Here is a 72,089-nt window from a genome sequence, read left to right as displayed (position 1 = left end):
GTCTGTCCAGGCTTCCCTAAGCCTGGTGGTTGATTGCTCCTGCCTGCCTTTGGAATAATATTTCATAAATAGTGTAGGAGAATCAATCACTGAGTTACTGAAAATTTTTTTCTCAGCATGTGTTTGACTGAGGGCCTAAAGGAGCCTGAATCAAGAATTTGTTGCAGGACACTACCTTAGGAAGCTGGGCTGAAGAAGGACCTCTTTCACTGAAGAGTGCTGCAGGTAGGCTAAATTGGAGCTGTCTATGGACATTGTGAGTAGGACCTTTTGCTTAAAGCACCAAGTGTGCCTGTGCTTTGAGGGTTAGATGCCAGAGGTTACTACACAACAACTGTGACTGCTCTCACAGAGCCTAAGGCTAGGTGGCTATCTCCGCTACCTCCAGCAATACAGCAATACTTAAAGCTGCTACTGAAGGACTTTGCCTGGGAATCTGTCCTCTAATTCCTGCATGAGTTTTGGAATATCCTGCACCCTCATCCCTCTACTTTGCCTGTGTTTGAGTACTGCAATAAATCTTCAAAAAGACACCCCTAGACTGAGCCTGAATCTTGTTGGTGTGCTCTTGAATTATTCCTGGGCTGGCAGCTTCTGAATAGGTAAAGGAGACCCAATTAATTTCCAGTGGCCCTTCCAGGGGTTAGTACTAAAGTAATGTATTGTGGTAAGCACTTTGTTACGTACAACACAGTGTATAGAGTGCAGTGGTCAGCAACATGTATCACATTACCCCTTATATTGCTGGTTAGCGGGAGTAAAAAATGGCCAAGGCCTGTGGTCAACAGGAGAAAGAAAACGGCCCAGCATTAATAGTCAGGGGAGGCTCTATATCTGGTCTTTAAGAGTGGTCAATAGGAGAAAAATATATCCAGCATTCGTGGTTAGAAGTTAAAAGGGAAGGGTGATTCCCAATATCAGTGGTCAGCAGGAGGAAAAAATGGCCACCATCAGTGGGAAGAAAAAATGTCTGGCTTTGGTAGTTAATGGGAGGAAAAATACTCAGAGCTGGTTGTTAGTGGGAGAAAGTAGTCAGCAGTAGAGTAGGGGGGGCAGGGCAAGGTGTTCTATAAGGCGGAGGGTACCCTATACTCTGTGGTGGAAGAGGAAGGGCACTGGTTTTCTGTGGAGGGTAGTGGGGACACTAGTTCTATGTGGAGAGTTGGAGCACTGGTGCTCTGCAAAGGTAGAGGAGAACACTGATACTCTGCAGAGGAAGAGGGGCACCTTGTTTCTTGGTGAAGTTAGTGTGGGGGACATTGGTGCCAGTATGTGTCATTGGTGTTCAGTTAATTACTTACTTGTCTATGCTATACATCCCATGCCCCTGCCTCCCTCTGCCAGAACCATAGTGCTCTTGTCAGGCAGAAGATCATAGCACCAGACAGAGCAGGCAAACTAGCTGAATCTGGGGGCAGAAACAAGCACTCCAGCATCTGGCTGGCAGTTGTACACAGCCTAAATCTGCAGGACACTGGAATTTTATTTATACATCCTGGGACAGTCCTGAGAAATCTGAAAATGTTGGGAGATATCAGTACTGCCCTGAATCCCCATAAGACTCCTGCTACATTTGGCTGAATTTGTTTTTATGACATGGATTAACAAAAACTAAGTGGCCTTTCTGGTTGATGTACAGTTAGATTAAGTTTAGTGTCACAGACCTGTTGTCTATTTGATAAGGATTTGAGAGTTGGAATTGAAACACCTGGTCTCAGCAGCATAGTAGATCTCCAACACAAACTAGGAGCAGGTGCCTAGGAGTTCAGAGTCCAGAAAATCAGTTTAGAGCCTGGCATGGAAATTAATGTGCCATGCAGACAGTCTGTGAAAAGGAAGCAGTGAAGTGTAACTAGGATCACACCCTGATTAAGTTGTTGTCTGACCTGTGCTGGTTCTGCTAAACTTTAGTTTATGAATAGAGAGGGACATGAGCTGGAGTGAGGGTGCCATTTACCTTACCAATATGTGAACAGAGAGGTAGAGGGCTGGGGGCTCCTGCTGATATATGCCAGTAAGGACAAGGGAAGCTTTGGAGCTCTGACAGAATATTGTTCATATGCTGGTCAGTGTCGGTGCGGAGAAAAACATTTATAGTCAGTAGTAAGGGTAAAGCAGTTAACTTCTACTGTAGTGAATGTTCTGTGGCATTGCTCTCTTTCTGCCCACTCCTGCTGCTGACTTCTGTTGAGCAGGAAATCATTGTCCAAGGAGTTGGAGCTGAGTCCTGTAACTGGATAACTCACTGAATACTGTACATGAATAACCCACTGATACTGTATGAGCTGCAAAGGCCTAAAACTCAACTCACACCCCTGTTTCTAATGTCTGTATTAGAGATGAGCGAATTATTCAAAAATCCGATTCGGCTGATTTGGCGAATTCGCTGAATAAATTCGATTCGAGTCAAATATATTCGCTGCGAATTTAACTTATAAAAAGGGTGTTTCTAGGCTTCAGAGAGCCTTTATATTAGTGCAGAACACTGTACCTTTAATTTAAATGCCCTTGGAGTCTGCTGGGGAAGAGAAATAATACTGTCAGTCAGTATGACATGCAGATGAGTGCGATCGATCTTAGAATCACCGCACACTTCACTCATTTGGGCAGTCACGGGGCCAAAACCAGAGTGTGGAGCCACAGTGTGGCGGTGGAGGCAGCAGCAATGGGAGGCAATACAGCACCCTATGACAAAATGGAACCCACCAGCAGTGTGAGGAGACCTGAAAGTGGCACATGGCAGAGTGTGGCGATGGAGACAGCAGCAATGGGAGGCCGTACAGGGACCCATGACACACTCTGGACCTGGCAGCAGCATGAGGAGGCGCTACAGGGGCCCATGACAGATTACGGGCCTGGCAGCAGCATGAGGAGTCGGTACGGGGGCCCATGACAGATTACGGGCCTGGCAGCAGCAATGGGAGGCCCGTAATCTGCCAGCACCCTATGACAAAATGGAACCCACCAGCAGTGTGAGGAGACCTGAAAGTGGCACATGGCAGAGTGTGGCGATGGAGACAGCAGCAATGGGAGGCCGTACAGGGACCTATGACACACTCTGGACCTGGCAGCAGCAAGAGGAGGCGGTACAGGGGCCCATGGCAGATTACGGGCCTGGCAGCAGCAATGGGAGGCCGTACAGGGACCCATGACACACTCTGGACCTGGCAGCAGCATGAGGAGGCGGTACAGGGGCCCATGACAGATTACGGGCCTGGCAGCAGCATGAGGAGTCGGTACGGGGGCCCATGGCAGATTACGGGCCTGGCAGAAGCAATGGGAGGCCCGTAATCTGCCAGCACCCTATGACAAAATGGAACCCACCAGCAGTGTGAGGAGACCTGAAAGTGGCACATGGCAGAGTGTGGCGATGGAGACAGCAGCAATGGAAGGCCGTACAGGGACCCATGACACACTCTGGACCTGGCAGCAGCATGAGGAGGCGGTACAGGGGCCCATGACAGATTACGGGCCTGGCAACAGCATGAGGAGTCGGTACGGGGGCCCATGGCAGATTACAGGCCTGGCAGCAGCAATGGGAGGCCATACAGCACCCTATGACAAAATGGAACCCACCAGCAGTGTGAGGAGACCTGAAAGTGGCACATGGCAGAGTGTGGCGATGGAGACAGCAGCAATGGGAGGCTGTACAGGGACCCATGACACACTCTGGACCTGGCAGCAGCATGAGGAGGCGGTACAGGGGCCCATGACAGATTACGGGCCTGGCAGCAGCATGAGGAGTCGGTACGGGGGCCCATGGCAGATTACGGGCCTGGCAGCAGCAATGGGAGGCCATACAGCACCCTATGACAAAATGGAACCCACCAGCAGTGTGAGGAGACCTGAAAGTGGCACATGGCAGAGTGTGGCGATGGAGACAGCAGCAATGGGAGGCCGTACAGGGACCCATGACACACTCTGGACCTGGCAGCAGCATGAGGAGGCGGTACAGGGGCCCATGACAGATTACGGGCCTGGCAGCAGCATGAGGAGTTGGTACGGGGGCCCATGGCAGATTACGGGCCTGGCAGCAGCAATGGGAGGCCCGTAATCTGCCAGCACCCTATGACAAAATGGAACCCACCAGCAGTGTGAGGAGACCTGAAAGTGGCACATGGCAGAGTGTGGCGATGGAGACAGCAGCAATGGGAGGTCGTACAGGGACCCATGACACACTCTGGACCTGGCAGCAGCAAGAGGAGGCGGTACAGGGGCCCATGGAAGATTACGGGCCTGGCAGCAGCAATGGGAGGCCGTACAGGGACCCATGACACACTCTGGACCTGGCAGCAGCATGAGGAGGCGGTACAGGGGCCCATGACAGATTACGGGCCTGGCAGCAGCATGAGGAGTCGGTACGGGGGCCCATGGCAGATTACGGGCCTGGCAGCAGCAATGGGAGGCCCGTAATCTGCCAGCACACTATGACAAAATGGAACCCACCAGCAGTGTGAGGAGACCTGAAAGTGGCACATGGCAGAGTGTGGCGATGGAGACAGCAGCAATGGGAGGCCATACAGGGACCCATGACACACTCTGGACCTGGCAGCAGCATGAGGAGGCGGTACAGGGGCCCATGGCAGATTACGGGCCTGGCAGCAGCAATGGGAGGCCCGTAATCTGCCAGCACCCTATGACAAAATGGAACTCACCAGCAGTGTGAGGAGACCTGAAAGTGGCACATGGCAGAGTGTGGCGATGGAGACAGCAGCAATAGGAGGCCATACAGGGACCCATGACACACTCTGGACCTGGCAGCAGCATGAGGAGGCGGTACAGGGGCCCATGACAGATTACGGGCCTGGCAGCAGCATGAGGAGTCGGTACGGGGGCCCATGGCAGATTACGGGCCTGGCAGCAGCAATGGGAGGCCGTACAGGGACCCATGGCACACTCTGGACCTGGCAGCAGCATGAGGAGGCGGTACAGGGGCCCATGACAGATTACGGGCCTGGCAGCAGCATGAGGAGTCGGTACGGGGGCCCATGGCAGATTACGGGCCTGGCAGCAGCAATGGGAGGCCCGTAATCTGCCAGCACCCTATGACAAAATGGAACCCACCAGCAGTGTGAGGAGACCTGAAAGTGGCACATGGCAGAGTGTGGCAATGGAGACAGCAGCAATGGGAGGCCGTACAGGGACCCATGACACACTCTGGACCTGGCAGCAGCAAGAGGAGGCGGTACAGGGGCCCATGGCAGAGTGGCGAAGCGTAAGCAGCTTAAATTGAAGGCCATACAGAGGCCTATGTTAAAAATAATAACATGTTTGGGGCATGATTCATGGCGGATTTAGTCAGTTGTGTCAGGAACTGGTGGTTTGAAATCCAGACTAATCCACGCCTGATTCATTTTCACAAATGTGAGTCTCTCCACACTTTGGGTGGACAGTCGTGTCCTCCGCGGAGTTACAATACCTCCTGCCGCACTAAACACGCGCTCCGATGCCACGCTACTGGCCGGGCATGACAGCCTTTCAAGGGCAAATTCAGCTAGTTGGGGCCAAAGGTCAAGTTTCGTTGCCCAGTAGTCAAGGGGATTGTCTACCTCGGTTGGCAGGGTGCTGTCCAAGTAGGCCCAAGCCTGTTGTTTGAGGTCCTGCTCCAGGTCCACCTGATGCTGTTGCTGCTGCGGCTGGTTAGTAGTTTCCTCACTGCGCTGGTGAAGAAAGCTACTCATCATCGACTGCAGACTGAGGCAGCCGCTGCTGGTGGAGCTGCCACTGCTCCTACCACTCCACCCCTCCCCTGCTGCCATGGAAGCGGAACGCGAGCGCACAGGGCCCACAGTGTCTGAGGATGGACGTTGGCGCAGAAAGGCAGAGACCAACTGACTACATAGGTGGTTTTTATAGTACTTTATTTTGGCCTCCCTCTCAGCAGGTGTGAAAAAGGCCACCATTTTTGAACGGTAGCGAGGGTCCAACAAGGTGGACAGCCAAAAGTCATCCCTCTGTCTGATGGTTATTATTCGGCTGTCGCTACGCAAGCAACCGAGCATGCTATGGGCCATTTGTGCCAAGGAATGCGAGGGACTCCCTGCCTCCATCTCCACAGCATACTGCCACGGTGCGTCTGGGTCCTCTGTCTCCTCCTCCTCCTCTACCAGATGCTCCTGCTCCTCCACTCCTGTCCGCTGAGTGGAAAAACCACCCATTTCACTCAATAATTCCTGAGCACCAATGTCCTCCTCTACCTCCTCCTCTTCTTCCTGTCCTGCCCCCACAGGGGTCATGTGGCGTTGAGATCTGTGCGCCACGTCCACCGCACCCTGACCAGCCATTGTTAACAGCATTTGTTCCAGGACGTGCAACAGAGGAATGACGTCGTTCATCCCATAGTCCTGCCGACTCAGAAATAGCGTGGCCTCCTCAAAGGGCCTGAGCAAGCGGCAGGTGTCACGCATGAGCTGCCAATGGCTGACATCTAAGTTACACAGGGAGTACCTTTATCCGCTTGTAACATCAGGAAATCGGTGATGGCCTTTCGCTGTTCGTAAAGGCGGTCTAACATATGAAGGGTTGAATTCCAACCTTGTTGCAACGTCACAGCATGAGGAGTCGGTACGGGGGCCCATGGCAGATTACGGGCCTGGCAGCAGCAATGGGAGGCCCGTAATCTGCCAGCACCCTATGACAAAATGGAACCCACCAGGAGTGTGAGGAGACCTGAAAGTGGCACATGGCAGAGTGTGGCGATGGAGACAGCAGCAATGGGAGGCCGTACAGGGACCCATGACACACTCTGGACCTGGCAGCAGCAAGAGGAGGCGGTACAGGGGCCCATGGCAGATTACGGGCCTGGCAGCAGCAATGGGAGGCCGTACAGGGACCCATGACACACTCTGGACCTGGCAGCAGCATGAGGAGGCGGTACAGGGGCCCATGACAGATTATGGGCCTGGCAGCAGCATGAGGAGTCGGTACGGGGGCCCATGGCAGATTACGGGCCTGGCAGCAGCAATGGGAGGCCCGTAATCTGCCAGCACCCTATGACAAAATGGAACCCACCAGCAGTATGAGGAGACCTGAAAGTGGCACATGGCAGAGTGTGGCGATGGAGACAGCAGCAATGGGAGGCCGTACAGGGACCCATGACACACTCTGGACCTGGCAGCAGCATGAGGAGGCGGTACAGGGGCCCATGACAGATTACGGGCCTGGCAGCAGCATGAGGAGTCGGTACGGGGGCCCATGGCAGATTACGGGCCTGGCAGCAGCAATGGGAGGCCGTACAGGGACCCATGACACACTCTGGACCTGGCAGCAGCATGAGGAGGCGGTACAGGGGCCCATGACAGATTACGGGCCTGGCAGCAGCATGAGGAGTCGGTACGGGGGCCCATGGCAGATTACGGGCCTGGCAGCAGCAATGGGAGGCCCGTAATCTGCCAGCACCCTATGACAAAATGGAACCCACCAGCAGTGTGAGGAGACCTGAAAGTGGCACATGGCAGAGTGTGGCGATGGAGACAGCAGCAATGGGAGGCCGTACAGGGACCCATGACACACTCTGGACCTGGCAGCAGCATGAGGAGGCGGTACAGGGGCCCATGACAGATTACGGGCCTGGCAGCAGCAATGGGAGGCCCGTAATCTGCCAGCACCCTATGACAAAATGGAACCCACCAGCAGTGTGAGGAGACCTGAAAGTGGCACATGGCAGAGTGTGGTGATGGAGACAGCAGCAATGGGAGGCCGTACAGGGACCCATGACACACTCTGGACCTGGCAGCAGCATGAGGAGGCGCTACAGGGGCCCATGACAGATTACGGGCCTGGCAGCAGCAATGGGAAGCCCGTAATCTGCCAGCACCCTATGACAAAATGGAACCCACCAGCAGTGTGAGGAGACCTGAAAGTGGCACATGGCAGAGTGTGGCGATGGAGACAGCAGCAATGGGAGGCCGTACAGGGACCCATGACACACTCTGGACCTGGCAGCAGCATGAGGAGGCGGTACGGGGGCCCATGACAGATTACGGGCCTGGCAGCAGCAATGGGAGGCCCGTAATCTGCCAGCACCCTATGACAAAATGGAACCCACCAGCAGTGTGAGGAGACCTGAAAGTGGCACATGGCAGAGTGTGGCAATGGAGACAGCAGCAATGGGAGGCCGTACAGGGACCCATGACACACTCTGGACCTGGCAGCAGCATGAGGAGGCGGTACAGGGGCCCATGACAGATTACGGGCCTGGCAGCAGCATGAGGAGTCGGTACGGGGGCCCATGGCAGATTACGGGCCTGGCAGATGACGACGAGGCTGCCAAGTGCGATCAGCCTCATCATCATCAATTAGGGTCTCCGCCTCACTACTAGCCCCCTCGGCTGCTGTGGGTCAGGAGACAGACCTGTCTCTAGACCGGCTACCGAGCCACTCTCCTCGCCAGTACTTCTTCGCCTGGCTGCTGAAGAGGCGGATGTCTCCCCCCTTTCCTGACCGCCCTCTGTTAGCTCTTCCTCACTGTACAGTGGGGCTGAGCCCACAGCATGCGATACTTTGCTTGGTGAGGGAACACCAAAGGACAGGGGCAGGTAGAGGACACGTGATTTCAGTGGGCTTGCTCTCGGGCCATGCCAACTAACGGTTGTGTCTGACGTACCCACCGACCGTTGGCTGTAGGTGTCAGAGGTGACCTGGGAAGAGGAAGACGACCGAGCCAACCAATCGATGATGGCAGGGTTGTCGGTGGAGACACGACCGCTGGATGACACCGGGAGCACTGGCCTCTGGCTGCGACTAGTGCTGCCTCGACCCCTTCCTCTGCTGCCACGTCTGCTCGCTCCTGAAACATTGCCTCCTCTGCCACTCCTCTGCGTGTTGTCTGACATACTCTTTAATTCAAAGATTCTGTGTCCCTGAGTAACGATTCTGTGTCCCTGAGTAACAATTATGTGTCCCTGAGTAACGATTCTGTGTCCCTGAGTAACAATTCTGTGTCCCTGAGTAACGATTCTATGTCCCTGAGTAACGATTCTGTGTCCCTGAGTAACAATTCTGTGTCCATGAGTAACAATTCTGTGTCCCTGAGTAACGATTCTGTGTCCCTGAGTAACGATTCTGTGTCCCTGAGTAACGATTCTGTGTCCCTCAGTAACAATTCTGTGTCCCTGAGTAACAATTCTGTGTCCCTGAGTAACAATTCTGTGTCTGTCCCTGAGTAACAATTCTGTGTCCCTGAGTAACAATTCTGTGTCCCTGAGTAACGATTCTGTGTCCCTCAGTAACGATTCTGTGTCCCTCAGTAACAATTCTGTGTCCCTGAGTAACAATTCTGTGTCCTTGAGTAACGATTCTGTGTCCCTGAGTAACGATTCTGTGTCCCTCAGTAACAATTCTGTGTCCCTGAGTAACAATTCTGTGTCTGTCCCTGAGTAACAATTCTGTGTCCCTGAGTAACAATTCTGTGTCCCTGAGTAAAGATTCTGTGTCCCTCAGTAACGATTCTGTGTCCCTCAGTAACAATTCTGTGTCCCTGAGTAACAATTCTGTGTCCCTGAGTAACGATTCTGTGTCCCTGAGTAACGATTCTGTGTCCCTCAGTAACGATTCTGTGTCCCTCAGTAACAATTCTGTGTCCCTGAGTAACAATTCTGTGTCCCTGAGTAACGATTCTGTGTCCCTGAGTAACGATTCTGTGTCCCTCAGTAACAATTCTGTGTCCCTGAGTAACAATTCTGTGTCCCTGAGTAACAATTCTGTATCCCTGAGTAACGATTCTGTGTCCCTCAGTAACAATTCTGTGTCCCTGAGTAACAATTCTGTGTCCCTGAGTAACAATTCTGTGTCTGTCCCTGAGTAACAATTCTGTGTCCCTGAGTAACAATTCTGTGTCCCTCAGTAACAATTCTGTGTCCCTGAGTAACAATTCTGTGTCCCTGAGTAACAATTCTGTGTCTGTCCCTGAGTAACAATTCTGTGTCCCTGAGTAACAATTCTGTGTCCCTGAGTAACAATTCTGTGTCCCTCAGTAACGATTCTGTGTCCCTCAGTAACAATTCTGTGTCCCTGAGTAAAAATTCTGTGTCCCTGAGTAACAATTCTGTGTCTGTCCCTGAGTAACAATTCTGTGTCCCTGAGTAACAATTCTGTGTCCCTGAGTAACGATTCTGTGTCCCTAAGTAACGATTCTGTGTCCCTAAGTAACGATTCTGTGGCCCTAAAGTCTCTCTGGCCCTAACTCTGTCCCTAATACAGACAGGTCTGTCTCTCTTGAATGACCGGAGGCTAATGGAGAATTGTAAGATGGCCGCAATTTATAGCTCCACCATTACACAGTGCTGGCTGGCTGGCTGCTGATTGGCTAATGCGATCACATGTCTTGAATGAATGCATTATGGGTCAGCGCGCCTTGTCTGCGCGCCTTCCCAGAGATCCCCGCTCCGTCGCCACACATGTCGCCGCCATTTTTGGGAAAATTCGATTCGTGCATCCCAAGTTTGCTAATTTTCGGATTCGGCGCGAATCAAATTTTTCCTGATATTCGAAACGAATTCCACTTCGCCATGTTCGATTCGCTCATCTCTAGTCTGTATTAAAAAGTTTCCACTTACCTTAAGCCATGGTCACATGATCAGCCAATGAAGGGGTTCTGTCAGGATCCAGAAGACTATTGATGTCAGATCTATGTGAGTAAAGGGGGCTGACCAAAGAGAGTTAATATGCTGCACTGGACAGTCCCCACATACTGGATTATGTTTTATATGCCACTGCAGGTGATATCTGTAATCAAAGCTCCAAGTCCAGTAAACACAAGTAGAGAAGTTTTATTTTACTTGGAAATAGTCTAGTACTATATATTTCTATTAAGACTGTGATAGCCCTATTATTTTGTGGGTTTTGTCCATTTTTAAAACTAGAAATTCTAACATGCACAGCATGCGCATGTGCGACTTTGTAGAGCCCTTTAACCACTTGCCCTTCAGAGGATTTACCCCCCTTCCTGACCAGGCCATTTTTTGCTATACGGCGCTGCATTACTTTAACTGACAATTGCACGGTAATACAACACTGCACCCAAATTAAATCTCTGTCCTTTTTTCCCCACTTATAGTTTTCTTTCTGTGGTATTTGATCACCTGTGAGTTTTTTATTGTTTGCGCTATACACAAGACCAACAATTTTGAAAAAAAAAAACAATATTTTAACTTTTTGCTATTAAACATGTCTAATAAAAAAAATTTAAAAATTCAAATTTCATCATAAATCTAGGCCAAAATGTATTCTGCTAAATGTCTTTGCTAAAAAAAAATCCCAGTACATTACGTTATAATGTCTACAAATGGCAATATAGACAGTGGAATTTTTTTATTTATTTATTTTTTTACTAGTAATGGCAGTGACTTATTGCGGGACTGCGGGACAGCAGCAGGCATTCTGACACTGGGAAGGGAATGACTAACTGCCATTGACATCCCCACTGACACTAATTCAGTGATCAGTGGTAATAAAAAGCACTCACACTGTACTAATGACACTGGGCAAGAAGGGTTTAACATCTGGGGCAATGAAGGGGTTAACTCTGTGCGTTTTACTAAGTGTGCTGTGCAGAGCACTACAAAGCAGCCTGTTAGTGCTGACAGGGAAGAGATCTGTATTGTTTACACACAGACCTCTCCCCTGTCAGCTCTGCAAACGATCACCGGCCAGGACCCGGTGATTGACATGCTCAGGAGCCAATAGCGGCATGGGTAGGGAGCGCGTGCGCATGTCTGCTACCGATAAATACAAAATCACATATATATACATGATTTTGCGCATCCCTGACACTTGGTAGCAGTACTTCTGCTATAGGGCAGTCGGGAAGCAGTTAAGGGATGGCTCAGACTTATCACTCATCATATCTGGATAGGGGATATATATATAGTTGGCATGGGAAGATCCAGGGTTGAATTTGAAGTATGAGGAGGAGCTCTTTTTGGGATCAGCGACTTATAGTGGGACTGCGGGACTGCGGTGGACATTCTGACACTGGGGGGAACTGACTTGGTGTCATTGACATCCCCAGTGACACCAATACAGTGATCAGTGCTAAAAGAAAGCACTGACACTGTACTAATAGCACTGGGCAGGAAGGGGTTAACATGAGGGTTGATCAAAGGGTTAACTGTGTGCAGAGAGTGTTTTAGTAGTGGGTGGTGTCAGTGTGCTTTACTGTAATTACACTGCTCTAAGAGGCTGTGCTGTGCACAGCCATCCAGAGCAGCGTGCCAGAGCAGATAGGGAGGAGAACTGTTAGTAAACAAAACAGTCCTCCTCCCCATCAAAGATCTTTGGAAATGACAATGACCCAAAACACATGACCAAGGCAACAAAGGAGTGGCTCAAGAAGAAGCACATTAAGGTCCTGGAGTGGCCTAGCCAATCTCCAGACCTTAGTCCGATTGAAAATGTGTGGAGGGAGCTGAAAGGTCGAGTTGCCAAATGTCAGCCACCAAACCTTAAAGACTTGGAGAGGATCTGCCAAGAGGAGTGGGCCAAAATCCCTCCTGAGATGTGTGCAAACCTGGTGGCCAACTACAGGAAACATCTGACCTCTGTGATTGCCAACAAGGGATTTGACACCAAGTACCAAGTCATGTTTTGTGAAGGGGATCAAATACTTATTTCCCTCATGAACATGCAAGTCAGTGCATGTTTTGTTAGACATTTGTTAGACATGCATTTATTTTGAATTTTTTGTTGCTATTCTGTCTCTCGGTGTTACAATACACCTACCATTCGATTTTTAGACTGATCATTTCTTTGTGAGTGTGCAAACATTCAAAATCAGCAGGGGATCAAATACATATTTCCTTCACTGTATATATATATATATATATATATATATATATATGTGTGTGATTTTGTGCACCCGTGCCACCCTGTAGCAGTATTTTTGCTATAGGGTGGACAGGAAGCGGTTAAAACATATTTTGTGACCCTGCTTGAAAAGTGGTATGTATAGGCTGGGAAAACTGAGTGATTAGTGAATGGCTCTTCCCAGAGTCTGAAAGGTACAGCTTGTGGTTTCTACTTCAGACACTCACTGGAAGGTTGTGTGTGACCTGGGGCAATTGGTTCCTGTGTCTGAAGATTTGAGCTGGGATACAGAACACTGAGTGTATGTAAGAGCTGAAATTTGGCAAAAATAAAGTAATACTTGAACTAGCACAAAGTGGGCAACAAGGTTGGCCTGGGAAGACACAGGCTCCCAATGTCTAAAGGAAGCTGTTGTGCCCTTTGTACCATGGTAGGTTTATGATATCATGGTACTGAAATAAGAGAAGACACATTGCCAGCTACAGTGTGGCGCAGGGATGGTGGTTCTAAGGAGTGTTATTTATTTTATTTATTTATTACAGGTACTTATATAGCGCCCATGAATTTTACGCAGCGCTTTACATATATATTGTACATTCACATCAGTCCCTAACCCTCAAGGGGCGTATAATCTAAGGTCCCTAACTTACATTCATACACATACTAGGGCCAGTTTAGTCAAGAACCAATTAACCTACCAGCATGTCTTTGTATTATGATCATTATTATTATTATTATTCTGTATATATATAGCACCAACTGTTTGTACAGCACTTTACAAAAGCCGAAAGTACAGTTAAAATACAATTCAATATAAGAGAAATTAGAGGGCTCTGCTTGCTAGAGATTACAATCTAAGAGGGAGGGTCAAGTGATACAAAAAGTAATAACTGTGGGTGATGAGCTGATGGAGAAAGTAAAAAAGACAGTTTATTCATTAACCTCCCTGGCGGTATGATTATTTCAGATTTTTGGTGCTGAAAGCGGTACCATTATTTTGCATGGAAATATGTAGTTTTTTTATTGTAGGCTGTAATATTTAGGAATAACTCACTGAAATCTGTCCGAACAAGAGTCTAGTAAACATCCCGGGTAGGATAAAATTTGAAACACCAAATCATAAATTATAATTTAATAAATAATCATAAAAAATAATAATATAATAATAATACATTTAATTCAATAATGTAATCAAACCAAAAACACTGAAATTTGAAATATAGCGCCATAATAAGTTCGCACATTGCTGAGCAAAGTCGCAAAATCGTTTTCAGTGCTGATGACGAATTTCCCCACAAATCATTATCACTCAATTCTGCAACTGGTTCTGATTTACTATTGCTGTTCTCTAGCTGATCTAAACCGCTTTTGACCTAAAGGGACACTTTTTGGACGCCATGGACGTTTCTCAGTTTCCAGGCAGAAAGAACAGACAAAATGCAGGCAGGGCACAGGACAAAGCACTAGGGACAAAATGTATGTGAAATGGGTTGAGGCAGCAATGTTTTACTATGTAAAATGTAAAAAAAAAAAAAATGACATTTTTTAAAATTTTTAAATTTCCCGCCGCCGCCGCCGGCGCCCGTACGTCCCGACGTCACAGGGACAGGACACAGAAGCCGGATGCCGGCATCCGCCGAAGGAGATGGCCGGGGACGCTGCAGGGGACACATCGTGGGAGCGCAGGGTAAGGTAAGTGAAGAACAAATGCCGGAGCAGTGCCGCATGGTATTCCCGAGTGTAGCTCGGGGTTACCGCTCTTGGTACTGAAATGTTACCCCGAGCTACACTCGGGAATACCGCTAAGGAGGTTAAAAGCAGAATACACTTCTCTAAAGAGATGGGTTTTCAGGGATCGCCTAAAGGTGGATAGAGTAGTCGATAGTCACACAGATTAGGGAAAGGAGTTCCATAGGAAGGGAGGTGCTCTGAAAAAGTCCTGAAGGTGAGCATGGGAGGAGGTGATGAGGGAACCAGAAGAAGGAGGTCTTATGAGGACTGAAGGGAACAGTTTGGTTGGTATTTACAACCTCCTTCCCTCCCAGAACTGTATTGCTATTATTAGACTGCTTGTTACAATTTCTTTGACCTGTCACTAGTGTTTCTTCATGTGATTTCTCCAGACCACAAAAATCAGTGTGTAGTGTGCACCAATTATTTTGTTCAAATGATCGCTTCATGTTGATCACAGATAACAACTGATCATTTTCAAAGCCATACTGTGTCATATACTGTATTATGCACAAACACATGCCCATAAGGGTTAACAGTAAGTTATATGCTCTATCCTAATCTTAGGAAAGTAATTTATGCTTGATGTATTAAACCACAAAGGAGAGATGATCTCTTTCGGCCATACTGTTTCATGTGCAATTTATATACAATATTGGTGTCCATTTTAAATCCATAAATAGAATATATATTTTGATGTATAACGGCAAAGCAAATACAATTTAACTTGTGAAACCAATTTCTAGTGTAACCCAGTTTGTTCCCCACAGCTGTCTATGATACACCCTGACCAGAAATTAATTATGCCGGTATGAGGGAATAACTCTGACCCATTCATAAAGCTATATACTTTCCAGCATGGTAAAATTGAATAATTACCTGCAGCAATAAAGGCACAGCCTAACTAAACCTGTAAGGCCCTACCTAGTCACTGCCCAGTGTACCTGAAGCTAGCGTTGGTTCCCTTAGTCCAGTGTTTCTCAACTCCAGTCCTCATGGACCCCCAACAGGTCATGTTTTCAGGATTTCCATTATTTTGCACAGGTGATTTGATCAGTTTCACTGCCTTAGTAATTACCACAGCTGTTTCATCTGAGGGAAATCCTGAAAACATGACCTGTTGGGGGTCCATGAGGACTGGAGTTGAGAAACACTGCCTTAGTCTCTGGTGGAGCACTCACCTTTCCCCTCTGAGGGGATCTGTAATCCCAAAAGGGTACAAGGTACAGAGCAAGGACCTGCAGCTCATAGTTGCCACACAGCATAACGTGGTCCTGGCAGGCCTCCAGCAACCAAGAGCTCTCTGCATCAGCAGCTCGGAGCCCAGGCACTTTTAAATCCCGGTTCTGAGCCTTGTTTCTTACAGTGTCCTCTGGGAAAACCTACAGTGCCCAGTAGCTCTGTGAGTCCCCTCTCCATAGGCTCCAGACCACTCTTCTCCCCTACATGTTTCTCCCTAGTTTTAAGCTTCTATTCCAACTGCAGTCAGCAGCACATTGCAGTCTTCTTGGCCCTGAAAGTCAACTGGATTCCTTCCTGCCCAGGAAAGCTAGGGCATTCTAAACTACCTACATGCTTGTCTATCATAGGAGGGGAGAGAAAACAATTTATGCAGCTGAAGGGAAGCAATCTGCCGAGTGGTTTAAAGGGACCACCCTCCAGTGGGTGCCACATAATACAATCATGGCCAAAAATATTGGCACCCCTGCATTTCTGTCAGATAATGCATCACTTCACCCAGAAAATTGTTGCAATTACAAATTTTTAGGTATTCTCTTGTTTATCTCTTTTGTTTATATTGATATGACACAAAAAAGTGGAGAAACTAAAAGCCAAATCTGACATATTCCTAAAATGAACTGGACAAAAGTGTAGGAAATAATTGCATTCCAAGTTTGTGATGCTCCTGTAATTTGTAATAAAACTCACCTGTATCAATTACCAGGTGATGAATATAGAAACCACATCGGCAACCAGTTAAAATGGTGAAAAATTGACTCAACTTTTAGCTGTGTGTCTCTGTGTGCCACATGGAGCATGGAGAAGAGAATGAGCAGCAAAGAATTGTCTGAGGATTGGGGAACACAAATTGTGGAAAAGCATGGACAATTTCAAGGTTACAAGTCCATCTCCAGAGATCTTAATGTTCCTGTGCCCACTGTGCACAACACTCTCAAGAAGGTTACAGCCCATGGCACTGTAGCTAATCTCCCTGGATTTGGATGAGAGAGAAAAATTGATCAAAGATCAATGAAGGATTGTTTCAAATGCTGGCTAAAGAACCTCTATCAACTTCCAGATAAATTCAAGCTGACTTTCAGGCACAGGGTACAACTGTGTCAGCTCGCACTATACATCGCCATCTGAATAAAAAGGGACGCTATGGTAGGAGACCCAGGAGGACCCCACTGCTGACACAGAAACATAGAAAAGCCAAATTGGAGTTTACCAAAATTTACCTGAAGAAGCCAAAATTCTTTTGGGAGAATGAGCTGTGGACAGACGAAACAGAATTGGTAAAGCCCATCATTCTACTGTTTTCATAAAAAGCAATGAGTCCCAACAGTCAAATATGGTGGAGATTCATTGATTGTTTTGGGGTTGCTTTGCTGCTTCAGGCACTGGATGTCTTGACCGTATGCATGGCTTTATGAAATCTGAAGACAACCAAAGAATTCTGGGGTGCAATGTAGGGCCAAGTGTCAGAAAGTTGGGTCTCCATCAGAAGTCATGGGTCTTACAGCAGAACAATGACCCAAACCACACATCAAAAAGCACCCACAAATGGTTTCAGACAAAGCGCTGGATAGTACTGAACTGGCAGATCTCAATCCCATAGAGCTCCTATGGAGAGATCCCAGAACAGCAGTTGGGAAAAGAAACCCTTCCAATCTCAGAGATATGGAGCAGTTGGGAAAAGATGAATGGTCCAAAATTTCAGTAGAGAGGTGTAAAAAAACTCAAGGATGGTTACAGGAAGCAATTGATTTTAGTTATTTTTCCCAAGGGGTGTGCTACCAAATATTAAACTAAGGGTGGCAATAATTTTGTCCAGTCAATTTTCGGTATTTTGTGTGGAATGTGTCAGATTTGGCTTTTCGTTTCTCCGCTTTTTAGTGTCATACCAATACAAACAAAAGAAATAAACATGAGAATGCCTAAACATTTGTTAATGCAACAGTTTTCTGGCGAAGTGACAGAAATCCAGGGGTGCCAATATTTATGGCCATGACTGTAAATACACCTTTTTATATAATGGAAGCAATTATCAATCTACCTAATAGTAGTATGGGTGACACTGCTCATTCCACCACTCATAGATATGCGCTGTACCACTGAAAACAGAGCCTAAAGTATTTGTGAATATGGAATGTTATAAACAGTTTGTAACAGAGTATGTAGTAGTAGTAGAATATATAGGCACCACAACTACATTTTCCTAGTCTCAGAAATGTTCTCTTTTACAAGGTTTTAAAGTTCTCCTATATGACCATGCATCTCATCTTGCCTGTATTCTGTAGTCTGTTCAGTCTGAGGCACAATGCAGGCTGTGATTGGGCATGGTGTGTGTGAAAGAGGCAGGCTGTGATTGGATGGGGGCTGCATGCAAGAGGCAAGCTATGATTGTTCAGAGGGCCAGGACTATTGCACAAGGAAGAAAGGTTACTGGCAAGATCAACCAGGTACTTAAGATGGAATGAGTACATGAAAATGACATAGATTATGATTGAAAAATCCACATACTGTATGTGAACACAAACATAAATATTTAGGGTAACTTGCACTTTAACCCAATTTAAGGTATTTGGTACATTGCAAACCAAAAAATACTGAAAGTAATAATCAAGCTAGTGAGTTTATTTACTGCATGACTAAACCCTGTACCTTCAAACCAGCCACCATTTTGAATAATGGTTTATGGCATTTTCTATATAATTGAAAAGGGATTCTACTGTGCATCCACAGCCAAGCTGGAAGCCTTTTCACAAGGTGATTCTGCAACTCTCAGGAGGTCGCACAGGTAAGGTAATTGTAGGATTTGGGGGATGCTAAGAGGTATTTAAATGGGAACTGTACCAAAAGTATTTAAAATGATAAAGTCTTACCTCTTAGGGACACGTGTGTGCAGCTGATCAATTGTATGATCTTCCTGTCAGAGCAAGAACGTTCAGTTGTTTGCACTGGGATTCTGTGATTGCTTCAGTATAATGTCATTGTTAATCTTGTATAATATTGTGGGTCAAGAATTTTTAAAGAATATTTAAACCCAAGAACAAACATTAACATACTGCAGCCTACCAGACCTTAGGCTGCACCAGTTTTAACTTATCATGCCAGTAACATTTTCAGAAAGCACACAAAGCACCTGCTGATTGTGGCAGAAAGGCAGTGTCCTTGTCAGTTTCTGTGAGCTGAACTGAAAGCATTAACAATCTATCTTTCTTCTGTAAACTACTAATTCCTACCCCCCCCCCCCAAAATGGAGATATTATTTGAATAATTAACAGGCAAAAATTATGGGGAAAAAAATGAAAAAAAAAGAAATGTAAGCACTTCATATAAGGAAGGGAAATATGCAATATATTACATTCATGTTTTTTTTTGTTTTTGGTGCTCTAGAGCAGGATTTGTCTACTGAGTTCCACAAAGGGGCCCCAGGGATTCCACCACCACCGCTGTTGAACTGTATTACTATCCACTCAAAGGTGGCTTTAATATCTTGCAATGTGCCAGAAAGAACAGGCATAAGAAGGGGAAGTACAAGGGGGTTAGTTCAGAAAAGTCCTGTATTCGGAACGCAAGTCTCTTACATTGTAATCCATCCCTCTGCCAGTCTGTTAGGGTCTCTGTAGGCCAGGCTTTACGTCCACCTGGACACTTGGCACTGCAGGTCATAATCCACCCAATGAGACATATATTTGTGGAAAAGTTATTAAATAATGAATTCATAGTTCTGCTTGTGGTAATAATAAGACAATGCTCCATCCAGAAGTAGTGAATAAATTTTATCCCGGAGTTGGGCTTTAAAAGACAGGGTTTATCAACAATGCTGTTTAAATAAATACATGTTTTTTGAATACTAATGCACTGTTAAGTGGGGTATACACCATGAGAAAATCAGACAATCGATCGCCCTATTTTACACGAAGGTGCGTAACATTATGTAACCGAGAAAGATATTAACTGGTACGAAAAATTTCGAACTACAAAGGCAAGATTTGAACAGCAAAGCTTGTTGCCACTTTTTTCTGGGTCGTTCTTCGCTGATCATACGTATTTTTCTCTATTTGATTATTTCTATATGATTACTGTACATATTGTGCAAAAATAGGATGTTGTGTTCACGTACAATAAACATTTTGTAGCCTGCACCTTTGTTTCTTATTCTTCTGAACAGTCGGAATCAGCTGTCGAAAGTACTATACTACCAGATAACCAACCAATCTTTCCTCGTATGTACCCTGTTCCAAATTATTATGCAAATGATATTTTTCTCATTTACCTAAATAATTGATGTAAATAACAGTCAGCATAATTCTCATGTTATCAACTATACTAAAGAGTACAATTCAAATTTTATTGAACAAACCTCCTAATGATAACAGTATTTTTTTTAAACATAAAAAACTTACAATGCACTGTTCCAAATTATTATGCACAGTAAGTTTCAAAACACTTTATAGGTTGTAAAGAACTGAAAATTGTCATTTGTTGTGTTTGCAGCATATTTACTGAAATCAAAAGCTATTTCAATCAAACTTTTAATAACATTTTAACTTTTTAAACATTTTAACAGGTCACGTTACATTTTAACATAGGACCCCTTATTTGATAGCAGCTTCACAAGTCTTGCATCCATTGAACTTGTGAGTTTTTGGGCAGTTTCTGCTTGAATTAGTTTGCAAGATGTCAGAATAGCCTCCCAGAGCTGCTGTTTGGATGTAAACTGCCTCCCACCCTCATAGATCTTTTGCTTGAGGATGCTCCAAAGGTTCTCAATAGGATTGAGGTCAGGGGAGGATGGAGGCCACACCATGACTTTCTCTCCTTTTATCCCCATAGCCGCCATTGATGCAGAGGTATTCTTTGCAGCATGAGATGGTGCATTGTCATGCATGAAGATAATTTTATTGTGGAAAGCATAGTTCTTCCTTCTGTACCAGGGAAGAAAGTGGTCAGTCATAATCTTCACATACTTTGCAGAGGTCATCTTTACACCTTGGGGGACCCTAAAGGGGCCGACCAGCTCTGTTCCCATGATTCCGGCCCAAAACATGACTCCACCACCGCCTTGCTGACGTCGCAGCCTTGTTGGAACAGGGTGGCTGTCCACCAACCATCCACTACTTCATCCATCTGGACCATCCAGGGTTGCACGGCACTCATCGGTGAACAGGACTGTTTGAAAATTAGTCTTCATGTATTTTTCTGCCCAATGCAGCCATTTCTGCTTGTGAGCATTGGTTAGTGGTGGCCGAATAGAAGGTTTATGCATAGTTGCAAGACTCTGGAGGACTCTACACCTTGATGTCCGTGGAACTCCAGAGGCACCAGCAGCTTCAAATATCTGTTTGCTGCTATGTAATGGTATTTAAGCATCTGCTCTCTTGATCCGATGCATGGATCTGGCAGAAATCTTCCTCAATATGCCTTTATCTGCACAAACCCGTCTGTGCTCTGAATCAGCCACAAATCTCTTAATAGTGCGATGATCACGCTTAAGTTTTAAGCGTGAAAATATCTAATGTTTTCATACCTCGTCCAAGGCATTGAACTATTTCACTCTTTTCGGCAGCAGAGAGATCCTTTTTCTTCCCCATATTGCTTGAAAATGGTGCTCTGCTTAATATTGTGGAACACCCTCCTTTAGTAGTTTTTCCTTAAATTGGACTCACCGGCCAATCTAATTATCACAGGTGTCCGAGATTGTTTTCAGTGATCAAAAGAGCCCTGACACACAATGCCATCCATGAGTTACACTGAAAAACAAAATATTTAATCTTTGTGAGACTTAACTAGAATTTGCATAATAATTTGGAACAGGGTGTAATTTTTCTTCTGATTTTCTTATAGTGTGTACCCAGCTTTAGTGTTTCCCTGAGCACCAATGCAATGTTTGTGTTAGTGGAAATTTTTAATATTTATGCTTCATTATTATATCTACAACTAGCTGATCACACTGACATCCCATGAGCTGTAGATCAAAAAATTCAGGTTTGCTCAGACCTGAATACTTTTTCAAGGGTTCCTCAATATAACAAGGCTCAAAAAGGCTGATCTTGAGTCTGGTAATTCTGGTAATGTTTCCGGATTGATGATCTCTGATGCCTTAGAACAAGAGTCTTTCCAAACTTTTCAGTACTTTTTTTACAAAAAATAGTAGGCCAAAAAATAAAAATCAGTTTTATAAATGAATGAATAAAGTTTATATAAGTGACTAGGTTTTACTTTGAGTTTTTTTTTATTAATCAGCATATGATTTGATACAACAGCAAAAGTACATCAGTAAAGCAAAGCAAAGAAATTTCAAATAAACTCAAGCCATTAATAATAGTCTAACCAAAATACATTCAGTCTGCTTTTTCTCATCAGGGTCCCCCCTTACATCCTATTTTACATTGGTGTCTCCATCAGAGTCCCCCTTACCTCTGTAAGGCTGCTTACACACCGATTAGTTTTTCTTCTGCTTTTGTGTTAAAAAAAATTTGGAAGAGAAACACGTGACCATGTATTCCTATGAAACGCTTCACACTAATCCGTTGTGGATCCAGTGCATTTTTAAAAATCCTGCTTGCTGCATCTTTGGTGCAGGTTTGGTGCGGTAAAAAAAATACCAAAAGCGTACCTCCCCACTGAAATCAAAGCAAAACGTGGCAAAAATGCATCAAAAATGCACCCGTGTTGCTTTTGGTGTGGTTTTTGAGTCACATGTTCTGTAAAAAAACGCAAATGCAGTAAAAACTCAGCAAAAATGCATATGCGTTTTTGCTGCATTTTTACAGTAGATCCCTGTAAATGTAGCCTAATTAGGCTAACAGGTGGCAGAAGAAGACCCGTCCTCCTGTGAATGCTGAAGGAAGCAAATCATGACTTTTTGCCCTGGTTCACACTGATGCGGTGCAGCACATCGCATGTGATTCACATAGGAACCGCACTGCATTCCTGTGCAAATCACATGTGATATCTGTGCAGTGCAATTTGAGCCATACATTTTGTATAGCTCAAATTGCATCCGCAACAGAAAAGGTGCAGGACTACACCAGGTGGGGGACAGGGGTAGAGAAGCAGAGATTGTGCACATCAGCTGTTGGGGGGGTAGGAAAAGTGAAGACTGGGCCAAATCAAATTTTATAGCGGACTGTATGTGGACCGCTGGCCATCGTTTGAGACCTCTTACCCCTTAGACTGTGGCTGAGGGTTAGCCCAACCTAGGCTACTCTCACTCTGATATCCAAAATGTTTGACATCATTCACTTTAATGCCTTAGCTCTCCAATGCAACATATCTTGTTTTAGAGTAGGCCTGAGGATAGGTGATATGTATTCTTGTTATAGTTATTAGCAGTGAGTGAATAAGAAATACAAAATCTACAAAGGTTTGTGACACTCCTATTGGGATTACCTGAATAGACAGCATTTTATAACAAATAAACTGATCCTGAATTTTTTATTCTTTTTTTTGCTATGATTTTAAAATTATTGTTAGACTGCCGAGGATGCCATCTGTGTTTCATTAATCAACATAATTTGTTCAGTGTATAAAAAAGGATTTTCTCTACTGCTGCATTGCTGCTGGTGTCGGTTTTGTAAAAGCTCCTTAAATTCTGTTACTTTTACCCCTTCAAACAAGAGCTTTTTGCTGCCTCCTTTGTTATGCAGCATTTTTGTTTTTCTTTTACCTGAATATTGCACACTCTCTAATAACGAGTCGCTAATTATGATAATGATGATAATCCTTGTCTGCATCTGCACAGACTCATGATAAAGAGTCGGATTCCCTACATCAGCGCAGAGTGATGGAGACACAAAGCTTCATTGTTCTCCCCCACTAGGAAGAAAGAGAAGAAGAGCGGGGAGGTTCATGTGTCAAAGGTTCCCAGTGCTAAACTGTTATAGAATAGCCCTAGGTTTTACAGAAATGAAAATGTCATTATCACAGATTTGCATTTCGGTATTAATCTAATCGCTGATCACTCAGTATCTGGTAGCTATACATAAATAACTAAAAAATTTTTTTTTTTTCTTACATTTTTGAGAAAAATAATTTTGCCTTTAATTACTGATCGATCCAATCTGGAAATGCCTGTGTCAAGTCCTTCTTTATAATATTCCTAAATGTGTTCATGCAGAACTACACATTTTATATGATATGGCTTTCCTTAAGGAATTACTGTACCTTTGATATCAGTTGTCCTTAGAAACATGCACCCACCGCTTGAGTGCAGCCCACCTGGTCCAATACTTACCTCTGTCTGTGCTCCAGTGATTCTCAATGTGTGACTCTGTCCAAAGCTTTGTAGCTTTTCTACCAAAACACCCCCTCCTGGTTTTCTTCATCGTGTACACATACAACACGACCCTATTCATTCTTAGGGGGAGAGCAGTACCCTGCATGACTGCTGCAACCCACAATGTGTAAGACTAGCCATACGTCACTGGTTGAAGGAAAGAAAATTGCTTGATTCCCCCATCAACACAGTTAGTGTTAATGGGGGAATCTCTTGGGCAGCTCCATTGTGTTCTGCTGGTAGGGAGCGTAGGGAGGTTTCTGCACCAGCAGAATATAATGACCACTTCTGGCGGCTTTATCAAAATTCAGCTGGTTCCTGCTGAACCAGCTGAATTTTGACCAGTCTGTGGCTGGTTTAACTGTACCAAAGGTACAGTTGTGCTTTAATATAAGAAACAATAATGCTGCTTACCATACTTCATGGTTGCAGTGAATGTATGGGTATAAGAAATGCCTTCAACAAAGGTGATTAATATAGGATATGCCTCCAGAAGTACTTCAATCTGTTGCTGATGCTTTGCATTGCATTGGTTACCAGGGACAATTTTACCTCTGCATTGCTTGAGGCAAACTATCTGATATCATGACAGTATTTAAAGATGAATTCCAGGCATGGTATATTTTACATAGTTACATGCTGCTTGGCATGGGTGCCATTCAGAGAATACTCTGCATTCTCTGATTGGACAAGATGGAGAGCGTGACGTCATCACCACCTCCAATAAGAGGATGCTTTGCATCTGTTCAGAAAATGCAAAGCATTATCTAAATGGCGCTGGTGCAGTGCAGCCAAAATCCTGTATTCAGAATGCATTATGTTGCCCGCTAGGAACTCGACCCGTATGCAAGTTGAGATCATGGAATAGTGGTGTCTACTTCAGTGATTTCCAACCTCTGGGGGTATTAGCAAGGTATGGTTTATACATAGTTACATGGGTCTACGCTGGATCAGTGAAACTCTGTAAAAATATACTATGCCTGAAATAGTTCTTTAACACAAAATAGTGCCCCAGTATATATTTAATGATTACTTCCTGAGGAATTAAATGGGTTTGGTTGCCTAGATTTATAAACTTATATCTGATAGTCAGTATTGCAATGCCTCATATACCAAGACCTCTGTCAGTATACCAATACCTCTGTCTCCCTGTCTTATAAGTGTCATGTAACTGATGGCCACCAGATTGCAAGAGAAAAGTCTGTATGGGCAATCTGCTGTCTGATATATACAAATGCACCAATTATAGAGGAATATATACCCCAACAGAATACATTGAGAAATTCCTGTTTTTTACTGCCAAAAAATGTATTCCCTTGCTTGCCATTTCCAGTCCCAGTCCCAGTGTACTACCTCATTTTTGATCATATACAAATGTGCTTTTTTGTGTCCATTCCCTAGCTCTAGAAGTTCAATTGATACCAAAAGGATGTAACCCATTGTTATGGTGTTAGATGTAGTGTATTAATACGGACAGTAGATGGTGGTGGCCTGACATTCAGGGGCAATCACACTCACAGAACAGCTCTCTGGAACTTGTATGCTGAACAACAGGACTTTACGGGGGAGCAGAGCACCCAGGGACTGCATTTCCCAGGGGAGGTAGCATGTGTGTGTGGGGGGGGGGGGGGGCATATATATCTAAAGGAAGTGAAGGGGGATAAATGGAGAGAGGTGGAAATGTGCTGACGGCTTATTGGACCAGACTGCGGAGCCAGAGTCAGAGAGGGAGGAGGAGTGGAAAGAGTCTATTGATCGTCAGCCATGCCACGCTGCCCAGTGAGCCAATCTGTAAGCAGGAAACCAGATGGGAAGCCGAATCAGGAAACATGGACTGCTAAGACCTGTCGGACACCATTGATCAGGTGAAAGAGTCCCATACACCCACTGACTAAGTGCACACTGACAATTTCATCACATCTGCTATCTACCTGCGCATAGTTGTGGACATACTACATAGTTACCCCAATTTGCAACCTAGTTCTCCCAGCCACCATTGTTGGAACATGTTTGCAATACAGTCTCATCATCCGAGCTGACACACAACTGCAGGCTAGAATACAGCAGTGCCAACTGAAACAATTCACCCTTCCCAGCTGAACTAATTTTCTACTACTGTTGCCTTTGACTTTTGTCACCCAGAGAGAGCTGTTCTCGCTCACAGACAATTATGCAAACCGTTACACATCACTACTTCAAATCTGTCCTTGTTTAGTGCCTTAAAGTGGACCTTGCATCAGTTTACTACTTTTAAGTGGGGAAGTACTTATTCCTCCTTTTTCCTCCCTATCCTTTGTGTTATTACCCTGAGGAACTATCATTTACACGTTAGATTATCTTCACACCAATTGGGTCTTAAGTAGCGTGCAAATCTAATCCTTGCCATCGGGTTCTGAGGACCCGCAGTGAGCGTACCTGTTTATTGATAGTTGTTCTCACTCGCTGGGGATTCAACAGTCACCTCAGATTGGAGACAGTGGATTATTTCTGAAAGCAGGCCTGCTAACAGTTACTGGTACTTTACTGTGGATGCTGTCACTTCAATATAAACTTCATATTGGTTTACACTAACTTGAGTGTGTGAGTTCATTTTACAGTGGTAACTTATTCTGCTCACAAGAATACGGTAGTGTTGGGCTTTCAGAATAGGTCCGGATTGACAAGGAACTCAAAAATTACTAAGCAACCCTTAATGGGGTAGTGCTACAAGGAAATACTGTAGTTGGGGATGCCAAAATTATTAAATGATGAATTAGTAGATAATAATTCTTTGCTTTGAAATAAAAAGCTTAATAGAAAGCTTAATGTTTTTAAATCATTGTTTGAATATCAGTAAAAATGTATAAACACTTACAGTATATAGCACCCTCCTAGTCAGGTGCTAGGATTTGTATAGTTAGGATAAGTATAAGTATAGCTGTGTTTCTCTGCTTAACTTAGAGGCTGACAGGTAAATTCAGTGTGGTATTCTGCTTAACAGAGTGCTGCAATTGATTAGTCAGGTCTCCTCACGAGGCTCTAATGCTTTTTAAGTTTGTCTTGAGCTCCACCTGCCTTCAGGAAACTATGAGAGCCTTCCAGAACATAGGTAGGTGCTAAGCAAATGAGCAGCATGAATATGGATACAACCCTGGCCAATTGCAGGGGAGGACTGGCCCCATTGCATGCTGGGAGTGGTATTTGTGTTCTGCGCGCACATGGGCTCAGCGGCTTTTCCAGGAGAGGATTGAACCAAGCCAGGCAAGAGGCAGCCTTGACTTGCCTGGCACTTGCTGCCATGCTGCCTAAAATGGGTGACCTGAGGTCCTGAAATTAGAAAGAGTGACCCTGGTACTACCGTAAGCTGACTGAGGGGAGCTGTCTGCCAAACATCTGTCTAGTATCACTGGTGAGAGTCACTGGGAAGATTGGAGTATAGACACTGAGAGATATTGGGGACTCTGTGTACTTTGTTACTCCTCTGGTGCTTGACAGTCAGCGTAGGTCTGAGAAAAGGGAACACTGGCTGGTGTTCTAAATAGCTTGTCCAACTGATGCTACCGCATGGGACTTTGCTCAATCCTAAACTACTTGTTGCTACCATTTTAAGAGAAGTCTGCTATCTGCTTTCGGCCAGGACTTGAACAGTGCTCAATTAAGAGATCAGCTAGATGTCCTCAGTTGTATTTCTAATTTTGGAGTATCCTACTGAATTCCCCATCCAAAAATAAACATCCCTTGGACTGGTCATTGAAGATAACGAGCAAATGTGAGTGTGTATGCCAGATGGTGGAAAATACTTAGTACCTGGTTGCGGGGCAAAGCAAGGGGTGACCTGGGCAAAAACACAAGAGGCTGTAAAAAAGTAAATCAAGGCCACAAAAATTCAAAATGAATGAGGGATTGTGAAATAGAGTAGGAAAAACTCCCAAACTTCTTTAAATATAATAATAGCAAAAAGGTCAAGTCTGTGCACATATGCTCTTTACAAGATAAATCAGAGTTGGTGACTGGGGACAAAGAGGAGGGAAATATATTAAATATATATATATATATATATATATATATATATAAAAAGGAAATTGGAGGAGCTCAAGTCCACCATGGGGAAAGTATTTGTGCAGTCAGGTTCTTGGTTTGAGACAGGGGGCGATTTAGAATACTGTACTGCAGTGTTCTCTGTGCTTCAAATAGATTTCAGCTGAATAATTTAACACTACCTGGCCTCCATCTACCAGGGGGAGTTGACAAGCAAAAAGAGCTTAAGAGACTTGATGAGAGATTGGAATGGACCATTCCCCTGACGATGCTGATTGGTGGCGAAACATGTTGGGGGGAGCCTAGCTGGTGATGTCATATACATGCTGACACTCAAGGCCTTGGTGTCTGTTTCTTATGTGCTCCTATACTTCTTATGTTTGTGAGTATATGTCTGCTTATTTTACATAAAAAATTGTTTTATGATATAACACCATTGTGGTCCTTTGATCTTTTCCTCCAGAGGGAATATCCATTTATTGAGCAAGAAGATTCCTTCTGGTGTCTGTCATATTATGCTGAGTAGGTGATTCAAGTATCCTATCAGTGAGATGAGTGCTGAGTACAAGCACACAAGCGTGTATTGATCTCTGGAAAGTGATATCAATATTTTTGGTAAAAGGCTGATCATTTATTTGGTGGAGGAATCACATTTGCTCACCACTTTTCAAGATTTGATTGAATCTCGGAGAATATATGTTGGACTGAGCACGTTTTCACTTTTCATATTTTCATTTGTCTTTCACTTTTCATATGTCTGGTTTCACTTTTCATATGGTGGATTGCACTTATTTATTATAAAACTGTGGTTTTTAGCCTTTTTTGTATTAAGAGGGTTCACAAATGTATGTTGTATTGCTATAAATATAGAGATGGGCACTAAGTGTATGTTTAGATTACTATAAGGTTATTATTTGACTTTTTTGGGAGTAGCACTCTTTTTGTTTTTTGTTTCACTAAGCGCAAATAATTTTTTATAGATCCAGAAGTGAGCTGAAATCTGAACAGTGAGACCCCTGTTGCTACATTGCTGAAACTGGTGAGAGGACACTGCTGCCATTAATCTGTTGCTGCTAGCAGATACTGGGCACATAGGGACTGGGCATTTACACGTAACTAACAGCATTATTTACTGCATGCAGTCTTTACTAGGATTGTACTCATGTGCACCATCATAAAGATTTGGCCCCAATAATAGCCAGTTGAAGAACTAGGGCTAAAGGCTGCTCACTCAAATAGCTGTTGCATGATAAATTTGCCTATTGTAAGCCATAGTAAGCCTTTTTTAAGGAGTTTTAAATTTTATCACTACCATCCCCGTTTAGATTGGAAGCTCTAAAGAGCAGGGCTCTCTGATTCCTCTTGTATTCAATTGTATTATAACTGCACTGTTTGCCCTCATGTTGGAAAGCGCTGTGCAAACTGTTTGCGTTATATAAATCCTGTATAATAGTAATAATAATCACTGTCATTCAGTGTACTCCAAAGTGGTTATAGACTACTGTTGTTGCAGCATTTAGTGTCATTGCTGTTACTGTTTTCTAATGCCATTGCCTATTACTGATTTTGTGGATTACCAGGTTTACTCTAATTTAGCTTCCTCGAATTCTATGCTGCTAAAGCCTAGTGAGCATATTGTCTAGTGAATTGTGATTGGCCTGATCCTTTGCTTACTAATTTATGTGCATACTACTGTTTACTTCAATCCATGACAATATATTAGTTATTTACCACTAACCAGTCTTTTTTGTACTTAACCTCAGTTGTGTGCAGGGTACCTATGCTCCCAATAGCAGCGTAGTATCCATTTGCATACCCCTTTTATTTAGAGGGGCTGGTATTGTTCTTAGAGTGGAGATGGAAGAACAAAAAAGAACAGAGAACCCAATCTACCAAGTGGTTCCTTGGGGGTAGCACTACATTTATAGTACATACCCCTAAAAGAACTCCAATGGCTCAAAATTGATACAGTCCACAAACATTTATACAAAATAAAGGTGAATAAAGTACCCGGACAAAACAACTTAGACCCTTGTCCTACTAGTTGAGCGCAAGGCCAATGTGTTTAAAAAGGGATCAAAGCCTTTACCAAGTAACTACAGACCGGTTAGTTTAACTTTTTAAGTCAGTAGCTTGATAGAAGTGTTTTTCTAGAAAGCAATATTTTAAGTAACAGCCAGCATGCACAATAACATGGATGAAAGAGTGGATGTGAATATAGTATACTTGAACTTTTCAAAAGTCTTCTCAGACGATGATTGAGAACAATCCATGACACTGGCAGGTCTCAGCTTGGCAAAGGGGGCAGTGCATGCTATAAATTCTGCAGGGTGCCCAAACTTTTGCAGACGTCATTTTTTTGTTTTCTGTTATTTTGAAAGTGTAAATGATGGAAATAAAATCTAACTTTTGTTGACATATTATAAGAATTTCTAATCTGTAATTTGATGCCTTTTGGAGATTTTTCCATCTTTCCTTGGCTTCTTTATGCACATTAATACAAATTTTTAGCTGGGGTGCCCAAACTTTCGATCCCCACTGTAGGAGGAAAATGAGTCCTGTCAGCAAGTAGTTATCTTAGGACCATGGCTGTGGTTTCAGCCATGATCCTCTTAACCTGTAACCTGTAAGGGCTTTTAAAGCATCACACTATGGACTATTTAAAGTATTGTAGTTTCCCGCCATTTCACAGGTGTGCACAATTTTAAATCTTGATGTTTGGTATCTATTTACGTGGCACAACATCACCTTTAACCAAAAAATTGGATATTGTATTGTGTTTGTCTGCACTAAAATTTATTTAACTGTATTTTTTCCTGAACATTTGGATTTATAATTGACTGTGCAAATATCCTGTAACATAAAAAATTGCAACAGCCACCATTTTATTTTTCAAAGTCTCTGCTTTCAAAATGAATACATTGTTTGGGGAGTCTAAGTAATTTTTTAGCAAAATGCTGATTTTAATGTGAAAAATGTCATGCAAAGGAACAGAAGCAGAGTGCCATGTAAATATGAAGTAAAAACCATAACACTTTATTTAACTCACTTACATAAATGTTTTTAAATAAAATAAATAATAAAATGAGAATAAAATGTTTACGTGCCTACATATGTAAGGTATCACAGTTGACATCAGAGTCAGAGCAATAATTCTAGCTCCAGACCTCCTGTGTAACGCTAAACTGGTAACCTGTAATGGCTTTTAAAGTGGAGCCTATGGGCATGACATGTTTTGTATGTATTTACATAATCTTTTATATATTACAAGAAATTAGGTATTATATTATGTTTTTGTGCATTAAAATTCGTTAGTGTATTTTTCCCAAACATTTATGTTTGAAAACCTATTGCACAAATACCATCTAGCATAAAAATATGCAACATCCACCATTTTATTCTCTAGGGCCTCTGCTTAAAAAAATATTTAATGTTTGGGGGTAGCTTTCTAGCAAAAATGGATGTCGGGTCCCTTGTGGCTAGGCTGTAAAAAAAGATTCGCTCCTTACTAAGGAGGAGTAGCGGAATGTGTTTTGTGTTGTAATTATAAGGATGTCCATGCTATGTATGAGAAATATCTTATTAAATTGTCAACTTTGTGTAGAAAAAATTCTTTTCGTTTTCTTTCCGCATTTTCCAAAATTTTCCAAAAGATTTCTGACCCTTTTATGCATCTAGGATGTGAAAAAGTCCCACACATGTGGTATCCCCATACTCAGGAGGCATAGCCGCATGTGTTTTGGGGAGTAACTGCAAGTATGCCTATGTTGCATGTGAGAAAAAGTTTGGTAAAATTACAACTTTGTGAAAAAAAAATAATTTATTATTTGCAATGTCAAAAAACTCCCCATACCTCTTACTAAATACCTTGGACTCTCTACTTTCCAAAAAGAGGTCATTTGGGGGGTATATGTACTGTCCTGGCATTTTAGGGTCTCAAGAAATGAGAAATGAGAGGGGCAGTCAGTACATCAGGAATGATCAATTTTCAAATATATGTATCATAGTTTGTAGACTTTATAACCTTTACACAGGTTAAATAATATACAGGTAAAATAATATATGGGTTATTTTTACAAAAAAAAGTAGCAGAATACATTTTGGCCTAATTTTAAGAAGAAAGGTTACATATAGGTGCTCGCTTTACACTGCACTTTTTATATGGGGTTTTATTATTTTTATTTATTTTATATAATTCTTTTTTATGCTTTTTACATTTTTTTAAATACTTTATTGCCATCACAATGGGGCTAACAAGCCCCCTATGTGATAGCATGGGCAGGTAACAGATATTTTTTATGGAGACATTGGGGGTCTATTAGATATTAGATTTATCGACATTAATGAGGCTCTCACTGAAGTTCCAATTTGCCAATTTGCTCACCAAACATACCCATGAATTGAACATTAGCAGATGTTTCCATTACTTTCAGCTAGCTAGCTAGTAAACATTCCATACTGTAAAGTTTGTTAAGCATGCTGGTTCTTATTTGTAGGTGTAGAAGCTGCTTAAAGTACACTAGAAAATACATAAAATTTTCTACACATTTACATGAATTAGTTGAAAAACACAAGACAATTATTCACAATTGTCTTAAAAGAAAGTGATATTTATCCACAAATTATTCATGCTGAAACTGTTATAATACTGCTATATGGGAACTGATTGAGTGGATAACCTTTATTAATGTATAGTGACCTTTATAAATGTCAATATACTTTTGTATTCATTCACAAATTAATGCTTATACTCTTTCTCATTATACTTTGTGTCATTGTGTAAAGTGGTTTGCAACTGACTGACTAACTGACATTGGATAAACCAAGTTTCCTATTGTATATGACCACACTTGTGGATTCTGTCAGAAGATTAAAGCCTAAATTTACCTTAAAACAAGCACTTACCTTCAGTGAGATGAGTCCCTTCTGTTTGTTTTCAGTAGTAATTTTTCTACTTCAAAGCCCCCATCCCTTGCAGCTGTAATATTTCCATGGGGCAGGGGTTTCAGGAATTGAGTATCTGTCACAAATACTAATCAAGACTGCTCAACTTTGCCTGCCCTTTACATCCTGCTCCTCCATTCATAGAAGCTGTACTACAGCTACTATAAATGAATCACGATCTATGAATGGATGAAAGACAGGTGATTGAAGAGTCCGCCCTCTCCATTCAAATGTCCAGTTTCATTCATAGAAGTATGACTTCTATGAATGGAGGACCTGAGCAGAAAGGGCGGGCATAGACGGGCATAGTCTTAATGAGTGACTGTGATATCTTCTAAGTTCAGCTCAGTGAAGGGGGGATCGGAAGAGAACAATTACTATTGAACTAGAAGACAGAAGCACAAGCAACACATAACAATGTCTCCTGTACTTATTTTGTGTTTCTTTTATAGGTAAACTTAGGCTTTAATTTTATCCTTTAATTACATAGTGCAAACACATTCTACAGTAAATGATAAGATCACCTTTTAACAAAAAATAATAAAAGCACATTTTTTGCAGGTAATAAAGATGTGCATTTACTATTTTTTGTTTTAGGAGCCTGGAAAGCATTACATCAGATCGCTGGTGCTATGCAGGCCTCCTGCAGACTGTCAGTGTAATTTGCCTACTCATACCGTGAATGAGCAGTTTTATACTGACAGCAAGAATCAATGAACTACCACAGCATTCAACAGCACCATGGTAGTTCATTGAAACCCACAAGTCGCAAAGGCTACTGGGATTTATAGTCTTCCCATTCACAGAACTCTGTGAATGGATGACGCGGCCAGGCAGGTGGAGCTCTGCAGGGTCGCCTGTTTTTTTAATTGTGACAGGGGGAGAAGGGGTCTAACTATCACAATGGGGGATCAGGGGAGTGCGGGGGCCAGTACAATTGTAACATGTTACACCCCGAATATGTGTGTTACATGTAACATGTTACAAGAGATGACCTTATCCTTTAAATGATAGTTTCTGGCCAAGTAAAAATATATATTAGCAAGAGCAGTCTCAAGTTAATTCTAGTATTAGTACACTGATTTTACCCAGCCACCATTTTGCTAAGGCTAGTGGGTGGGCAGTGGAACATGTATGATCAGCTGACTGCAGGTCATTGGTTCGGTCTGCAGATCCTGTATTCTATAGGGTTATTTGCAATGCAAAGAGATAAGCTGTGATCATCATGCCCAAGCACTACAAAGAATTTGCATATTTGCAAACAAAATTCATAAAGTAGGTCATACCAAATCAAGGCAGGAAGTAGAATTAGGTCTTCAATTCAATAAGAAACAAACTGACACATTTGCAGCAGAGTTCACAAAGTGGGCTCTACCAGGTCATATCAGGACAAAGCAGGAAGCCAGGACTGAAGAACAAAAATGAACTGACCCTTTCTCAGGGCAATTCACAAAGAGGATCATACCAAGAAAAAGCAGCAAGCCAGGAGTGCAGTGTGAAATGTAAAGAACATCCACTGTTCAAGAGCAGTTCTCTGATTTAGGTGGAGTTTCTATACAAATCACATTGAAAAATTTTAGTACTATATCCTTTGACCTCTCTCTACACTATGGGGAACTGGTGGACATTGGTGGCCAGCAGCCTATACTGAACCCCTCATAATAGCCCCTTTATATTGATGGCCAGCGGCCTATGCTGCACCTGTGAGAATATCCCCTTTTACAAGAACGGTTCGTGGTGGCTTTTATGTTCTCCTTATAATAGCACAGTTTATCTTGTTTGTCAGTTGTAGACTTATACCTCCAGTTAAAAATTGCATTTAGTTGCCATGTATCAAATAATAATTACCTGGCGATAGATCTTTCCAGCCATAAAGTTACCTTTGTTCATTTTATCATGAACATGCAAATCCAGTTGACAAGACATACTGGTGCAGTTACACCCCAGTCACACCGATACCAACTTTGAAATTGTGTGACTTACAGTGAAGTTGCATGATTTCAAAGTTGGTTGACATGCCGATTTGAGGTGCGATTTGCAAGACATCTGACACAGATGTCTATACAAATCACACCAAAAGTAGTGCATGCACTACTTTAGAAATCGGTGTGGCTCTAACCAAGTTGGAACCGCACCAATATGACCGCTGTAATTGCGGACAATAGGGTGCAACTTTCCATGCAATTTGCAAGTCGACCCAGTGCGACCGGGGACTTATTTAAATTGATATGTAAATTTAAAATCTGATCAACCAAAGATTCCCTTGATTGCCCCTGTGATTCAGTTTCTGGCATTAGTGTTGGGCTCGAACATCAATCGTTCGTTTGTTCCCCAAACGCACGAACGGTAAGGGCGTTCACCGGGCTATTGCATTGTGAGAGCCATGATTGGCCAAAGCAATACACCTGACCACAGGTCAGGTGCAATGCTTTGGCCAGTCACAGCACAATGCACTGTGAGAGCCATGATTGGCCAAAGCCACGACAGGGCTTAACATTTTGAGTCTAGACCTACTAGCCAGGCACAAACCTTACTCTTCACCAGTTGCCCCACCCAACCTTGCCTAGGTACACCTCCAACCCCACTCTGGCCCATCCCCCAACCCCACCCCCAGCTCTGCACCCCAACCACGCCCCCTTAAAGCTTATGAAATTACATTTTTCTTTAGAAAAAAGAGTCCAAAGTATAAAAAACTGCAATTATAACATAGCTTTATTATGTCAATTTAAACATAACAGCAATAGCTTAATAGCAATAGGGTGCAATCAAAATTATTATTATTATTATTGTACAGTATTTATAAAGCGCCAACAGTTCACTCAGCGCTGTACATTACAAAGGGGGACAGAACATGCGACAGTACAGTAACAATACAATGCGATACACGACGGGTTCGAGGGCCCTGCCCTTTCGAGCTTACAAACTAGGAAGGAGGGTATAGTGGTACAGGAGGAGATAGCTGTGGGGTATGGAGTGGTAGGAAGAGTGGTGGGGTAGGCTTCCCTGAAGAGATGGGTTTTCAGGGTGGGCCTAAAGGAGAGGAGAGTAGGTGATAGTCTGATGGGTTGGGGCAGGGAGTTTCAGAGGATGGGTGACACCCTGGAGAAGTCCTGGAGGCGGGCATGGGAGGAGGAGACCAGGGAACTAGAGGGAAGGAGGTCTTGTAAGGAGCAGAGTCTGCGTGTTGGGTGGTACTTGGATATTAGGTAGGTGATGTAATTTGGGGCAGTATGGTGGAAAGCTATGTACATCAGTGTTAGGATTTTGAATTTGATCCGTTGCACAATCGGAAGCCAGTGGAGGGATTGGCAGTGGGGGGTGGCAGAAACGGAGCGGTTGGTAAGGTGAATGAGTCTGACTGCCGTATTCAGGATCGACTGAAGAGGGGATAGCCTGTGGCGAGGCAGGCCAGTGAGGAGGGAGTTGCAGTAATCGAGTCGTGAAATATCAATTTTTACAGATTTAAACCTGTAGTGAACATTTTATATTTTTTTTGTTTATCTCCTGCATCTTTAAAAGGATACTTTAGTAACTAAAGTCTCTTTTAAAAGATGTAAGTTTAGTTTCCAGAAGTATAGCATAAGAAAAAGTGCTTATTTTGAAGCCAAAAAACATGGAATAATAGTTACTGTAGACATGTTGTATTTTTTATCTCCAGCAGAGACCTTAGAGAGGTGTGGCATTAAGAAAAAAGGAAAAAAAGTGCCTCTTTTGATGGCCAAAAAACATTGCATAAAATAAATAACAATAGTAAATATTTAGCAATTTTATCTCCAGCATCTTATTAAGAGAAAGCTTAGAGAAGTATTGCATTAAGAAAAAACAAAAAAGTGCTTATTTAGATGCCAAAAAACATGGCATAACAATAGTAAACATTTTACCAAAGATGTGCTAATAGAGCAACCATGGTTTGTGTTGTACAGCAGGACCAAGACTTGTGTAATACCTTTTTTCTGATGCAAAATACCACTTCAATGGCTGTGTGTGGATTGCATTCTATTCAACTAAGAAAAAAAACACCAAAAAATAATTTTTTGGATGACAAAAAGCATTAGGAAGCCAGTTTCACATCAAGATTTGCAATGGTTTTCATTGTACAGCAACTCTCCTTGAGTCCCCCGCAGCGATGAAGAGGGTGTCTCCTCTCAGCGGAGGAGAGCAGACCTCTCTTGCACCTGTTCCCTCAGCAGCGCTGCCAGTATAATGGCGGTGCCGAAGAACCCAGAAACCAAAAGTTGGAATCCGGAACTCTGCTTCACAATGAGGTTTGGAGTGCAGGTGGAGCGAGTCCATCATCTGTGCTCGCCACTCGCCACACAAGAATTTCTCCTCGCATTTGGCGAGCGGGCAAGCGGTTTTTCCGAGCCCTGCTATATGCTTACACAGCAGCCTTGTGTAGTGTGTTGCTGGAGTTTAGTGGAGTTAGTGGTGGGTTAGGAGTGTAGTGTAGTGTAGTGTGGTGTTGTGAAGAGCAGTGTAGTGGTGTCAGTGAAGTGTCAATGTGTTTACAGCACTTCTGCGTCACCGCTGTTCCCATTTTTTTTTCTTCGTTAAAATTATTTTTTTCTCATTTTAACAATTGATTTTTTTGCCAGTTGACAATTTTTTCTTTTTTTCTGTTTTTTTTCACTATAAGCAATGAAAAATGACTGCCCATTTAAAAACAGTACTTTTGGAGAAAAAAATTTCACTGATTCATGTCCCTTCGGCAGTCTCCAGCAAAACACTGCATAAGGCTGCAGTGTAAGAAGCCTTATATAGAGTGGGGTGGGGACTGTGCACTGTGAGAGTGTGGTGCATTGTAGGGTGTTTGGCGGGCAAACAGTTGGTGGTGCCTTCACATCATAACCCTTCAGAATTAATCTTGATGAGTGCAGGATTAGACGCTGCTCTAAAACTTCTGATTATATACACCTGTCGCACAGTATGTTGAAAAAATGGGCCTTGGGTGTTGGTGCCTCTCCACTGTAACCCCTTACAGTTACTCTTGATGAGCGCAGGAATTGGCGCTGCTCTAAAAAACTGAAATGCTGAAATGTTATGCACCTGTCACACAGGCCTTGGGTGTTGTTGGTGCCTGAACACTGTAACGCCTCACAGTTACTCTTGGTGAGCACAGGAATGGGCCATGCTGTTAAAAATTTTAAAACAAAATTGTAAGAAATTGAAATTAGATGCACCTGTTAAACAGGTGCAGAAAAATTGGGCATTGGGTGTTGGTGGTGCCTGAACACTGTAACCCCCCACAGTTACTCTTGCTGGGTACAGGAATGGGCCCTGCTGTAAAAAAAATTTTAAAAATTGTTAATTGTTAAAAATGTGAAAAAAAAATTTAATTACATGCACCTGTCAAATGCGGGTGGGTGTTGGTGGTGCTTGAACACTGTAACCCCTCACAATTACTCTTCATGAGCGCAGGACTGACACTATGTTTGAATAATTCAGTTGACTCTTCCGTGAATGATGGTGAGACTATGGAAGGAATAGCTGTGGACAAGGAGCCTGTGGAATAGGCCGCTTTGGCAGCTACGGTGGAAGGCAAACTAGTATGAGACTGGGTGACAGAGGATGAGGAGGATGAGGATGTCTTAGTTATCAACTCCACCACCTCTTCTGCATGTTGTGGTTCAATAACATGGCCAGCACTGGAAAAAGAAGGACAAGCGTTCCCTGCCTGCACAGGATGCACCATATCCACGAGCACCACTTCTCACTGTGGACACAGAGACTGCTTGCCCCCTTTTAGGTGCCTGTGAGCGTCTGCCTCTCCCTGTTGGTCTTTCGGACATGATGTTTTAGAGTGTGTGAGAATTTGTTTTTACTGCTGCTGCAGCAAAAAAAGATTAAAACAAAATAAATGTAACAAAAAAAATTAGGAAAGCCAAAATAAACCTCGAAACACTGATGATTCAGGGAAGAACACCTGCAATTCAAAAGGAGGAACAGCAATTATGCAGAACATTTTTTTATCTGCTGGTGGAAAAATAAAATAAATAAAATAAAAAAATTGAAAAAAGCAAAAAAAAAAAAGGAAACCACTGCTGTTTTTCTTTTTTTTACTTTAAGCAATGAAAAATGACTGCCCCTTTAAAAACAGTACTTTTTGAAAAAAAATGTTCACTGATTCATGTCCCTCAGGGCAGTACCTGAGTCCCCACACCCCTTTTTTGGCCAATAACTTGCATATAAGCCTTCAAATTTACTTTTGGATTTACAAATTCGAGTCCCATAGATTTGTATTGAATTCAAAGTTTGTGGTCGAACATTCATTAGATTCGAACATTCGAACATGAACCAAACACGGGGGTGTTCTGCCCATCACTATCTGGCATTAAAATCCTCCACAGTTTGAACAGTTTTCCACTCTGGCTTTAATGTACTTTTCACACTCCTCTTCCTTTACCTGAACACAAACCAGAAAATATGAAATTATAAGGCAAAATGGTGTTTTTGGTGAAGGCATGTTTCTGTTTTTCCAAAACTATTTTTGTACAATGCTAAACAAAGTTGTTGATGAGGGCATTTGCCAGGTAAGCAATTTACTATTTTTTTTTCATGGGGGAGTGGCATTGTGTTCCATCCCAGGTGCTGTTGTCAAGGATCTGCATGTGGAGTGGAACAATGCAGAAAGTAGAAAAGGATGAAAAAAGTGAATTTGAATGTCAAGGAGGAAAAGAAAATTACATCACCAATGCTGCAGCTTGGGGATGATGTTAACCTTCTTTCTAGCAGATGTTTCAGTGGTAGAAATAATGATGATAATCCAGATGATGATGACAAAAATTCCAGTGAGCCACAGAGACTATGGAAACCATGACCTTAGATTTAGAAAGGCTGACAAAGATGGCAAAATGCATACTTCCTTGTTTCCAAAGGGATTTCCACATAATCAAAACAAATCGGGCTAGAATCCCACTTTAAAGTTGGAGACCAATTATGCCAGTACATATGAGATGCTAGGCAACTGCAGCATTCTTATGGGATTTTTAAAAAATTCTTTATTTAAGGAAAGGCAAAAGCTGACAAACTGTGTTACAGCTCAAGACATCTCAGGAGCAGTTAAGCAGGACAAGTGCACTAAACAAACATGACCAATAAGTATAATATTGTCCTAGAGGTAGGAGACCTCATGTAGCACCCTCAAAAAAATTGGGTAGAGAGTCTCATAAAAAAATGAGTAAGGTACACAATAAAAGGATACTTGAACCTATCGACTATAGTTTGGTTTCTGATGCCTACCAGAATTTAGCAAATTAGTAAAGTGCTGGAAAAAGAGTAAACAATCATCAGGAAGGGAAAGAAAGAAGGAAAGAGAAAAACGGAGGGTAAGGGGGTCACAAACTATCTATAATGTAGCCAGTTATGAGGAGTCATGGGGTTGCTCAGAACTCCTGAGTGACTGTCCCACATCAGAGGGAAGTAACAACTCCCAATATTCACATGTGCAGGAAAAACTGACAAGGGATACCATGTAGTACAAACCTTTTCCTCTCTATTACTGCATGTAGGGATCCTGTAAGGCTCGCATCTGTTCAATATCATTGATTTTGGCCAGTCACAAGGAAATTGGAGGGCAATGGACTGCTTCCACAGGGCTGGGATGTAAGCCCTGGCCATGTTTTAAAGGTGAACTGTGAATGAAGATTTATGTTGGGTTAACAGTATCCTATTAACGTATGTCACTCCCGTGAAGCCAATTGACAAATAAGTCATCCTGGTGACATCACCAACAGAAGTTGGATACTTTGGGAAGATTTGGTTGATGATACTACTTTGAGAGTAGCACCTATAGTCGGTTGTGTAGAGAGGGACGGCCATTGTGCAGATGGGAGCCAAGGAATGCATGGCAGAGGGATCAAATAATGCTCCTGATCAATCGGAACTCAAGGTTTCATTACAGCTTGAGTGCACCAGCTCAAAACCTGAGTTAAGTGTAAGGCCTTGTAATACCGTTTATTATTATTGCAAGAGGACATCAGGTAAGCCAATAACTCCCTTCTGTTTAGGCAGTGGAGAAATATGTATGCATGGCTACCCCCCCCCCCCCCCCCATATAAATCTGAGATGCAGTGAATGGATGCAGTAAAAAAGAGGTGGGGATCACAGTGGGTAGAGGGGGGGTTGGATCATGTACAATCTTGGGCAAAGAAGCCATTGCACCTCCCATACCACATCAAATGTAGGGCTCTCCAATTCTGCAGATCCAGGCATATTTTAGACAACAGGGGCGAAAGTTAGCTTCATAAATATTCTCTAGGTTGGGTGTAAGTTGAACTCCCAGGTCCTTTTGTTTCGTTTTTTTTTTTTATAACTTACAATTTTTGTTGAACATTTTTATTATTATTACAGAGTACAGTTATACAGAAAAAAAAGAAGACAGAGAAACAAAGGACTGTGGACATAGCTCAGCAAAATTCTTAGCACGTCCAAAAAAGAAAGTACTCTATACAAGTGACATAGATGTTGCAAATTTCCATTCCAAGAGGTAACCATTACCATTGATGACGCATAACTAACATCGGCACATGTGTTACTATCGGGAAATAGCATGTAGCTAATTCAAGTTAAGTGTATTGTAAGGTATTTTACAGGGAGTACAGCTTGAGATTCCCAGGTGGTAGTGGTAGATCAAATGATCAGTATTGTGGTTATGCAACTAGCCCAAACCACAGTAATATAATAATGAAAAAAAAGAAAGAGAGAGAAAAAGGAGAAAAAATAAGGTAAGTGACACAGACGAGGATTAAAAAATCTGTGACTTTTTTTGATCAAGAGGGGTCAAGATGTGTAGACGAGGGACCCTCAGAACCCTCCAGGGGACAGAAGGAAAAGGAAAAAGGAAAGAGAAAAATGTAGTACAAACCTATTCAAGACAGAAAGACACAGACCAAGAGTCAGAGGAAAGAGAAATTGTAAAGAGCAGTGACATACAAACCTCTGACGTAAAGGTAGTTAATTTATCTGACTTTCCATTGGCCCCCAGACATGTACGCCTCCTACAAAGGGGAATGACTTTTTATCCAACTAGTAACATGGATGAATTTACAGTGTATAAAGACATCACTTTGATTCTATGTAAGGTATTCTTTAGATCATTATATGATCAAAACGATCCAATGTCGGCTACAGACCTCCAATTGGATGATGATGATAGAGTGATGTTGGATTCACTGACCTCGTTACTGGAGGAGAATGAAGCCATTGAAGAACAGGTTACCACTTCCAGGAGGTGAGCCAACCTTAAAATTCGATCAACAAGGATGCCACCCCTAAGTAGAAATAAATGGTTGAGCTTGTTCTGTAATTGGTACAGATGGAGTAAAGTACTATTGATTGGACAATAAGCGGCCATGATAATCTTGACCCAGATGAACGTAAGGCCCTTCTCGAGTTAAGGGAAGCGAAACATCTAATAATAAAGAGAAGTGACTAGAGGGGAAATGTCGTCCTTCTAAATGAAACATCTTATGTAAAAGAAGTAAGACGGCAGTTGAATGATCAGACGACATACAGGCAATTGGTCATGTTTGCATTCCATTTTGGAACAGAATGTTCCAGCTGCTGTAATCTGAAACTCCTTTTAAAGCGATATTAAGCCCAAAACTAAAAAAATTATTATATTGCAGCTTAGCAATCGTTAGATGTGATGGCTGCATCAGTTTTTCTTTTTTTTAAGGCTTTTTTCCTTCTGTTTTCACCTGCTTAACTGGCCAATAACATATCTCCTGTATTAGTGAGGCACCACTCTGGAGGAATGAGCACAGTACACAGCAGACAGCAGCATAGTAAGTCTGGGGGGGATGGAAGTGTTAAATGTATTATCTGATTTGAATACAATAACAAATTGAAATCAAACTCCAGCAAACGGTTTTTTTTTTCCTTTTGGGATAAAGGTTTTACGTCAATAAATAAAAGCTTATCATTTTCATCCCCCCCGCCAGTGGTAAATGGGTTGTCTCATCCATGTAAACTGACACATTCTGCTGGAGAGCTTGAGCTTCTGAAAAACATTTAAACTTACTGGCTGAATCACTAGATGAAAATAGAAGAAAGAAAGCCTAAAGAAGGAAAATAATACAGCCATCACATCTGAGAACTGGTAAGCTGCAATATAATAAATGTTTGCTTTTGGGTTTAATATTGCTTTAAGCTCGGATGTGAGACATGCAAATGACCATGACCCCTGAGGAAGCCACCCACAAGGAAAATTTGTCAGGGTGTGTGGTGTCTTTAGCAGACCCACGGCTACATCCCACCTGCCTTTTCTGACATTCAATCCTTTTAGTGTACCACTAAGGTACTGTGTCTCTCTGTGGTAACAAGTTGCCATGCTCATCTATCTTTATAGCACCAAGATTGATTCATGTTTCCAATGTACCTATGTCTGTCAGACATACAGTATGTGTGTATATACATATACACATATTCAGACCACATTTGTTTTACAGACCACAGCGTTCCCTGGGCCACAATTTCTTGTTACAGTCTTAGAGCCCTATATACAGCATTTTGTTTAAAGTACACAACAGGACTATGCGTCTGTCATAGATATACACCTACAAAGTGTTTTTGCACATTTATTTTATATAGTACTGTTTCTTCATCCAATGCCCTATGTAAACTGTATATGCGCTGTCAATATAGTCCATCAAGCGTTGGCACTTACCTTGCAAAATCAACTGCTACAATGTCGTTTCATGACATTGAACAGTTTTTTCATGAGTGTTTCCATGTTCAGACTCCATGCACATTACCATTGAACCTTATGTCATTTTTGTTCTATAAAAGCTTTTTGCAAGCCACATTTAATAACTGTGTACACATTTCAGGAATTATTGCATTGAACTTCCTTGTGTTTAGACTACTTAGACATGCAAGCTCTGTTTTTCACTGGTCTCCTCGAGTCAGATTTGTCTAATAAATGATGTATGCTTACTTCCCCCGTTAAAAAGATCTGCTTTTACCACTTTGGCATTTCTGGTGTTTGCCATTATTTGGATATGCTGCCAATACCTGCTGAGTGCCCTTTTTAAGGCTTTATCAATATTCCATACTTTAGCTCCATGCACACTGGGCGTTTCAATAACGCTGGTAGTGTTAGCCATATAAAGTCACGTTAAAAGCGCAACTTTTTCAGCAGTATTTAGCATTTTGGCATTAGCGTTTAGCTGTGTTTTTTAGCATTTGCAGTTTTAGCATCTTTTTACACAAAAAAGAAAAAAAAATTCCGCTCAAATAAAGCACAAAAAAGCCAGTTTGCCGTGTTTTTCTGCGTTTTTCAGCATTAGTCCTAATGCACACTTGACGTTTTTACAGCTGCTGCTTTTGCATACATAGACTGTAATCAACGTTTTTTGGCTAGGACGTTTTTTGGCTGGAAAAAAAACTCAGGACTAGTGGGTTTCTAGAGGAGTTTTTTAGCTGTAAAAACACTCTAATGCTGAAAAATGCTGAAAACGCGACAAAATGCCGTAGACTGGCGTTTTTGACCAAAAAATGCTAAAAAATGCAACCTCAGAAGAACGTTGCTAATCGCGGCAAAACGCAGCTAAATGCTAATGCAAAAACACTAAAAAAAGCTGAAAAACTCACATTTTTAACTTGACTTTACACAGCTAATGTTACCAGCGTTATCAAAACGTCCAGTGTGCATGAGGACAGCTAAAAAGCTCCTCTAGAGACTGACTAGTTCTGGGGGGGGGGGGTTTCCTGCCAAAAAATGCTGATTAACATCTATGTGTGCATGGACACATAGGATAACATGCTGGGGAATTTACTGGCTGTAGAAAAAAACTCCAAAAGCCAAACACAGCCACTGGATTCTATTATAAAAAGTATATATAATTGTCAATCTTGTTGTCTATTATAACCATTACTGTGTATTGCCTTTATGTTATGGCAAAACTTGAATATAATTTCATGGTGTCATTTATTGCCTTGTATGCACAGCCTATAGTAAATTAAATCTTCACATTCCTTTGTCAGAAGTTTCTGCTTGTGGTCAGACATAAGGCATGCAGCATGGCACTGAACAGGTTAATGCATGACCTCTGTTTGTAGTCTAAGCATTGACACTTCCTGTGAAGAAACTACATGTTCCACAATCCCTGGGTCTCTCAATCTAGTGTTCTGTAGGTGAGAGCTAAATAGCAATTAAATATGAAACAAAGACACATAAGCACTTCCACAGTTGTGATGCAACACAGAAAAAATGATGAGGCATGGATTGGACTCTACTAGAACAGCTAAGTGAATGAGAATATGGACATAGGGTAATTGATAAGCCATGACACTACAAATGGCTGTCACAACATATGAGTTCATGTTGTTCATTATAACGTAAGGCAAAAACACAACACAGGGAATATAAATACACTCATACATAGTTAAAACAATGAAAACGTGAAAGTGTATAATGCCTTTAACCGCTTAAGGACCGCCCTATAGCAGAAATACTGCTACAGGGCAGCTGCGGATGTCAATCACCAGGTCCCGGTGATTACCGGCAATCACTGATGTGGAGGAAGACTGTTTTGTTTACAATAGTCTTCCTCCCTGTCAGCTCGGGCACACTGCTTGGGATGGCTGTGCACAGCCATCCCGAGCAGTGTGTTCACAGTAAAGCACACCCCCCCGCCCCCTGGTAAAACACTCCATGCACATAGTTAATCCTTTGATCACCCCTCACATTAACCCCTTCCTGCCCAGTGCCATTAGTACAGTGTCAGTGCTTTTTTTAGCACTAATCACTATGTTGGTGTCACTGAGGATGTCAGTGACACCAAATTAGTTCCCCCCAGTGTCAGAATGTCCGCTGCAGTCCCGCTAAAGGTCACTGATTGCCGCTATTACTGACAGAAAAAAAAAATCCCAGTATCTATACTGCCATTTGTAAATGCTATAACTTTCACATAAACCAATTAATTTACATGTACTGGAATTTTTTTTTAGCAAAGACATGTAGCAGAATACATTTTGGCCTAAATTTATGACGAAATTAGATTTTTTACATTTTTTTTACTGGACATGTTTAATAGCAAAAAGTCCAAAATATTGTTTTTTTCTCATTTGCTTATAGCACAAAAAATAAAAAATGCACAGATGATCAAATACCACTGAAAGAAAGCTCAATTCATGGGAAAAAAAAGGACGTAAATTTAATTTGGGTGCAGCATTGCATGACCGTGTAATTGTTAGTTAAATTAACGCATCCCCATAACACAAAAAATGACCTGGCCAGGAAGGGGGGTAAATCCTCAAAAGGGCAAGTGGTTAAAGTGATATTACATCCAAAATGCGAACATTATATTGCAGATTACCAATTCTTAAATTTATTGGCTGCATTAGTTTTCTTTTCCTGGCTTTTTTTCTTTTCACCTGGTGAACTGGACAATAAATATGTTGTTTTTCAACAGAACAAGCTCTCCTGCAAACGTATCGGTTAGAAATCTGTTGCTGTAACTGCTTGTGTAACGTCAGTGTGAGCTGGAGTTCGGCTTCAGTTTTTTAGTGTATCCAAATCTGCTAGTTGATTTTATACTCCCCTCCTCCCAGATTAACAATGCTGCTGTTTATGTAACAAGTAAATGAATAAACCTACCACTAATGCTATTACTAGGCTGCTGATAGAGGAAGCTCTAATGATTTGTAGTATGACTTCAGGGGACTAACAGCAACAAGCTCACAATAAACTTGGAATGCAAGTGAGCAACACGTGTTTGTGCTCTCCTCTTTGATACAGATACTGCAGGCTGCATCTTTCTCATACCTTGCATTCAGATCACCGATAATCCTGTAACAGCTGCTCTGCCATCCGTGCTCCTTCATCCAGAAATGAGGGCACTCTAATATAGGAATTTTTTTTTACTTGCCAGATCACTGATTTATTAGCTGCAATCTAATGTGTTTATTTATTTATTACAGGTACTTATATAGCACCGTCAATTTACCCAGTGCTTCATATATATATATATATATATATATAAATATAGTACATTCACAACAGTCCCTAACCCTCACGGGGTGTACAATCTAAGGTCCCTAACTCACATTCATACATACACATACTAGGGCCAATTTAGACAGGATCCAATTAACCTACCAGCATGTCTTTAGAGTGTGGGAGGAAACCAGAGTACCCAGAGGAAACCCACACAGGCCCAGGAGAACATGCAAACTGCAGACAAGTGGTGCCGTGGTTCTAATAAATATTTGCCTTTTGGGTTTAATACCACTTTTGGCTAATTCATTGTGTTCTCAGATCTCATCCTCTTTAGTACCGAAATATAGCTTTGTCGAGTAGTGGCAATTTTTAGCAAGTTTAAATCACATTGCAGTGAATAAATACAATTTATAGTAAGAAAAAACACTGATTAGATTTTTTCTTTGCTTTTATCGGTGACTTTGCAAGTTTGTGACATGGTCTCTCTAAGCTTTGGTGAGTTGACCTTATTTTTTTGCATTCAACCTAACGCTGTACTTGTATTTTCAATATCACCACCGCATATATGAGTTCAGCAGTGCACAACCATTCATGTCATTGAAAGGCTGTATGTTGCACTTGGGCTGATCAAACGGAGGAAATATGTCATGAATAACGTTGAATGCAAAGTGTTCTATTGTTATTTTATTTGTTGCACAGGTTATCATACCTTGGAACTTTTAGAAGTTAGTGAGTCTGCAACTTTAAAAAGTCAAAAGATGCATGTATCGCACACTGCCCCAAAATAGGGATATTAGTTGCACTGTATATGCCACGCTAAAATACTTCTAGGATGTGGCCTCAAGCCAGAGAGTAACTAGATCTATAGTGATTCAGTGTATGTAAATAATGCAGTAAAACTTGGGAGATTCCCAAGTTTTTATTTACTGTTTGCTTGAGTTATCCAATAAGAAGTGTTATGGGTTTATTGCATGCAGCGAAACTTTATGCAATAATGTAGCAGTAAGTGATAGCGTGGTAATCTCAGAAACAAATGCAAAATCACTATAGAAATTTCAATTAAAAAAAAAGAGATCCTGGATTCCCAAAATGTTCACACCAATTGATCCAGGGAAGGACAGAAAAGAAAGATGATAATCAGATGAGTGTGTTTGTTTTCCAATCATTTTTATTATTTTCCAATAAAAGGGGTATACATGAGAAAGAGTGACATATACATGACATAGTGAAAAAGACAAATCAATACAATTGTCTCCCTTACATAGAAAAAGAAAGAAATAGGGAATACATTATATGGAAAGGGAGGAAAGGCAAATGCCAATCAAATTTCCAGGCTTAGGTTCCAGACAATAACATAGAAATCAGACAATATGGCTTCAAATGTTGGAGCTAATTAGTACAAAATGTACAGGCAAACAAGGTAATAGCAAGTGAATGGGACCTTATGGACGCTCAATATCTGTGAAGTGTTACTTCCAATCCAAGGTGTCAATCTGAGACAGGACAAATGTACCCAATTTGGGCAAACGGGAAGAGTATCCCTGAAATGGATGTTTTCAAAAACGTTTTTAAATAAAGTGATAACGGGGGGGGGGTTTAATAAAAATCTTTTCAAAATTACTATATATTGTTTGTTCTCTTTTGACATGTTTAGTGCCATAGATGACCAGGAAAGGGGAATACATTTTCCAGCTCACTAAGCAGGGGGATGAAACTTATTTACCTTGTTGAGAAGAACATAAGTTGCATAGAAATCTCATTCATTGCCTGCATCTTCTCCCGAGCAATGTAGACGTGTACGATCTGGGCCTGGGTTAAAATCTGTGCAGTGAGAGCACATACCTTTCTCTCTATTTTTTTTTTTTTGCATTTTACCATGTGTTGCAGCAGAGCAGCCCATTTCTGTGAATAGGATGCCTACCACATATAAAGTGCATGACCCTTTTCTTTGTTTTCCTTTTTTTGCATCGCAACACTTCCTAATAAGTTAAGTTGCACTGTATTACAATGCAATGCAAGTGCAATGGCTAGATGTGCTGGGGTACCATTAAGAAATAATGGTATCACAGCGAACAGTACAATGTAACACATGCTCCTGTGCAATGCAGGAATGCATCAGTCTATCCACACTGTACCCTGGTACTGGTACTACAGCCTGCTTATTTATAAGTGTCCCTGAACTGGCATAAGCACATATGAATACTTTTTATTCAAGCAAGTTGTATTGCTTGAATGTTTGCACAATATAAGTAAAATTAAAGTGTTACTAAAACCATCAACCTGAATTCACTCTATCTGGTCTCCCACAGTACACAGAGCATGGAAATGCAATTATTTTATTAAATATAAACTGCTAAATAACTTTTCTCATCAGCAGTATATAGCAGTCTTGTGACTTCTCTCATTGTCCAGCCGAGCACTGCTTAATCTTGGAGGGATTTTCATTCCCCTCTGACTGTCCTATGAGGCTGAATGACCTCTGACCCTCTGTCTGGACAGCATTGGCCCTGTGCTGATCACATGCACCCCCCCAAAAAAAAATACTCTCTTGCAATACACACCAAACTGAGCATGTGTAGAGTGCCTCCCAGGGCTCTGTACTATCAACAGATGGATTGGGGACTGTGGAAGAAGGGGGGAGGATCAGAGGAGACAGGATTAAACAGCCTTTTTACAAAATGAGAAGGAGTAACCCCTTAGGTTCCACGGTGAGCATAACAAGCATGCTTTACTACATATACAGACTGATTTTACTGTTGTGGGTTTAGTAATACTTTTATTATTCTAGTTCTGCTCCAGTAACAACACAGTTGCATTATAATTAATTTTTGCTAGCTTTCCCATGAGAAAGCTAATGCTTGAATATGGAACACATCACAGCAAACATAGCAAACTTCAGTGCTTCAGGCTTGTAGTCTAAGGTTTTCTGAAGTGACCTGTCAATTGTCTGTATTTGCTGATATGCTTTTATTAATGCATTGTGCTCTTGGGTAGGAGGAGGTGCCAGCATATGATCTCACTAACTGCAGCTTCCTGTTTAAAGTGGTAGTAAACCGCAGGAAAGGAAAAAAAAAATTCCCTTGCAAGGTAATGTCATAATGTGCTAGTACGCATCGTATACTGGCATATTATGTAAAACTTACCTTAAAACGAAGCCCTACAGCGAGGCACTATCACCGCTGTAGAGGCTTTCATCTTCACCAGATGAGCTGGGCCGTCTTAACGGACTCTTCCCCTCTTGGTATTGGGTAGAAAACCGGTCGTCTCCCTTGGTATAAATCACCGGGTGTCACTGTGGAAGCCTCTTAGGTAAATGGGCAAGATAAATCGCGCTGGAACTGGCGTCCTCATTGTCATGGATCATGAGATCGCCACCACCAACATGCGACAATCTCACGACCGCTGCCACCAATATGTCATGATCGCGGCGTCAGACCCCAGATCTTCTCACCAAACTCGTGACCGAAGGACCGGCCGATCTAAAACCACGATGTGAAATGCATAACAATGCTACTCCCAGCTGCACCCTACATAGCGATTTTCCAGCTAATGGTCAACTGATCGATGTGCTGTCAGCCTGAGCGATTGTTACTGGGTTGGGTTAATTACGCAATTAACCCTTCACTGACACCACCCCTTTTTGTACAGGGAAAGGGGAAACTCTCTTTATCAAATATACACTGTAATGGTTGAAAAGTCGTCTGTCCAATACGGTCACCGCAGGCCGATTGTACAGAGGATTAAACAAACACAGTAGTGTCTCTTTAGAGGCAGGAATTCGTAAATTGCAATTAAGCGCTTTAGAAACAGTTTAACACTTTCAGAAAGAAAGATTTATTACTAAAAGAGTCAAACAGGTGCAATAAAATATTTAAAGAAAAAGATGTAACTAAGATATATATATATATACACACAAAGAACCATAGCACAGCAGTGAGATAATAGGAAGGAAGTTAAAGGGTTAAGTTACTTGCCATTTAAGCCTTTGATGTGAGCAGATCCAAGTTGCAGAGCAGAATGGTGCTTTGATCTCCCGCTGTTATGATGGAAAAAATGGGAGAAGTCTTCAACTTAACTTTTTAGGCCTGCTAGCCTGTGTTTTAAAGTCCCCCCCCAAGGGGGTGGCTCTGCGTAGGGAGGGATCGTCGGGCGGACTCTGAATTAGAACCAACATCTTCATAATCCATGATATGAAACATGACTTGAGGAATGTTCATTTAATTCTGTCACCTACGCTGCTAGGTTTTATGAGGTTACAATCTCTTTCAATTCCTGCCAAAGGTCTGGGTGGGGTACCACATTACCCTTTATAACTTGAGGGGTTGTGAGATTAGGTGCTGTTGTGTTCAGACTTGAAGTGGTAAAATTTCCATGCAGGTCATCTGCAGTAAGTCCAGTCTGGTTATTGGTTTCTTCTTGGTCTAGTGATCTGTTAACTTGAAACCATTTCAGGTCCTCTTCATCCAAAGCAATATCACCCCAATAAGCAGCTGACTTTAATCCAATAGAAAATCTATGGAAAAAACTAAAGATATCAGAGTTCATAGAAGAGGCCCCCCTTTTTTAGCCTTTCTAAAGATGACTTCTGGTTTCTCTGGTATAATTTGTGCTAGAACTGGGTCAGCCTTTAGGACATTCCAATTCTTCCATATAATGTTCTTAATGGCTCTGTGTTGAATGGAAAAGGTTGTAATAAAAGGACAAAACATCTTGTGTTCCTTTTTAGACTTATGCTCTAGAATTTCTTCTCTACTCATAGTAGCCACTTTTTGCATAGAGTCAACCAGTGTCGCTTCCTTATAACCCTTTTCAATGAATCGTGATTTCAAGATATTGGCATGGGTATGGTAAGCGTCCAAATCAGTGAAATTTCTTCTGATATGCATAAACTGGCCTTTTGTTATGTTGGAAAGCCACATTGGGTGATGGCAACTATCGACTGGAATATAACTATTCTGGTCCGTGTCTTTAAAAAATGATTTATTACGGATTTTTCCATCATGTTCATCAGTGTCAAGTCTAAATAGTTTATTTCTGATGTGCTAAAAGTGTATGAAAGATCAATATTCAAATTATTGTTATTGAGTGTACAAAAGAAGAGCCTGTTCTTCTCCCTGCCAGAGGAGGAGAATGTCATCTATGTACCTCTTGTAAAAACATAATTTTGGCCAGTCTCTAGTATAAATCATGTCCTCCTCCCATCTAGCCATAAAAAGGTTTGCAAGACTGGGAGCAAATTTTGCTCCCATGGCTACGTCTTTTATCTGGAGGTAATACTGTTTATTAAACCAGAAATAGTTACTCATGATTGCAAACTGTAATAGTTCTAAAATAAAGTATATATGTGTGTTAGATATATTCACAGCTTGCCTTAAGTAAAAATCTACCACTTCCATGCCATATGCGTGGTTGATGTTACTATATAATGAAGAAACATCTGCCGTCACAAGAAAAGTAGTGGGTGTAGTTACTATGTCCGTAATGTCCTTAAAGGCTCTGAGTAGGGAGGGATCGTCGGGCGGACTCTGAATTAGAACCAACATCTTCATAATCCATGATATGAAACATGACTTGAGGAATGTTCATTTAATTCTGTCACCTACGCTGCTAGGTTTTATGAGGTTACAATCTCTTTCAATTCCTGCCAAAGGTCTGGGTGGGGTACCACATTACCCTTTATAACTTGAAGGGTTGTGAGATTAGGTGCTGTTGTGTTCAGACTTGAAGTGGTAAAATTTCCATGCAGGTCATCTGCAGTAAGTCCAGTCTGGTTATTGGTTTCTTCTTGGTCTAGTGATCTGTTAACTTGAAACCATTTCAGGTCCTCTTCATCCAAAGCAATATCACCCCAATAAGCAGCTGACTTTAATCCAATAGAAAATCTATGGAAAAAACTAAAGATATCAGAGTTCATAGAAGTGGGCCTCTTCTATGAACTCTGATAGCTGTCAGCTGCTTATTGGGGTGATATTGCTTTGGATGAAGAGGGCCTGAAATCCTATCAGTTAAACGGCCTTATAACAACTCCAGCCTTGAGACGGCTATTAAATCACTACTTGAGCATAAAAACCTGGTCATCAGGCCAGCTGATAAGGGGGGAGGAGTGGTCATTTTAAATAAAACCGATTACATGGAGGAAGTACATAACATACTTAGTGACACCAACACATATTTGCTGCTTTCTAAAGATCCCCTTGTAGGATACAAACGGACCCTTAAAACTATCATTAACAAAGGTTATGACGATAAGGTCATAAATAAGAAAGAAAAACAATTTGTATGCCCAGTAGCACCTAGATTACCTGTGTTTTATTGCTTACCAAAAATCCACAAGAATCCCACTAAACCACCCGGGAGACCGATTGTTAATGGGATAGGGTCCTTATGTTCGAAAGCTGGAGAGTATATAGATTATTTCTTACAACCTTGCACTTACCCCAGCATATCTTAAGGACACTAAACAGGTGCTAAACGACATTAAGGACATAGTAACTACACCCACTACTTTTCTTGTGACGGCAGATGTTTCTTCATTATATAGTAACATCAACCACGCATATGGCATGGAAGTGGTAGATTTTTACTTAAGTCAAGCTGTGAATATATCTAACACACATATATACTTTATTTTAGAACCATTACAGTTTGCAATCATGAGTAACTATTTCTGGTTTAATAAACAGTATTACCTCCAGATAAAAGGCGTAGCCATGGGAGCAAAATGTGCTCCCAGTCTTGCAAACCTTTTTATGGCTAGATGGGAGGAGGACATGATTTATACTAGAGACTGGCCAAAATTATGTTTTTACAAGAGGTACATAGATGACATTCTCCTCCTCTGGCAGGGAGAAGAACAGGCTCTTCTTTTGTACACTCAATAACAATAATTTGAATATTGATCTTTCATACACTTTTAGCACATCAGAAATAAACTATTTAGACTTGACACTGATGAACATTGATGGAAAAATCCGTAATAAATCATTTTTTAAAGACACGGACCAGAATAGTTATATTCCAGTCGATAGTTGCCATCACCCAATGTGGCTTTCCAACATAACAAAAGGCCAGTTTATGCATATCAGAAGAAATTTCACTGATTTGGACGCTTACCATACCCATGCCAATATCTTGAAATCACGATTCATTGAAAAGGGTTATAAGGAAGCGACACTGGTTGACTCTATGCAAAAAGTGGCTACTATGAGTAGAGAAGAAATTCTAGAGCATAAGTCTAAAAAGGAACACAAGATGTTTTGTCCTTTTATTACAACCTTTTCCATTCAACACAGAGCCATTAAGAACATTATATGGAAGAATTGGAATGTCCTAAAGGCTGACCCAGTTCTAGCACAAATTATACCAGAGAAACCGGAAGTCATCTTTAGAAAGGCTAAAAAAGGGGGGCCTCTTCTATGAACTCTGATATCTTTAGTTTTTTCCATAGATTTTCTATTGGATTAAAGTCAGCTGCTTATTGGGGTGATATTGCTTTGGATGAAGAGGACCTGAAATGGTTTCAAGTTAACAGATCACTAGACCAAGAAGAAACCAATAACCAGACTGGACTTACTGCAGATGACCTGCATGGAAATTTTACCACTTCAAGTCTGAACACAACAGCACCTAATCTCACAACCCCTCAAGTTATAAAGGGTAATGTGGTACCCCACCCAGACCTTTGGCCAATGTTCATTCCTAGAGCCCACACCTTACGGCACAGGACCCATTGCCATTTGCTGACATCAGCCCACCAGTGTAGAGGAGGACCCCAGTTCCAGCGCAGTTTACCTTGCCCATTTACCCAAGAGACTTCCACGGGGACACCCGGTGATTTATACCAAGGGAGACGACCATTTTTCTACCCAATACCAAGAGGTGGAGAGTCCATTAAGACGGCCAAGCTCATCCATCCCATCCCATGAGGGGGACCTCTGGTTATATTGATTATATGCATATTGAAAGATACGCATCTGGTGAGTGCATGTTTTTACTATTTATCACCTAGCCAATGGAACGTAAAGTCACTAACATCTCCTGTACCTATCACCTGCCACAGACTGTCACCATTTCAATATATTTTAATATATTATGATCTTAACATTTTATGATATTTACATTTTTGCTTGATTCTGGACTATGATTTGATTATGATTTATCAGTACGGATCTTAATTTATTTAGCACTGCATTTTCTTTCTATGCATTTTGAGAGGTTTTATTGTGGTTACCTTTTTGTGCCTTTAGCTGCTATATTATTGAGTGCTCACTGAGTATACCTTATTATCCTTTCATCTTCACCCGTCTTCCTTTTCAGGTTCACGAGCTCCGGCCGTCTGGCAGACTGGACCTTGATGACGTCATTCCCAGACCACGGCACACAGCTCTGAAGGAACGGCACAGATATGCCATTCCTTCAGAGCGCATGCGCCAGCTTAAAAGAAGAGAGAATATCTCCTAAACGGTGCACGTTTAGTAGATATTCATTTTACCTACAGGCTTTATTATAGGCTTACCTGTAGGTACAATTAAAAAAAAAGTTTACCACTTTAAAATGACAACAAGCTAGTGCAAGAAATTATTGTGTACATATTATTATGTAACAAAATCCAATAAATATATGCAGACATTAAATTTGCCTCTTTTTTTTTTGCTTCTCAAACTTCTGACCTTTACAGGACCGCAAATTTTGGAACCATATGAAGGGACATCCCTGGTCTTATGTTCTCTCCTTGCTGGTAGGATTTATGTTTGCTTGTTCATATACAAATTCATGTTTTTTGCTTCCCCATATTCCTTAAATAGATTGGATTCAAACTATTTAGAGTGGAAAAGAAAAAAGTTACCTATGTATATAAACATGACAGTCACTGAGTGTTTGGTGTTGCTGATACTTGATAAAAAGCAGATGGTGGTGGCAGAGGATTACTATATCTATATGTGTGTGTGTTTGTCTGTGTATGTTAATGCTAGTGTGAATTTATACTGCTACATTGTTATAGATTGTCACTTTGTATATCTATACAAAGCATACTCCATATTTATAATTTTTTTTTTTTCACTGTAGTGATTTGTAATTTCATGGTAAATCCTGTACAGCAGCAAAACTTCTGTGTTTATTTAGCCAGGGAGAATGTGGATTAGGAACTCATAAATCATTCTTACAGTTTCACGCAAAACTTATCGTCTGATGCAAACCTGCTAGGAATCTTTTCCAAGAAAAACATATCTTTGTACCAATGTCTGTACACACACGCCTGCCTGTGTATGCACGTGTGTATGGTATATGCGGAACTCTAGCAACAAATAGAGTAGTCAAGTACATTTGGTAGAATGCTCATTTAAAATCCTCTTCTTTCCTGCTAAGGCTTTCAGATAAATTTGACAAGTGATGTAATACACATGTTAATATTTGTTACAAACAAAGGTGCTAGAAACTGCTGATTGAAAATCAGCAGTTGTCTGACTTAAATTTCTATGCTGTAATATTACATTTTAGTGTTCTTTTGAACTACAAAACCAGTAAGACCTTCAGTATGTAAAAGGTCAGCGGTCTGCTAAAAGGTTCATACAACCAGCAAACATAAGACAGCATTTTCACTTTTTATTTTGTCTTTGTTTTTAAAAATATATCTTATGCCGTTAGTACATCAAATCCTATCTTTGTACAGTATTAGGCCACAGAAAAAAATTTTTTGTCTATCCTTGGCTAAACTGGTGACCTATTTCCTAAAGTTCATCTGTAACCAGCTGAAGTATTTATACAGTCTTGAAAATCAGTAAAATACTTTAAGAAAGCCACCACTGACCTCTGTAGCTCCATTGTGGAGAAATGTATCTTCAAATTGCACAACAGAGGCACAGAAATGACAGCTCATCTCTCCTTATTTTCTGTGACAGCAGATACTTTGATCCTTCTAATGTAAATAGACAGCAGGTGTTGTAAGCAACTTCAGAGCCTCTGTTACGAAATTTGAAAAATGTTAATGTCTAGTCAAAGCACAGGTTGGCTTTAAAACACCAGTATATATATTGTAGGACCTGGTTTACACAAAATTTTAATTACATAACTGCATACCTTTCAACTTTAGAATTTAAGAACATGAGCAATTTAACCACTTGCCAACTGGTGATAGCCGTATGACGGCTTCACCACGGTCGGCCACTTCTGGAAGGGCGTCATATGATGTCCTCCTGTGATCACTGTGGTGCGCATCGGAAACTGTAAGTGATGGCTGTGTCCCTCAGACACAGCACATCACAAAGAGGGGGGTGAAAGGCCAATTGCAGCGGCTGTTTACATTTGTGATTGCTCGTCATTGGACAGAGAGATCACAAATGTAAACACAGCAGGGTCATGGCTGGGTTTTCTCTCTCCTTTCCTCACACCAATACTGAGTGTGAGGAAAGGAGAGAGAATCGGTTCCTAAACTGTGAGTATGCTCATCAGTGCCCTATCTGTGCTCATCAGTGCCCTATCTGTTCTCATCTGTGCTCATCAGTGCCTATCTGTGCTCATCAGTGCCCGCCAGTGAGTGTATATCAGTGCCCATCTTTGCTCATCAGTGCTCGTCGGTACCCATCTGTGCATATCAGTGCTCATTGGTGCCCATCTTTGCTTATCAGTGCCCACCAGTGAGTGCTCATCTATGCTCATCAGTGCTCATCGGTGCCCATCTGTGCATATCAGTGCTCATCAGTGCCCATCTGTGCACATCAGTGCTCATCTGTGTACATCAGTGCACATCGGCGCCCATCCGTGCATATCAGTGCTCATCGGTGCCCAGCTGTGCATATCCGTGCTCATCGGTTCCTATCTGTGTATATCCGTGCTCATCGGTGCCCATCTGTGCATATCAGTGCTCATCAATGCCCATCTGTGCATATCGGTGCTCATCAGTGCCCATCTGTGCAGATCATTGCTCATCAGCAAGGGCTCATCAGTGCCCATTAGCGAGGGCTCATCAGTGTCTACCAGTGCTGTCTTATCACTGCAGCTTATCAGTGCTCATCAGTGCTGCTTCATCACTGCAGCTTATCAGTGCCTATCAGTGCTGCCTGATCGCTGCAACGTATCAGTGCTCATCAGTGCTACCTAATTACTGCAGCTTATCAGTGTACATCAGTGCCACCCTATCAGTGGATCCTCATTAGCACGCATCAGTGCACATCAGTGGCAGTTTATCAGTGCAGCCTCAGTGCAGTGCATTATTGCACATCAGTGCAACCTCAACAGTACCCATTAGTGCAGCCTCATCCCTTCACATCAGCACCCATCTGCACCCTCATCACTACCCATCAGTGCATCCACATCAGTGCACCCTCCTCAGCACCCATCAGTGCAGCCTCATCAGCACCCATCAGTGCATCCACATCAGTGCACCCTCGTCAGCACCCAGCAGTACACTCCCATCAGCACCCAACAGTGCAGCCTCATCAACACCCAACAGTGCAGCCTCATCAGCTCCCAGCAGTGCAGCCTCATCTGTCCCAGTATGTCTAAAAAATTATTTTCCTATGAGGAGGCCTACCAAATCTCAACCATGACCAACGAGAGTAGCGGAAAGCTCTCCGAGTCTGATTCTGATTTGGATTATCAGCCCGTTTTAAGGGGGTCTGCTACAGAATAGGAGGAGGAGGAACGTGTGCCCACCAAACAAAGGCATTCTGATGAGGAGCAGGCTACCACAAGTAACGCAGTGGCATCCACTAGTACAGCAGTGGCTTCCACCAGAAATGGAGAACCTCAAGAAAGGCCAGGTACTAGTGGGGTGTCACCTCTGGCTCCTATGGCTTTCCCCTAACTCTGGAGTAGCTAACATCCCCCTTTTTACTGCCCAGCCAGGAGTCCAGGTGAACACAGAAAATTTTGCCCCCATTGATTTTTTAGATTTAATTTTTACCAATGGATTACTAAATTCAATTGTGGACCAGTACAATCTCAATGCCCAACAATTCATAGCCACCAACCCAGATTCACATTATGCCCGTTCCTATGAATGGAAGCAGTAACATGGAGGAATTTAGAACCTTTTTGGGCCTCACATTTAATATGGGACACACAAAAAGAAATGAATTACACTCCTACTGGTCTACCCACCCAATCCATCATATGCCAATTTACTCATCAGTCTTGCCCAGAACAAGATATCTAATGATCATGCGGTTCCTCCATTACAATGATAACACCCAATGCCTTTCCCAAAATGATCCAGCATATGATAAATTGTATAAAATTCAGCCACTCCATAATTTTATTCTCCGAGAAATTTGCCTAATTATTTGTCCAGGACAAAAGTATTTGCGTGTGTGAGTTGCTTGTCCCCTTCACTGGCAGGCTGAGCTTCAAGCAGTTTATCCCCAGCAAAAGGGCCCGATATGGGACTAAACTATATAAATTATGCAACAGAGCCACGGGGTACTTGTACGCCTTCCTCATGTATGAAGGAAAGGACACCCAACTGCATCCCTCTGAATGCCCAGATTACATTGGAGCAAGTGGAAAAGTCATTTGCGAGCTTGTATTTCCACTCCTTGAAAAGGGTTATCATTTATATGTTGATAATTTTTACACCAGAAGGAGAACACTAGCATGTGACACCGTGAGAGCTAGTAGGAAGGGTTCCCTGCAAAGGCTGGTGAACACAAGACTACAGTGAGGGGAGTCAGTGAGTTTGCAGAATGAAGAGATATTGGCTATGAAGTGGAAAGACAAACAAAAAATCTACATGCTCTCATCAATTCATAATGATACCCACGTGTAAATCACCAGAAGAAATGGCACAATCCAAAAACCAGAATGTGTCCACGATTATAATTTGTTCATGGGGGGAATCATCTTCAATGATCAGATGATCCATCCCTACCTGCTGTAAGAAGAACCCACCACTGGTACAAAAAAGTCTCCATTTAGTTTTCAATTTGGCCATTTACATTACATATGTGATCTATCAGAAATCCACTGAGACACCCATGTCCTTTCTTCACTATCAGGAGGAAATTGTCACTGCCCCTTTGTACCCTGGAGGCCCACCAGAAAGTGTTCGCTCAGATGCAGTGAGTAGATGCCACGAATGCCATTTTCCTGAAAAAGTCCCTCCTGGAGAAAGAGGTCAAAGAACCAGGCCTCTTCATAGGTGACTGTTTCCACCGTTACCATACTTCTCTACAATATTAGTGAAGTATGATAAATGTAATTCTGAATTTCCTGCCATTCACTACTCATGCCTCTGCCTGCTCCTGAAATGACCCTAGCCTGTTATTTGACAACGCCACTGCCTGCTACCTAAACCGACCATACCTCTGCCTGTTCTGGAATTGACCCTGGCCTGTTATTCGATCACACCTCTGCCTGCCGCCTAAATTGACCATATCTCTGCCTGCACTGGAACTGACCCTGGCCTGTTAATTGACCACGTTTTTTTGCCCGCCGCTTGGACTAATCTTCTGCCCTGCTACTGTAGCAGCAGGATTCAAGATAACACAGGGGTCTCACATATGTGAGGGACTTCAGAATAGTTTTTTGGAGTGGAGAAAACCAAGGTTTTGGTTTTCCCCGAGTTTTATCATTCCTGGAAAAGGGTCTGTTAGTCCAGAGGCTTCGAAGAGATAGGTGGGATGAAGCCTCTACCCCTGGGCCCTAAGCCTGATATTTCTGTCTTCTGCCAACTTATTGCCTCTGCCTGCCGCATGAACTGACCACACCTCTGTCTACTACCTGTACCATGGATCATGTTCCTGCCTACTACCAGGACTGATATTTTGGCTGTGCTCACCATGTCTCTGCCTTGACAATTCCTTTGGCTGCTGCTAACCACATCTCTGCCTGCTGCCTGGACCAATGGTTTGGCTGTGTTGTTGATATCTCTGCCTGCTTCCTGTATGAGGATCGCGCGTCAGACCCCTGACCTTCAAATTTGTGACCGAAGGACTAGCCAATCTGAAACCGCGATGTCACGTGCGTAACAATGCCACGCCCAGCTGCACCCTGCACAACTATTTTCCAGCTAATTGGACCACAATTGATGTACCTGCAGCCTGGGAGCGTTTGTTACTGGGTCAGTTTAATTACGCAATTAACCCTTCACACTGCCACCACCTCCTTTTTGTACAGAGAAAAAGGAAACTCCAGCAATACACTGGGATGATTGGTTATTCATCGGTATACCACTATCTCCACAGACAGGTTATACAGAGGGTTAAACACTCATAGTAGCGCTCTTCAGCGGCAGGGATTCGTAAGTTACATTAAAGAGCTATAGAAAAGGTTCAACACTTTCAGAAAGTAAGATTTATTACTAAAAGGTCAAAAGGGTGCAATAGAAATATTTACAGAAAAAAATATGTAACCAATATATATATATATATATATATATAATATATACAGTTGCAAGAAAAAGTATGTGAACCCCTTGGGATTACGTGGAGTTTTGCATGAATTGGGCATAAAATGTGCTCTGAACGTCATCTAAGTCACAACAATAGAAGAACACAGTCTGCTGAACATAATACTACACAAACATTAGATGTTGCCATGGTTTAATTGCACATAACATGTAAACATTCACAGTGCAGGGAGGAAAAAGTATGTGAGGCCCTAGCTTAATGACTTCTCCCAGAGCTAATTGGAAACATGAGTGAGCCAACCTTGACTCCAATCAGTGTAATGATATTGGATGTGTTGCTGACAGCTGTCCTGCCCTTAAAAAACACACACCTGTTTTGGGTTTACTGGTTTCAAGAAGCACTGTCTGATGTGAACCATGCCTCGCAGAAAAGAGCTCTCAGAAGACCTACGATCAAGAATTGTTGACTTGCATGAAGCTGGAAAGGGTTACAAAAGTATCTCCAAAAGCCTTGATGTTCATGTGTCCATGGCAAGACAGACTGTCTACAAATGGAGAAAGTTTAGCACTGTTGCTACTCTCTCTAGGCGTGGTCGTCCTGTAAAAATGACTGCAAGAGCACAGTGCAGAATGCTGCATGAGGTAAAGAAGAATCCCAGAGTGTCAGCTAAAGACGTACATAAATCTCTGGCACATGCTAACATTTTTGTTGACACATCTACAATAAGGAAAACATTAAACAAGAATGGAGTACATGGGAGGACACCATGAAGGAAGCCATTGCTGTCCAAAAAGAAGATTGCAGCACGTTTGAAGTTTGCAAAAGAGCACCTGGATGTTCCACAGCACTACTGGCAAAATATACTGTGGACAGATGAAACCAAGATTGAGTTGTTTGGGAAGAACACACAACACTATGTGTGGAGAAAAAAAGGCACAGCACACCAACATCAAAACCTCATCCCCACTGTGAAACATGGCGGAGGGAGCATCATGGTTTGGGGCTGCTTTGCTGCCTCAGGGCCTGGACGGATTGTTTTCATTGATGGGAAAATGAATTCCAGAGTTTATCAAGACATTTTGCAGGAAAACGTACGACCATCTGTCCGCCAACTGAAGCTCCGCAGAGGATGGGTGATGCAACAGGACAATGACCCAAAGCATACAAGTCATTCAACAAAACAATGGCTGCAACAGCACAGAATACGCCTTCTGGAGTGGCCCAGTCAGAGTCCTGACCTCAACCCGATTGAAATGCTGTGGCATGACCTTAAGAGAGCGATTCACACCAGACATCCCAAGAATATTGCTACACTGAAACAGTTTTGTGAAGAGGAGTGGTCCAAAATGACTCCAGATCGTTGTGCAGGTCTGATCTGCAACTACAGGAAACGTTTGGTTGAGGTTATTGCTGCCAAAGGAGGGTCAACCAGTTATTAAGTCCAAAGGTTCACATACTTTTTCCTCCCTGCACTGTGAATGTTTACATGTTATGTGCAATTAAACCATGGCAACATCTAATGTTTGTGTAGTATTATGTTCAGCAGACTGTGTTCTTCTATTGTTGTGACTTAGATGACATTCAGAGCACATTTTATGCCCAATTCATGCAAAACTCCACGTAATCCCAAGGGGTTCACATACTTTTTCTTGCAACTGTATATATATACAGAGCACAGCAAACAGATAACAGAAAGAAGTTTAGGTAGATAAGTACTTGCCAAAGAGATGCCTGGGGTTAAGCAGTTTCCAGTCTGATGAGCTCAAAAAGGATTTCTGGTCTCTCAGTCAGTTTCGTTGTTACAGCGAGATTCTCCTTTCTCTCTCTCTGCAAGATGTTAAATGCAGGAGATCCTCACTTCTCTCTCCTACACCCAGAGCATAACAGCCTATTCCTACAAAAATCAATTGGTATCTTCTTACAGCGGACAAGCCAATTACCTTATTTGGGAAGAGGATTGTATAGACAGCCACTTAGCAACGTACACTGAACGCATTCCTGAGAGAGGGGGAAATGAGGGGATAACATGAAGGATTCTTAACAAAATAAAGATCGTGTCTGGCTCTGGTGTGCACGATTGTTACACCTCCTCCCTCAGGTGGTTGCATAGGAGTTTAAGAGAAATACCAAAATGCAGAAGTTTGGAGCAAAATGGAGAACCGTGCCTCTCCCTGTGTGCATGATTGTTACATCCTGTACTGACTATGGACAATAATCCTGTCTGCTGCCTGGACAATTGCTTTTGATGTCTCGCTGACCACGTCCCTGCCTGCTGCCTGGACCAATGCTCTCCTCTGTGGACAACTGCACTACTAAAACCACAGGTAATCATTTGCTTACCATTTTCTCAGCAGAATGTATTTTGGGGTGTACTTGGTATGTACATGCTATGTGTTAGAAATATGAAGGGCCTTAAAAAATGATAGGTTGTCTGGAAATTATATGTGTAATTTATGTCCCTAGAACATCTGATGATGCTACTTGGATGTCGGGCCTCTGTATGTGGCCAGGCTGTTATAAAGTCTCACACATGTGGTATTGCCACACTCAGGACGAGTAGCAGAAATTATTTTTGGGTGTATTTTTCGTTATTTAAATGCTATGTGTTAGAAATATCTTATAAATAGGCAACTTTGTATAAAAAAAAAGTTTTCATTTTCTTTCCACATATTTAAAAAAAAAATGACACGTTCAAAAGACTCATTATGCCTCACAGAATATATGTTGGAGTGTTTGCTTCTCAAAATAGGGTCATTTTGTGGGTAATTCCATTGTCCTGGTGCATCAGGGCCTTCAAAAGCATAATAGGTAGTCAAGATATTAGATGTGTGATTTATGTCCCTAGAACGCCTGATGGTCCTCCTTGTATGTTGGGACTCTCGATGTGGTCAAGCTGTGGAAAAGTCTCACACATTTGGTATCGTTATATTCAGGAGGAGCAGCAGAATGTATTTTGGGGTGTATTTGCAAGTATGCCAGTGCTGTGTGTGAGAAATAACTTGTTAATATGACAATTTTGTGGGAAAAAAAAATAAAATCTTAATTTTCCAAAGAATTGTGGGAAAAAATTACAACTTCAAAAAACTCACCATGTCTCTTACTAAATACTTTGGAATGTCTACCTTCCAAAAAGGGGTCATTTGGGGGTATTTGTACTGTCCTGGCTTGTTAGGGCCTCAAGAAATGAAATAGTCCATCGGTACATCAGGTGTGATCAGGTGTCATCAATTTTCAGTGAATGGTACCATAGCTTGTAGACTCTATAGCTTTCACACAGACCAAATAATATGCACTGATTTGTGTTATTTTTACCAAAGAAATGTAGCAGTACAAATTTTGGTCAAAATTTATGAAGAAAAATTACTTATTTGCAAAATTGTATAACAGAAACTAAGAAAAAACGCATTTTTTTTCAAAATGTTCGGTCTTTTTACATTTATTGTTCAAAAAATAAAAAACCCAGTGGTGATTAAATACCACCAAAAGAAAGCTCTATTTGTGTGAAAAAAGGACACAAATTTTATAAGGGTACAGAGTTGCACGAATGAGTAATTGTCATTCAAAGTGTGAAAGCACTGAAAGCTGAAAATTGGCATGGGCAGGAAGGAGGTATAAGTGCCCAGTAGGCAAGTGGTTAACGTGGTAGTAAACTTTTAGGGAAAAAAAATCCTCCTGCAAGGTAATAGCATAATGTGCTAGTATGCATCACCTATTAGCACTTTTTGAAAGACTTACCTTAAAATGAAGCCCTCCAGTGGTCACCGCTGACAGGGCTTCCTTCTGGGTCATTTGAATGGCCATGATCAAGCCGTGATGAAGTCACTGCCGCATATGTGCATGGAAGTCACAGGCATGTGTATGCCATCCCTTCAGAGCGCATGCAGCGTTGTCATCACCGGCTGCAGAAACACTGAATATCTTCTAAACAGTGCACGTTTAGGAGATATTTTTTGTAAGTTTTATTTTAAGACAGTTGTTTCTCCCTCATTATGTAAAAAAGGTATTGTTATCATGATGCTGAAACCTGGAAAATTAAAATTTAACCAGAATATTGACTCATCTCATCCCTAGGGAACAAGTGAGTTTTGTACCCCACTGTCAATCATCAGACAATTTCCACTGCACTGTCTTCTCTAATTACCTAGCTCCTAAGAGATGATGCTGCTATTCTTAGATATGTGTAAAGCCTTCTACACATTAACTTGGTCCTACAATGTTGTACAAGCACACAATTTTACAACACTGGAGGCTATTGTGATGATTGGGCGCAATAGAGACATGAACGCTGTACGCGACAGCCATCTTGTTAAGCTCACAGCCATATTGTTTCTCATTTACATTCGTCTCTCCTTTCCTCCCTCCTCCCACCTCTTGAAATGGAATTTGTGGCTATAAGTTGTAACAACTTAAAAAAGGCCTCTTATCTTAAATAAAACACAAGAGACTCAGCTCCAGAGCTGTAAACCGCTGCAGAGCATGTCATAAAACGTCCATTCCATATGTAACCATTTCACATACAATTCATAAATTTCAACAGGAACTGGGCACATTAATATTAGGTATATACTTGGATAGATAATTTTAATGCAAGTCAAACAAGGCCATACATGACAATATTAGCACATAGGAGAGAGAAGAAAACAATCTCTTCCCTCTTGGGTGACAAGGGTATGTTGTGTTTGGTATCCCTGGGTTTGAAATATAACTCTGAATATTAATCTGCCAGTTGCTAGAATACCACCAGCACATACTGGAAGTTATTAATATTAGTATGAAACTGCAATTGGGACTTGGTCATTAACGTGGGGGCCGTCTAGCACCTATCCCCAAACTGGATGATTGGTAATTTGTTCTCAGGCGACACCCCTTTAATATCATAGAAAAAAGACTGACAGGCCTGGAGAAGAGAGCTCTTGTTTAACATCAATCAAGAAACATCTAACGGACTGGAGAGCAAAGGCAATCTTTTTGCTCAGACAATTGGACTCTGCTTCAACCAAGAACATTGCAAGTATTCTGCCTTCTTAACTCCTCTCTTTTATTTCTCTGTTGCTTTATTGTTCTCTTTATGTCTTTGTAACATCCTTTTCTGTAAATATTTTAATTGCACCATTTTGACCTTTTTAGTAATAAACCCTATTTTGAAAAGTGTTGAAACAGTCTCTAAAGCTTTTAATGCAAACTAATGAATCCCTGTCTCTTGAAGAGCGCTACTGTATGTTATAATCCTCTGAACATACTTGTCTGTGGTGACAGTGTATGTTACAGACGTTTATGCTAATATCATAGTGTTATTGCTCGGATTTGTGAGTTTCCTCCTTCTCTGTAAAAAGGTGATGGTGGCAGTGTGAAGGGTTAATTGCATAATTAATCTAACCCAGTAACAATCGCTCTCAGGCTGCTGGCACATAGATTGTGGTCCCGCGAGCTGGAAAATCTATGGGCAGGGTGCAGCTGAGAGTGGCATTGTTACGCAAGTGACAGCGCAGTGAGAGATCGGTTGGTCCTTCAGTCACAAGTTGGTGAGAAGGGCAGGGGTCGGGTGTTGCATTCCGTCACAGCTATCACATAATTTTATGCTTCAAATCAATTAAATTTATGAAACACCATTTGCAACCATCTAATACCATGAGTTTGAATCCCTGTCCTTTTCAATATGGTGCGGGACAAGGATCATGAACTGTTTGCAATACACATCCGACAAAACCTAGATATCAGGGCCATGGAAATAGCTGAAATTCATCACAAGATGGCATTGTTCGCAGATGACATTTCGTTATACATAACTTCTTCTGCTATTCTCTTCCATATTTGCTCCCACTTTTGTCAAGGTTTTCATCCTTTCGGGACTCCATATCACTCAAAATCAAAAGCGCTAAATGTTACTTTAACTCCTTTCACATTGCTGTCTCCACAACTGTATTTCCCCTTTCTCTCCTATTTGGGCATCATGTCATGTCTATGAGGTTTTGTATCAGCCAAATATTCCCCTTCTCGAGATCTTTTAACATCTTTTTGTATAACCTTGAAGTATACCCTATACCTCGTGCCTCTCTAATATGGATCCCCACCTATTTACATCCAAAACTTTTGTACTCAGTGGGTCTCATTTTCTCACACATTTCCTTATTCCATTTATTTTGGTGACCTTTATTTCCCCCTGAGCAGGATGTTTCCCAATACTTTTGCTGGTGGATTTCCCAGGGCTTTTATACCGTCTATTCCCTTCTGTCAGGGCAGGAACGCTGGAATGGGCAGGCAGGCCTATGGTATGGTCACGCTGCGACTGACGACAGCCACTACCCACAGACCAGAGCCCCTCAGGGCGCGGAGTCTAAGCCCCAGGCTACCCTTCACCAGGGCCCCTGATGGTGGGGATGGACTTGACGCAGCCTGAGACCAGGTCGCGGCCCCCGAGTGACCCCAGCTGCGATAACGACTGCCGCCAATAGCGTACAGCTGGTGGGAGCTAGATGGGAACACGAGTAGAGTAGTCAGACAAGCCGGGTCAATAACAACGGAGCAGACAGTACTAGACGGTAGGCAAAGAATACTCAGGTCACGGGCCGGGTTCAGCAACGGGAGGTCAGGTAAGGGGTTAACGCAAAGAATAGTCTTGTCCAAGCCGAGTCGGTTACCAGGAGAGCAATGGGAACAACACAAGAGCTTGCAACAGGGCAACATACAGGACACAAGTGCAGAGCACACTTGCAGACAGCAGGTTTAAATGTGCTCAACCACACCCTTCTGAGGAGGAGCCGCAGAAGCCTGAAGGCATAAAGGTTCCCACCATGCTTTGCAGAAAACCAAGATGGATGCCAGCTCATGGAGATGCACAAGCTCTGAAGAAAGGTAGGACCTTGACAGTACCTCCTCCTCAAGGGCCCCTCCCCCTCCGCGGCTCATCAAAAGGTTTCTGAGGAAATCGGGCGTGAAAAGCGCGGAGGAGGGCAGGAGCATGAACATCCACGGAAGGAACCCAGGAACGTTCCTCGGGACCATAACCACGCCAATGGACCAAAAACTGTACCTGACCGCGGACCAACCGAGAATCCAAGATGCGGCTCACCTCATACTCCTCATGGCCGTCGACCCTGATAGGACGAGGCCGCGGCGGAGAGGCAGTAAAGCGATTACAGATCAGAGGTTTCAACAGGGATACGTGGAAGACATTGGAGATGTGCATCCCAGGAGGAAGAGCAAGGGCATAGGCAACCGGGTTCACCCTGCGAAGAATGCGGAAAGGACCAACAAAACGGGGGGTCAGCTTGGGTGCGGGCACCCGAAGCTTGAGGTTGCGAGTGGACAACCACACCCGATCTCCGACCTGGTATGAGGGAGCGGGCAACCGTCTACGATCAGCCTGGAGCTTCTGGCGCTGTGCTGAGTCCTTCAAGGACCTCTGAATCTGCCCCCATGAGGAGCGCAGAGCAGCCAGGTGGTTATCCGCAGCCGGAATGTCCTGTGGAGAGAACAACTCAGGCAATACAGCGGGTTGGAACCCATAGTTGGCCATGAAGGGGGACATCCCCGAGGAGGAGTTGACAGCCTCGCAAACTCTGCCCATGGCAGGAGATCGACCCAGTTGTCCTGATGATCCGATATATAGCAACGAAGGAATTGTTCCAGGGCCTGGTTGGAACGCTCCGCAGCCCCATTGGACTGAGGGTGGTAGGCCGAAGAGAAGGAAAGCTCGATACCCAACTGGGAGCAGAAGGCGCGCCAGAACCTGGACACAAACTGGCTCCCACGGTCCGAGACAATCACCTTGGGCAACCCGTGCAAGCGAAAGATCTCCTTGGTGAAAACCGTAGCCAGTTCTTGTGCAGTCGGCAATTTCTTGAACGGAACGCAATGGCACATCTTAGAAAAACGATCGATCACCATAAGAATGACCGTATGACCTTGAGACGCAGGAAGATCCACAATAAAATCCATGCCCAGGTGTGACCAGGGACGCTCCCCATTGGGAATGGGTTGCAGAAGGCCCAATGGAAGGTGCCGAGGAGATTTATTCTGGGCACAGACCGAACAAGCTGCTACATATGAGGCGATGTCAGAACGGAGAGATGGCCACCAGAATAACCGAGAAACGACCCAGGACAATTGGTTCCTACCAGGATGACCGGCAGTCTTGGAATTATGGTAGGTACGTAGCAAGCGGGTACGCAATCCCTCAGGTACAAAACATCTTCCAGCCGGTCTCTCAGGGGGAGCGTTAGTTTGAGCCGCCAAAATCTGCTCCCCAAGGGGAGAAGTCAGGTTGGTACAAATGGCAGCCAGGATCTGGTTTGGAGGAATGACCGAGGTCGGCTCAGTGTCCTCCCTGGACAGCTCAGAGTATTGCCGCGACAAGGCATCAGCCCTGACATTCTTGGAACCAGGCAAGTAAGAGACCACATAATTAAAACGTGACAAAAACAGAGCCCACCTGGCATGATGGGGTGTCAACCTCTTAGCCTCCGAGAGATATGTGAGGTTCTTGTGGTCAGTGAGAACTAGGACTGGGACCACAGAACCCTCAAGCAGGTGCCTCCATTCCTTGAGAGCCAGAATAATGGCCAACAACTCCCTGTCTCCAATCTGGTAGTTGCACTCTGCAGAGGAAAGCTTCTTGGAGTAGAACCCACAGGGAAGTAGGGGTCCCTCGGGTGACCGACGCTGGGACAAGAGGGCGCCTACTCCTGTCTCAGATGCATCAACCTTGAGAACAAAAGGCAACCCAGGATTGGGATGAGACAGAATTGGGGCCGAAGTGAAGGCGGCTTTCAGAGCCTTGAAAGCTGAGATGGCCTCGGGTGACCACTCGTGAGGGTTACTGCCCTTCTTGGTCAGATCTGAGAGAGGCTTGGACAGTGTGGAAAAGTTCCTGATAAACTTCCGATAATAGTTGGCAAATCCCAAAAAGCGCTGAATGGACCGAAGACCACTGGGACGAGGCCACTGCAGAACCGCTGAAACCTTCTCAGGGTCCATAGAAAAACCCACCGGGGAAATGATGTAGCCCAAAAAGGCAACCTGGGATTGGTGAAATTCACACTTCTCGAGCTTACAGAAAAGCTCGTTTTCACGTAACCGTTGCAGCACCCACTTAACATCCTGGATATGAGTCTCCATAGACGCAGAGTAAACCAGGATGTCGTCCAAGTAGACCACCACGCACTGCTGCAACAAGTCACGTAAGACATCGTTAATAAACTCCTGAAAGACCGCGGGTGCGTTACACAACCCGAACGGCATAACCAGGTATTCATAGTGGCTGGTTCTGGTGTTGAACGCGGTCTTCCACTCATCGCCCTCCTTGATCCGTACAAAGTTGTAGGCAGCCCTAAGGTCGAGTTTAGTAAAGACCGTTGCTCCCTTGAGGCGGTCAAACAACTCGGTGATCAACGGAATAGGATAAGCATTTTTAATTGTGACCCGATTGAGACCCCTAAAATCAATGCAGGGTCTCAGCTCACCTCCCTTCTTTTTCACGAAGAAAAACCCAGCTCCTGCTGGAGACGTAGACTTGCGAATGTGCCCCCGGGAAAGCGCATCCGCAACGTATTCCTCCATGGCCTGATTCTCTGCCACCGAAAGAGGATACACCCTGCCACGCGGAGGAGTAGCACCAGTTTGTAAGGTTATGGCACAATCGTATGGACGATGAGGAGGCAGAGCACCGGCGCGCACCTTGTCAAACACGTCCAGGTACTCCCCATATTCAGTGGGCAGCACAGAGTCCGAGGAGGTGCACAGCACCTTAACCGGACCACGGATGCAACCAGCCCCACACCGTGGTGACCATGAGAGAATCTCGGCCGATCGCCAATCAAAGGTCGGATTGTGCCTCTGAAGCCAGGGATAGCCCAAAACCACGGAGTAGTGTGGGGAAGAAATTACCTGGAAACAGGCCAATTCCCTGTGAACAGCCCCAATAGCTACCTCCACCGGCAGGGTCTCGTGGGTAACCTGCGACGGCTGCAAGGGCCTGCCATCTATCGCCTCGAGAACCAATGGAGTCTCTCGAGCCTGCAGAGGAATGGAGTACTGGGCAGCAAACGAACTGTCCATAAACAAACCGCCAGCCCCAGAGTCTACCAACGCCTGGGCCATCACCGAGCCTCCTGCCCAAGAGAGGACAACGGTGATAAGCGGTTTATCTTTACGGAAAACCGGGGACGAGGAAACTCCACCCAAGATCTGCCCCCGACAGGATCTCAGGTGCGGGCGTTTCCCGGACGGACCGGACAGGACTGCCGAAAATGCCCCCCGAGTCCACAGTACAAGCAGCGACCCTCCCGACGCCGAGAGGCCCGCTCCCCCTCGGAAAGGCGAGCAAACCCCGGCTGCATGGGCTCACTACCAGACAAACCATCCCCAGGAGGCGTGGGAGGAGAGGGAGGCACGGGTGGGACAGAAAACGTAGGCGCCAAACGGTTAGGAGGCCTCCGCAGCCGCTCCTTAAATGAAGGCCTCTCTCTGAGCCTGGTGTCAATCAAGATTAGGAAGGAGATGAGTGCCTCTAACTCCACAGGCAGTTCTTTGGCTGCGATCTCGTCCTTCAACGCATCAGAGAGACCATGAGAGAAAGCAGCCACTAGAGCCTCATTGTTCCAACCCACCTCTGCCGCCAAAGTACGAAATTCGATGGCGTACTCGGCAACGGTCCGTGAACCCTGATGCATGGACATGAGCAATTTGGCAGCAGAAGCGGAGCGAGCGGGTACGTCGAATACCGTACGGAAGGAGGCAACGAAACGGGTAAACACGTGAATCACCGGGTCATTCCTCTCCCATAAGGGATTCGCCCAGG

Source organism: Staurois parvus, unplaced genomic scaffold (genome assembly GCF_062004578.1).
Source record: "Staurois parvus isolate SC_StPar_1 unplaced genomic scaffold, SC_StPar_1.0 ptg000261l, whole genome shotgun sequence".
In the NCBI taxonomy this organism is placed as follows: Eukaryota; Metazoa; Chordata; class Amphibia; order Anura; family Ranidae; genus Staurois; species Staurois parvus.
This window is presented reverse-complemented; position numbering follows the sequence as displayed.